Source organism: Perna viridis, chromosome 8 (assembly GCF_037379345.1).
Source record: "Perna viridis isolate PV_CMFRI_1.1 ecotype Kerala chromosome 8, ASM3737934v1, whole genome shotgun sequence".
In the NCBI taxonomy this organism is placed as follows: Eukaryota; Metazoa; Mollusca; class Bivalvia; order Mytilida; family Mytilidae; genus Perna; species Perna viridis.
This window is the reverse complement of record NC_142452.1, coordinates 23,854,378-23,913,008: the sequence shown is the minus strand read 5'-3', so window position 1 is coordinate 23,913,008 and position 58,631 is coordinate 23,854,378. Positions and strand designations below refer to the sequence as shown.

Sequence of the window (58,631 nt, the reverse complement as noted above, 5' to 3'; positions counted from 1 at the left end):
CATCAAAAATCAACAAAACAGAACAGAACTTAAGCTCTGTATGTAACTCATCAATAAAACATCAGATCAAAATTACAACGGATTAAGAAAAAAAAGTGAGTGAAAACAAAAATGAACCAGGATTTTTTGTAAGGAAAACAAACTAAGTCAAACTGTTGATAGATTTTGGTCCCTTCAACCAGAAAATAATGAGTTATCAAAAACTTACTTAATCAGAATGAAAGGCAAAATACCTGATTGAAAATGATTAGCTTCCATTACGTATACATGTATCAACATTAAATCAATACATTCGGTGCACTGAAACGTTTTTGCATGCAAATGGAAGTTTGTAAAGTTAAAACAACTATCAACGAAATCCTTAGTATTTATGATTTAATCTTAGACACAACTAAAATTAAACGATAAATACGATTGTTGATAGCCCACAGAACATAGACGACACCACTTATTGTTAAAGAAAAATAAAACAAATTTGTCATCAACATAAATCATATCTCATATGCACGGTATAAAAAATGTAGCGTTAGCATATATTATATCGTAGATAAATTAGATATGACAAAAACATGAAACAATGGCTCTTTTATAACGACAAAAGCGGGCCAGAAAACACCGAACTAATTATATTAAAAGGTTGGATAACTGTATCATAACTCAATGCGATAACCGCCTCAAGATAATTCCCCTGTAAACATTTCAAAATTCATATGATCGAAAATAAAAAAAAATGACAACAGCCACCTGTTTGACATATAAAATTGTAAATCAGAAACGTTACCAACATACTATTTGGTTTAATCGATCACTAAATACAAAAAAAGCCTCTATACACTGTAACGCGGAAAATCATAATGCGATGACGTGTGAAAATTAGGAATTCAATTATCTTTTAGTTTAATAGTGTATTAGGAAAACACGCCGCAGTACATGTTTATCTTACCGTTGCATTTGCTTCGAAGTTGATAAACAAATATCAGAAATACAGAAAGTATTCGAAACAAAGGATGAGGGTCCATTAGACCTTGTTCTGCCCACTGAAATAATTGGTAAACAAAATTCTCATCAATTCGGAAGAAAACTAAATAATAATGTAATACATATTGTAAATTTCAATTTTATGCATTACTTTGTGATTTAAAGAGGAACAATACTGAAACGAATGCACAAACACCGCCTGGAAGACTATTCTGTAAAAAAAAACATTTTTTTCACACTTCTGCCACTTATTTTATAGTGAGATCCAGCATTAACCAAAAAAGATTGAAACTCAAAGTGTGAATTTGTAAAATATATCTACAGGAAAAAGAATTTTTTGGTTAACGCTGGATCTCATGTCCATTTAACAAAGAAACTTCGAAAATAATGCTTAAAATCGCTTCAAAAATGATTAAGTCGTATTATACCTGTACGTGTATTATGTGACCTAGCTGACCGTCAAATGTGAATGCACTTATATACTATAAATTGCGTTACTGTCCTTTGCGTGGGATTTATCTACGGCTTTAATATTTGAATCCATTAGTTTTCTAGATTTTGTTGCTCTAATATCCATATAAATCTCCTCGATAAAAGATTATTCTACATTACGATTTACTTTTGCGTAAAACTAAGTATAAAAAGAAATGCATTAAATTAGCTCGTATAAGCATTAGTCATGTTAGTGTATAGAAAACTGTAACACGCTGTCTGAAGATAATTTTGTTTATAATAAATGCTGCAAAGCATTTTATTTCCTTGTGCGACCGGACAAAGTAAGAAACACTGTTATAATATTAAGTGCGAATAAAGCTTTTTACTCGCTTCTGTTTTTATTTTGAAAGTAAAAAAAAAATAAAAGCCGTTTGCATTGTTTGCCTGTAAAACAATCCAGGCCCTGGATATTTATCTATTGCAATGATTAAGCACAATTCTATATAACAAAGTTCTGTCAACACTGCTTTTTTATCCGGGAAAAAATCTTCAATACATATACATTTACAATGTGCACATATCAAACATGTCCTTACATGTATTTGATATTGCAAATTTAATATATGCATAATGCTGATCAATTATACGCAATTTTGTGTGTACAAAATCTTGTTGCTTAAGTTCATTGTATATAAAGTAAATATTCCAACATTTCTTTCGTATTTAGTGTACACCTACGCATATGCAAAAAAAAAAAAAAAAAACAACAAATAGACATTTTAAGACCGTTAAAGATTACGGAATGTATAATGAAATGTTGGGAGGATTAAGCCGAGAGCGGTCGATAGTGGAAGGTTTAATACCTATATAGATGCATTTATTTCAGACTTTCCCCACATTAATTTACTATTACTCGTTATCATACATTCTACTAAAATAAGGTTTCATTTTTATTTTTCTCATTTATATATATTAAAACTTCGCAAATATTATAGAAATTGTTGATTTAACTAAAAGTGTTAATAAGTTTATCAAAAGTGATTTGGGCATGTACGTGCTTATTATTTTCAGCTACTGCATTGGGAAACCTTTAAACACATTGCTCAGCGATCTGTCTGTTTGTCAGGCTGTCTCTCTGTATATATATATATATATATATATATATATATATATATATATATATATATATATATATATATATATATATATATATATATATATATATATGTCTGTAATTAACCACGAGAATCATTAGTGACTTTTAACTGGTTATGAAGAGTGGTCTAGGGCGCTGGACTTTGTGCAGGCGGTGTTGCCATAGATGTCACAGCAGTACGAGTTCGAGTCCTGCGGAGGGAACGACAAAAAATTTACATCGCAAATTTGACAGTTCTAACATCATTGGGAATTTTTCAGACCTTTCTATACGTTTATATATCTTCCCTGTATCAATTTGATCCGATGGAGCAGTGTAGCAAATAGAGTCGTCACATTCTGAGACTTTGTATAATATTGATTTGTTGTGACATGCATCATTAATTTGATCCTCTATCCTACATATTAACATCTAAATGAACTGTCCCGTACCACCATACATCGTGTACTAAGTTACAGCCCTAGATTAATCCTACGAGGAGGAATGACCCGGCCAGCGAAAGTTATATTTTTATATAGCCTAGCTGGCCCAGTGGTCTAGGGCGCTGGACTTTGTGCAGGCGGTGTTGCCATAGATGTCACAGCAGTACGAGTTCGAGTCCCGCGGAGGGAACGACACAAAATCTGCATCGCAAATTTGACAGTTCTAACATCGTTGGGAATTTTTCAGACCTATATATATATATATATATATATGATTTTATTAAAAACGAAGATGAAATAAATTGTTCTGATTTAAAAAAATAGAACCACTTCCAGTTTATTAAGGGAGATAATTTCATTCCTTCTAGTAGGCGATACAGCGCCTTATGTACTCTCATCCTTAACTATGGTATTAAGAAGAAAAATGACTTTTTAAACTAAGAAATGTATCGTATATCTATATAACGGTCAAACTTGTAAATAAATAAACAAATAAATAAAAAAAGGAATATTGAATCATTAGTTACAAAACAAACTATTTATCATTTCACGTATATTATTTTAAATCTGGAAACGGGCTTATTAAGGAAGTACGGGGTTCCTAAAAAACTTGTTTTAAAACTTGTACCATTATTGCAGTATTAGAATAAGCGGCGTTAAAACACCAAAAAAAAATATAAAAAAAATATGGGTCTGTTTAGAGGAGTAAATAATATGTATATAAAATATTTAATTCTAATTTTGTTTTATCGTTTAAAACATTAGCCGGCGTAAATTATTCACGAGAAGATAAAGATATAATTATTTAGACAATGAATATGACATTTATAATCTGTGAACGACGACAGGAAAAACGTTACACAGACACAAATAATACAAATGAGGTTAAACAGGTACACCGGTTCGGTAAGCGGCCACTGTTTCTTTTTTATTGATACTCATTTATCATTTTAGTTTAGATTAGTCTTTGGGCTAACTTAGCAATGTAATGTCAGTGTTAAGCAACATTAAATCGTTAAAGTGACGTTTGGCATTCTAGTTTTTCCCATCTTTGCACTTGCAGTGGTTGTTGTAAAAGTAGCACCATACACATTTCATTCGTAATCAGAATACTTTAAACATCAAGGCAGTAATGCCTTTTGAATGTCATCTATGAAAACACATGTCCACAAGAAAGTTGTAAACGTACAAAATGTTCAGTAAAATTAGCGTTGCTTCAGTAATAATCTATCGATAATGCGGAGAAATTTGTCGCTTTTTTATTGACCCAAGAACCATGAAATGCTCAACGAAATATCTTCTTCTAACCACAAACATTGATACCCACGAAAATAAATGAAACCACAGTATTTAATGTTAGAGACAAAAATATTTTCAAACAATGTATTTCTCTCGGTCTATAACAATATATGCACTTTCGAGTTTCCTGTTTTCTATTACGTTATCCATTTAAATTTAAGAACAAAGCTTAAGAATGCAAGGGTGTTTTTGATTTTTTCTGTTTTTTTTTTTATTGTGTTTTAAAAAGCGCGCAATGGTTATCATTGGTCAAACAACTTTGTTGTCTGATGGCATATATGAATGAATATATCTAGTTTGTTATTTAGAATATTATTAGTAGCAATGCATGCTCATGTTATGTCGAAATATTGAATCCCTCAGCGGGATTTGAACCTCTTCATTCCGCTGACATCTATGGTAACAACGCTTGTATTAAGTCAAAGGCTCTAGACCACTTAGCCAACTAAGATTTCCAAAAATGAAGATTTTACGAACTAGTGATGTATACTCGTAAATTAATCTAGAGCGTGACTATTAGAACATGCTGCACCTAAGTAGCTTTTAAATAGGACAACCTACGAAGGTATCATATAATAGATTAAAGGATCAGGAACGGTATACAGATACAGCTACACCAAGTACTATACTTATAGGAAGTCTCTTATGATGTGGTTACTCTTCTATCTTACTCTACTTGTATTACGTATAGTTTGCAAAGCTAGGATCAACATAGAATATTGATGCAATCGAAAACGATATTCATTTACAACCGTGCATGATATGTGTCTATACAGAATTGCAGATAATGTAAATTTATAAAAGGGTCTGAAAAATTACCAACGATGTAACAAATGTCAAATTTTGGGAGTCGTTTGGTCTCGAACTCGTACCGCTGTGACATATATGGCAATACCTCTTGCATTTTGTCAATCGTCCCAGACCACTCGGCCAGCTAGGCTATATAATATAAGATTTTTTTGGTTTTTTTTAGATATTTTATGATATGAACGAGACGTCTTACCTTAAATCAAAACTTTTTTGTGAATTGAAAAGGAAATAATTCAATGTGTATACACTATCTATACTGTAATGATCAAATAAAAGTTATTCATGTTTACGTGTATTTAATACGCAATAACATTCAATATTAATTTAAGACATATGGTGTTTGTAATTTATTGGTCATTCACATCAGAGCAATGCATGTATTTATTTTTAGCTTAGGCATGTAACGGGACGTTTACATACCCTTTCTCATCATTTGTATTTCAAAGGTAAAAATCCCATCTTGAAACAACACTATATAAATCGTGAAGAGAATATGGCGGCCATTTTGGAATTTCGAAGATATATTCATATATACTATATATACCTGCTGCTATGTGAAGAGAATATTGGCTAAATTGAGGGTTTAATGATGAAAATATAAAAGTTGTACAGTAATAAATATAAGTGTAAACATTAATTTAAGCTATGAATATAAGTCCGAAATTCAAAATGGCCGCCATATTCAAGATGGCGGACTTCTCTTATATCATGATTTAGTCTCTATATTGGGACGAGGATGTTTTAAGCTTGATAGGTATTTGCATTGGCAGGTATACATTTAAGTGTATGTGTATGCACTTGATACCATTCCTATTCTACGTTTTGTATTTTTTTAAAGTGACCAACGAATGATGTCAAATGAAAAAAAAATAGTTGACATTTTCATCTTTCAGTTACAAAGTGCATTATATTTATCATATATAATATTTACACAAAAGATGAGAATACATTCGTTTTTTTTTTTTTTTTTTTTTTTTTTTTTTGTTGCTCTATGATGCTTTCTGAAGCTCGATTATATGACGCTATTCAACATTTTAAATCTCCAAAATGTCGACTTCGGCATATTATTTTTCATATTCCCACAAACGGCGAAATTCGATCGCATTCTGTGATAGCATGACATATTCATGTTACTTTGAAGAACAGTACTGGTGATTTCATGTATGGCCAAATAACAAGTTTTTACCGCACCAAAGACCACCTAAACGACCTAGCAACATCTGGAAATTTAGAAATAGAAGTAAGGACATCTGTATCATCAGCTTGCAGTATAACCTGAAACCATCGATCTCGCAGCATAACCTGGAATCTGCTTCTTCACTGTACTTGATAAGATTACAAGCTTTGATATATAAGTGATCTTCCAAATATAGTTTTGAAGCTTTTATCTTATTACATGTATTTGAATGGATGAAAACTGTTTAGTTTTATTGTGTTCAACCCTTGGCAATGCCTACAAGTTGTCAAGTACCGCATTTCTCCCTCTTGTATCAACGCTGATTCTTGACATCTTTGCATATTCTAAGTAAAAACTATCGTAGGGAAAGAAAGGAGTACTGAATACGCAGGCTAGGTACCTCAATACCTTACGGATGCAATGACAACATCAAAAGTATAGGAAACATTTCAAGCCAATATAACAATAGCATAAATAGCATAGAAAAATCCAAGACGGGAAAGCAGTCATGGCCATCGCCGCTTTACGTCACCTAAGTTACATGATGTTTCCACAGATGGTCTCCTTCCTTTCATACAAAAACCTCTTGGACTTCATCACAAAAGAACCAATCTTTATTCTATACCTCTCACTCTACTCACTCCCTTTACAAAACAAATCTTGGCAATCCTGTTTCTGACCCCACCTCACCATTATCCAGACTTGTTGCCATCATTTTGGATATTGGTTTCCAAAGACTCTTTAAACCAGTTTGTGCTAAAAGTCAAGATGGAGAAAAACAATCATTTCTTCCACTACCGTTTGTCAACAAAGGTATAGATACAATTAATTTGCTAACATTCTTCATTACAAACGAAATTCCCACATATTTCAAAGACAAATCCATACCAAATATTACATATTCCTATATTTCATCCATTGCATCTAAAATTTTCAACTGTAAAAGGCTATTACAGAACCTCGAGATTGAGGACTTCAAGGCTAAATCACCTGCCTATTCTTGCAAAAGCTCTCCATTCAAATATGGTCCCTCTGGTCACGTCGTTACCATCACCCAAACGAATCTCTGCGTAATATCATTTCTAAAGGTCCCAAGTACCGTGAACCACGCTCCATAAATTGTAATTATAACTTTAAAGTTCTTATGGATGCCGTGCAAGAAAATGGACAAAATGAGAAAACAAGAAAACATACATTCTCTGTCAGAGTGGTTAAAGACCGTGAAACGAATGAAAGTTTTAAGTAGGTCAATGAGTGCCAAGGCGACATCAGTAGACCCCGATGTAGCAAAAACATTGTCTACTATACATGAATAAATACTGTAGTACCAGCAGACAAAGCCTATAACAACATTCATTTTTTCTACAAAACGTTTCACATCCAATGATTATTATCAGAGTTAGACGTAGAAAATAATAGCAGTGATAAGACCTATACTGCTACCACACTCTCCAAAGAAGAGATTGTGGAAAACCATAAATCCGTGCTATCCTCTTTTGGTCTCTCTACCAAGGACGATGATTGTGATTTACCGTATATATACTGGATTCCTAAACTCCACAAGAATCCATACAAACAACGTCACATAGTTGGATATGCAATATGTACCACCAAACCTCTTTCAAAACTTTAAACTTCTATACTCACAACTGTCAAAGAGGGTCTGCAGTTCTACTACAACACTTGTTACTCCCGTAGTGGTATTAATTCAATGTGGATCCTGAAAAATTCGAAAGATCTTTTGGAGACTATCAATTCAACGCTATTATCTGAATATAATAGCATTAAAACCTATGATTTTTCAACACTGTATACTTCTATTCTCAATACTCAGGTAAAATCCCGACTTAAAAACATTATACATCGTCTTTTTTTCTAAAAACAAAATGGTACACCTAACTAGAAATATATAGTTGTTGGTACAGATACTTTGTAAGAAATAATTCCAAATCATCTTCCAAATATAAAGAGGAAAATGTTTACAAAATACTGGAATTTTTAATCGTGTGGTGGACGTATTTTTCAACAAACGGTTGGCATTCCAATGGGAACAAATTGTGCTCCTTTAATTGCTGACCTACTTTAATTGCTTCACTCTTATGAGGCTGACTTTATAGCTGATTTGATCCGAAAGAAAGAATATCGTTTGGCTAGATCCATTGACCTCAGTTTCAGCTATATAGATGACGTATTATCTTTAAACAATCCTAATTTCGGGGATTTGATACATCGCATCTACCCCCAAAGAACTTGAGATAAAGGATACTACAGACACTGTGAAGTCAGCTTTCAAATCTTGACCTAAACTTAGAAATCGATGGTAAAGGAAAACTATTGACCAAACTTTACGACAAACGTGATGACTTTTCATTCAGAATTGTCAACTTTCCTTTCATCCTTTGCCCAAGCTTGGGTGTGTCATATGTTTTGACAGGAATATTGTCTCATAATCATAGTTTCGAGAGATCTATGTAGCTTGCTTCTATACTCAACTCAAAAGAAGTTGCTGTCTATTGTTATTGTTGCCATTGCATTGCAACATTTCGTTATGGTACACTCAGATGTTTCTAAATATGGTCAAAAGCTAAAAAATGTTACAAATGTTAGATCATTTTCAATGCAGAGAATGTACCATGATTCTAAACCCTACATGGAAAGCATTAAGATTGATTTTACATACGATAGGGACAGAAGAACTTTTTGTAGGTTTAACCTGGTGTGGAGCTGACATGTCAGTTAACTGCTAATAGCTGTTGGTTTGTATATTTGAGTTATTCATATTCAGTTGTAGTACTAAGGACCTGAACTGATGTTAAGGTGTGTTTACTTGTAATATTTTTTCCAAATTAGTCGATTTCAAAGGGAAACAAGGGGGTATTCACGCCAACGTATTTTCACCCCATCGCATTTTTTGCGCCTGTCCCGAGTCATGAATTTCTGTCCTCTGAATGTTTATTTTATGTTTCTTGACTCTATAGGGGCAACTCATTTGCTGTGCATGTGTATAATGATGTTTTGTTTTGGTCAGCTGCAGCCTGTTCTGCGTTGTAAGGGTTCCCTCGTCGTTCATTTCAGACAAATGGGTAGCCTTGGGCTAAAATGTGTATCCAGGTGGGGTTTTTATCTCTTTGAAATATTCACCATGCCTATTCTCGCTTTACAATTTTCATGAACAGTGACGGCCAACTTGAAAAAGTGGTCCATTTTGAATTTTCGATCCATGGGTAATATAGTTTGTGATGTTAAACATTACTAACATGTCAAGCATTGTGATTTCCTCTTCAAACCCAATATTTTTTCATATAACAGCTGGACTAATAAAGAGATTTCAAGGAAAAGACATGTTAGTCTGCTAGACGTACATATCCAATTTTGGTGTTAAATGATTTCTCTTCCATTGAACCTATGAAACACTTAGTATCTTAGAGTTCTTATCCTGTACTGCAGATGCATTTTGTTTTGTTTCCTAAGAAAAATATATGCTTTCTGTTAGGTATATATTTAAATACTCTTAATATTTAAAACATCTCTTTCATTCTTGAAGATTACTGTGGCTGTATTTTTTTTATTATTATTGAACATCGAAAAGACATAACACTTTGCTAATTATACGTTGTTGATTATTGTTGCACAATATATTTATATTCTCGTACTACCGACTTACTGTCAGTTGTGAAGTGACTTTCCTTGTTTTTCTGTTGTCCATGTATTTTGTGTTTTGTCATGTTTTGTCTTCGAATTTTCATTCGATTAAAGTAAATGCATATTTATTTCTTCTACTCTTCAAAGCAAATTTCCCAAAATGAACTACCAAACAGAATATAGGAATCATCCTCTCTTATCAGAACGTACTGACGTATCCAAACTATCTAATGCCATTCACATCAACATATATTGTTATTTTTTACTTGGATTATCTCTCGTTTACGACTAAAATGTATTATGTAGATTAAGTTCATATGCTTGGTTAATAAACAATATTTCTCTAATTAACCGATGTAAAGCATTGTACAACGAAGGGATTCTTCAATATGTTGTTTTATTAATATATTTTTCTTCACAGGGCGAAAAACAGGACTACCGTTTTGTGTAAAAGTATTGTGAAAGTAAGTCTTAAGATCATGCCGAATATACTGTCATACAATGTACAATTTACATGTATATGATTCTTTTTCTGCTTGTTGAAACCGTAAAAAGAGAACTTTTTGCACAGCTTAGGTGTGTTAATTTCATTTGACAATATAATGCAAATCCTTAAAAAAATACTAGATGGAAAACCCAATTTGTGAATCATTCAGTACTGAAATGTGGTTTGTCCTTCTGTATCTGTATAATGTCTATACAGTGGCATTTGTAGAAAATTTTATTATTATCAGAGTTCAACTTCTGCAAAGACTTCTTTGTAAGGCACTGGTATATGTTTTTGGTTGCTCCATCTGATTCCAGGACTTATGGGGTTGACAGATTTGGTGTTCAAATAAATTTAACTTCAGCTTAAAGTCCCCAACCTTGCCAGAGTTGTCTACCATGGTTCTGTCTGTTGTTTCGCCAAGGAATACCCAGAGATCCAAAGTGCATATAGTCCAATATGAATATATTATGGTAAACCAATTGCTGTACATTATGAATATACTATCCGAATAGATTGAAAGCCTAAACCTAGTACAAGAGTAATGAAGGTTATAGCGGTAATCAAAATAATGTAATCCAGGGACAAATACCAGACATGGAAAACATCTGAAAAATTCCCAACGATGTAAGAACTGTCAAATTTTGCGAGTCGTTTGGACTCAACCTCGTACCGCTGTGACATTTATGGCAACACCTCTTGCATTAAGTCAAGCGTCCCAGACCGCTCCGCCAGCTAGGCTATATAACACAAGTTTTTTTCAGATATTTTATGATATGAACGAGACGTCTTACCTTAAATCAAAACTTTTTTGTGAATTGAAAAGGAAAGAATTCAATGTGTATGTACTATCTATACTGTAATGATCAGATAAAAGTGGTTCATTTTTAGGTGCATTTAATAAGCAGTAACATTTAATATTAATTTAAGACATATGGTGTTTATAATTTATTCGCCATTCAGATCAGAGCAATGCATGTATTTATTTTTAGCTTAGGCATGCAACGAGAAGTTTATATACAATTTCTCAGCATTTGTATTTGCAAGGTAAAAATCCAATCTTTAAACAAAACTACCATATTATCAGGAAATGTATATACATAGTCCTGCTGATATGTGCAGAATACTGGCAGAATTCTGAGTTTAATGATGAAAACATGAAAGCTGTACAATAATAAATGTAAATGTAAACATTAATTTAAGCTATAGACATACGTTTGAAATTCCAAAATAGCCGTCATAATCAAGATGGCGGACTTCACTTATATCATGATTTAGGATCCTCGTAGGATTGATCTAGGGTTGTAACTTAGTACAAGAATGTGACGACTCTATTCGCTACACTGCTCCATCGGATAAAATTGATGCAGGGAAGATAATGCAGAAGAGGACTCCCGTTTAGTGTAAAAGTAATTTCGAAGTAAGTCTTTAGACCATACCGAATATACTGCCGTACTATGCATGGTCGAATGTTTCTAAACTTTGTGCAGATTGGTAAACCGGAACAGTTTCCTCAGTTAATGATTCCACTTCAGATCCTTCTAACCAACCACAAACACATGACTCCAGTTTGAGGTGTTGTGCTCGAGTAAAAATTTGTCGAGAAACAACATGTGATCTTTTTTGTTTACATAGACTAAGGGTATTGTTATACGAAAGACTATTGGTAATATTGTTTTGGGAAAGTATTTGTATCAGTGTACCTGAAGAAAAAACACACGAATTAATTATATAAGGTTTGCCAGATACCAATGTTCGTGCTTTGCTAATTCGTCTGTATTTATATTTTTGTTTGCTTTTGTTTGTTTTTGGTTTTGTTTTTGACCAGGTGTACATAAATTCAAAGTAAAGACTAATTTTAAACTTTTATTCATTATCCTGACCATACATAAATACAAAATTGAAGAAGCTTCCTTCGATTAAATGAACATTGTTAGTATATGAAAAAAGATTAATTGATATAAACGTAACGGGTTAAAAAAGATTTTATCCATGTAGGGTCTGGTAACTGTATATGTATCAATATAATTTACGTTAAATTTCGAATTTTTAAAATATATTATTATTCTAGTTGTTGAAGAATGCCTTAGACCCGAGAGGACAAAGCTCGTATTGATGAGTAGCCTCGGAGTAGTATGTTGTATCATCATAGCAAAAGGTGTTTCTGATGCCTCTAGGTGGCATGATATTCATTCTAAAATCACAAACATATTAAGTTGAGTAAGGATTCAAGTACTGAATGATGAAGCGTGCATTTGTATCATGAAATAATACTTGCATAATAAAAAGGGTACAAAAAGGTTTTTATCATTCCTGAAGTATCCGAAGTAAGTTTTTTTCGTCTTTTTTTTTCGTTTTTTTTTTTTTTTGTTTTTTTTTTTTTTTTGGTTTCTTTATTTCTTTGTTTTGCTTTGTTTTGTTTTGTTTGCTTTTGTTTTTGATTTTTGTTTATTTGATTGTTTGTTTTTTTTGTTTTTGTTTTTTTAGTTTTTTATATATTGTTTGTTATCCTGGCTCTATTCGAGAAATCTTTCTAAAGATAATCCTTTCAAGGTTGATTAGTCAAAACGATTTAAGCCCCTTTTACATTAGTCTAATGATGTTTTTGTTATTGTAAATATTGCGAATGATACGAATTTGCAATATTACAAAATTCAAATTAAGGAATTTATATCATTTCTAATACGAGATATCTTGCAAACTCAAAACTTGTGTTTGATTTATAGGTTTCAATTAACAAAGGAAAAGGAACATTAAAAGCTCTTATTGGCCTAAATTTTTTCATTGTGAATTCCCAAAAAGCAACTTCATAAAAAACAAAAAACTAAATAGCAACTTAAGGAAAAACATTTCTCATACTATGGCGTACCATGTATGAATATACCATTCTCAGCAGCTTTTTTTTTCTTCCCTGTATCAATGTATGCTATTATGTGTTGTTGCAAACGAATTGATAACATTAGATCATAAACGTGGCGTAATGTCCCCACACGTCCTGATAGTTGACATCCATAGTACATATATCAATACACATATGTATATACCTAATACTTTGTCGTTGTCTTCCACTTCGTAGGCGACTACTAACGGAACACAGAACAGTACTTAATACCAACTTTTATAGGAACATATGTAACTTACTCTGACAAATTCAGTTGTTCGTTCCCCTAAACGTTAACATAGAACTTGGAATATATAGACGGCAGTAATATCTGTTTTCCTTTATTATCTATAAAAAAAGAACAAAAAAAGTCCAAACAACTCAAGCACCTATTATTATCAACCTTATATATGTTGCAATATCTTTCACCCGTTCTAAATACAAGAGTGTGTGCATTGATTTCTTTTATAAGGATAAGGAACAAATAATTAACTGAAAGCAAACGATACTGTAAAAGTACTTTCGTAGGTACCACTTTTCGTGGTTCAGAAAGAAATGGTAGACTGTACATTCATAGAATTGACAACTCAAGTTAACAAATAAATAGGACGTTTCCTTTTCGCTGGGAACCAACTATCGTGGTTTATCAGATTCAAGAAAACCAGGACATTTGGTATCCCACGAACAATGATACTTTCACAGTAAGACGTTTGCTCTTTTCTACGGTCTTAATCAAAATTCACAAAAAAATGCAAAACTAGAATTCAAAGAATATCTTTATTTTCCTAATACTGAATAGAATTATCCTTTTTTATGGTAAAACAGTATGACAATGAACCAGTGTACAGTAAGTGTATGTGGAAAACTTTCCATTCTCTGCGCAATAGTGACAATGGTGACTTGACAGAAGAGATGCTTTATGGTATATCAACCTGTCGTATCCACAGCTATAATTTTATAGTATATTCAGGTATATCTTTTTATCGGATATCCTGGATTATATTGTTCTTGGATATATATCAAAGGACAATCTGTTATCGGATATCAACGTATATATACTGTCATCGGATATTAGGGATATATATTTATCGGATAATATCAACAAATAATTTGGGGTCCAGGAATAATACCGTTTTTAAATATCAATGGGTATACAGTTATCAAACGGGTTACCAATCGTTTATTACTCTGCAGTGCTTATATGTGCATATTATTGTACACGCCTTTTTTATGAATCTGAATACATTGTACCCTCCACATAGGTTAGTAAATCAATTTTGCTCTATAGTGAGCTAATAGTTTAGGCAGCTAGTAAAAGACGTTATGTGAGTAATAGTTCTAAAATTATCCCTGTGGTCTAGAAAATATATATCTAAAGAACAATCGCATTATAATGCGAATATCAAACATAACACAACATTCTTACGTAAAGAAGAAGTACATAACGCTCTCTGAAGCCGCAAACACGATAGGAATTTGTAATAGACTGTTGGCGACAACTATAACCATGCCCTTCCATATGAGACATCTGTAGACGATCACGTATAAAATTTAAAGGAGATATGATGTAGGTGGTTCTTTTTGTTTCAAATGATTTGTTGTTAATGTTTGTTGGCATGACACTGACTAACACCTGGAAAAATGGATAAATGACATTATTGATCTTTATTTAATTCAAAATAGGAAGTATGCTTACTTTATTTGTTTTAGTAACAAATATGAAATGAGAAAAGCAACAATTTAGAAAAAAAGAAAAAAATAATTTTTGACAGAGGACATGTCAAACTTAGATGCATATTATAATTAGTAATACAAATATAATATACAATCCAGATATATATAGATTTCAATAACGACAAAAAAAAACTCAAATGTGTATTCTTTAATTGCAACAAAAACTTACCAATATACCGCCATGTTGTCATTTACAAACATTTTTCTGCGATATTACATGCTGCCAGTGGGAAGATTGGTACATGTACACAGCTTGTGCAAAACATATTTAGCCAAGGTATTGGCAAATCAATCATCAAACTATTAATTCGACAAAAAGAAAATGTAAGAGCATAAATCATTTCTAATTTAGAATCGTCATCGAAATTGATAATATTATTGTGAAATTAACCTGGCTTCCAAACAACATAGAGTTCTAAACCAGCAAGGAAGAAATTATGGAATCTTCGAGGAGGCATAATCTTTGCATGTTTGATCCACCAATCACTGTTTGGAATTTGAAAAGGAACTTCATCCCCTGGCAATAAACCAGGAAGGTCCAGCCAAGAAAAGTCACTGGATTTATTAGAACGATGTGAGGATTTTTGAGCTTTGAATTTGAGTAATACTACCCATTAAATTTGCCATTGTTTCCATAAGTTCGAATTGAAGATCATATATCTCTTCTTGATTTGCCACCAGTTTAGGTGCACCGATTTTAGATTCGCGGCATTTAAATAAATTAAATTAAATAAGGTCTTAAAAACGTTTATATCCGAACTATTTTTCCGACCAGGTAACGCAAATAAGAGACAAAATTTTCGTAAATCGGAATAATCAATAATGACTTGACTGGCGGTTTGTTGATGTTTAAACAATAACACTTATCCACTGGAAACCATGTCCTAAAATCATTGTCATATTTCACAAATATCTAAAGTACTAACGTAATTATGATTTCTCAAACAAATCCATTTAATTAATTAGACATTCTTATGTTGTCATATTTAAAGCAAAAATCGTAAATAACTCACTCTGTGTCATTTAAGGGAAGTGTCAACACAAGCTGGATGTTTCCTTAGACAATAACTTGTATTTTAACATGAAGAACTAAGGTTATTCCCCTTTAGCCATTTACGTCATGTATCTGCCGGTGCAATACGGAAGAACACACTAAAACATTTTCCAAAACGACCATTTAAGTAGACACCGCCATTTGAAGCTAACAAACTACGATTGTGTATGGATGTCATTGTTTTTGACAACCTTAACAATAAAGTTTGGAAACGGGGTTTTCAAAGTCTATCCTTAATCTTACTTTACATATGGCACTGTTTCCGGTATTTTTTTAAATGATCCGGTGATACTAGATGTATTACTTTTAGCGGTTGAACCAGTCCGTATGGAAATTCATATGGCCCTGTATATGTTTTGTCTTGTTGATTTGTTGATTTCAATCGCATCTACCCCAAAGAACTTGAGATAAAGGATACTACAGACACCCTGAAGTCAGCCTTATATCTTGACCTACACTTAAAAAGCGATGGTAAAGGAAAACTATTGACCAAACTTTACGACAAACGTGATGACTTTTCATTCAAAATTGTCAACTCTCCTCTCATCTGTGGCAACATCCCTTCAGCACCTGCGTATGGAGTGTTCATATCACAACTCATACGTTATGACAGAGATTGCCGAAACTACGCAGACTTTTTATAACGCGCTAGAACTCTAACAAACAGGCTTCTGGAACAGGGTTATGTTGCTACAAGATTAAAGTATTCACTACAGAAGTTTTATGGTCGTCATCATGAACTCGTGGATCGTTATGGTGTATCCATCTGCACCATGAAAACTGGTTTATTCAGCGGGTCATGGGGTAAGGTAGGGTAAGTGTCCTAATATCTACTAATATACTGGTAAACTTTGTTACAAGAATTGTTTCAAATTAATTTTGGTATTTTTGTCAGGACGTACTGCAGACAACTTTATGCAGGTTGAAATCATTAACTGAGTTAGAAGACTTGAGCAACCATGAATTGAATGGTTGAAAATATACAACATGTACAATAGCTTTTAACAATACTGCTTGGTTTATCATTTCACAAATGGCTTATCAAAATAAAATTTTGGTAAATATTCATCCCATTCAGCAGGTACGAAAAAAATGCACCATAGGTGTTTTTTCTTTTATTTAATTTAAAAAACCTTCTTAGCTTCTGGAGGCCAATTGTGACTGATCCTTCCATTAAAGGAGCAACTTTATAGCCTTGGCTACCTTGCCTGTTACCCAGCTTGCATAATTTCGTTGTTTTATACTTAAGTGCTGAATTTTTCATATATACCAAGTTGTTCATAGAACCATTACAGGTCCATTTGACATTTTAATGTGACTCTGGAAGTGGGTAATACATGCCAAATTTTGTTCCCGTAACAATTTCAACTATTAGAGATCGCAAAATCACTTTTTCTATAAAATGCCTGCTGGCTTCTAATTTACTGAAATAGTAAGAATAAAATAAATTGCATAAATTGTACACGTAGAAAGCTTTATCAACTAAAAAATGAAGGGAAAAAACTCTTTTATAAATCTGTTTATGAATCAGTTAATTTGTAATAGAACTTAGGACATATTCTGAGTAATCCAATAATCCCTGTTCTCTGACATCATAATAAGTTTATTGGTACAAATAAAAAGCATTTGTGATCAGCCTGGTTTCTACATGGACAATTTATAAACAGTTAATTTTTTTTCAGGCCATAAAAAAGTTAACAAAGTTATTACTAACATAGTTAGTCAATACTAAATATTGGAACATAAAAAAAAATAAAAAAGGGGGTAAGACAACCAAGGACTTCTATGTATTTCCTTTCATTCTTATTTTTTCCCAAAGGTGATATCATATAAATATCATATAGCTGAGAAAATTTTTGTCACCCTGAGGTATAGCCGAGGGCGACAATGTATTTTCAAGGGGTAACAAACTCTTTATCACCCTCTAAGCTATGTTATTCACTTTATTATACAGAATGTTCAATCGCCATCAACAATCAGTTTTGTATGTTTGTCTTTTGTCTTTATTTTCTTCATTATGGTTGATTTATTTTCTTTCAAGTTTGCATTCACTTGAAACTGTAAACGTCTACTGTGATCCGCACCCCTTTTTATGACCTTTATTCCATGTATCGGTGGTGGACCTTTTTCCTGCACATAAACATAAATAAAAAAAAAGTCAAGAATGCAATGTATGGATATTCAACAGCAATGATATACATTCTCTTTTGAACACTTTCATTTCCTGTACCAGACTCAGTTACTTTTTAATTTGACAATACAATAAGAAATGTTTGGGTACAGATTTGTAGTAGATTTAGCATTGGAAGTAAAAAAAAAAATATGTATATTAATCTATATTATGTCAGTCATTGATACGGACTACCCCTTTAAATGCAAAACTGGCTAAGATTGAACTGGAACCTGTTTTTTACCAGGAAAAGTTTAGCTTTTCACGAGAGGGTAATAGACAAAAAAAATATCACTCTCTAAGCCATGTAATAGATCAGAAAATTACCCTCGTATTGAACAAATCAAAATTCATCAAACTGACATGAAGTATAATAATACATAATGAAATTAATGCTTGTTTTTGTCTACATAAAAGTATGCATCCAAATATTCCAAAGTTAAAAGGAATAGAACTCTCATAAAATAAAGTGGTACATAAATTCCTCAAAATGTGCACAACTGTATATCATGACCTAATGACCTACAAAGTTTCATGAAATTTAATGCAATAGTTTCAGAGGAGTTGCAGTTCCAGAAGTAAGACAGTCAGACAGAGCAGAAACAATTTCTCCCCTCCAAAGTGGCAGCAAGTATTACTTAATACTTCACACTTCAACATTTTAATGATCACCTCATAATACAAATAATTCCACAATTATGAATCCTCCCTCTGAAATTCCTCTAACAGTTCCACAAGAGTTTCTTTTCTCGACTCTTCCTGAAGACTGGAAATCAATTTATCCAACTCCTCCCCTCCATTTAATATTTGTTCAACATTAGCACTATAGTGTATTCTATGGTCTGTCACTCTATTCTGAGGAACATTGTATGTTCTTATTTTTTCTGACCTCCCTTTTGTTCCAACTTGTAACTTTCTTTGTGAAGAGATTTTACTGACTTGTGCATTGAACTCTGCTTCATATAACCTAATAAAAAATGAAAAGCAGTAAATGTAAATCCAAATTTGTCCAGCATTTGTTTTTGTTGATAATCACAAATCTTGCAACATCTTTCTTTGAAAGCTAGTATCTCTTTGTTTGGTTTTTCATTAATTGTGTTTCATGCAGAAAAGTCCCATAACCCTTGTAAAATTTATCAAATCACAATGGCAGTGCAGTATGATTAACAAAGTGTTATACCTAACAATCCTGAAAAATTTTAACAAAAACCATCCAGCAATGTCCGAGAAGTTCTATCCAGAGTGTAACTGTAGTGTTCAATGCAGGAAAATAATCAAATCCTGTAAAAACTTGTCAAATTAAAATGGCAGTATTGAATGATAATCTATATTTTTATACATATTGTGCCAAACAATCCTACCAAATTTGAACAAAATCAATCAAGCGGTCTCAGAGGAGTTGCTTTCACAAAGAGTCACTATAGCATTCAATGCAGGACAAAGTTTTTTTCTTCAATTTTATTAAAAGGACAAATGCCAAGCACCTCATTCTGTGCCTGATACTCTGTTACTTCTGGTGATTTAACCTGTACAAATAATATCTAAACATTAAATAAAATTTCATCAAAATCAATATAAGGGTCAGAGTAGTTGTGCTTCGAAGTTAAATGGCAGTATGGACACATCAATTTGTAAACATCCCTCAAACATTGTTTTGTGAGGTATAAAAATTTACCATATCATTCCATGCTTCACTGGTACTATCAAAGTATTATTATTCCAAAGGTACTAATTTTAGTAATTTTTGTGGGTTTGGTAAACCATGAAATTTGGTTCCCAATAAAAAAGGAAATTTACAATTACTTTATATAGTACCATTTTCAAATCCATAAATTCTAGAATCTATGACCTGATCATTTTTCCCTTAACCAAGAAAAACTGGTACAAAAATATAAGTACTTTCACAGTATTATGGACAGTACAACAACTGTGAGGATTAAATAAACATACATGTAACACTTTTTCAGCTAACAAATGTTAAAAGTTCATACTTATCTGTAAGTCTTTTAATAGCCCTCTTTTTGTTATCAATTTGTGACCTGGTTTCTTGACAAGCTACTGTAGTACCTATTTAAGACAGAATTAGTAGTAACTGTGATAGGATTTTTATACATGTATGAAACGTCCAAGGTTTCAGGCAACAATTTATTATAAGATAGTCCTTTGTTTTAGCAAATTTTATATCATTAAATTATTCATGTTCTTAAATCACTTCAAATCTTTATGTACCCATTTTGAACTTCAGTGAAATCTGAAGGCACGTGAATTCAACTATAGTACTGTAACCACATGATAAAGTATATGCCCTTACACATAGAATCTTTAACTATAAATCCTTTAGTTACATTTTCTCTCAATAGCATCCAACAGTAATTGAAGGGTATAGAAAGAATTTTGCCTTAATACTATACAAGGTGTAAAGAGTGATGATTACATTTACTCCCAAAATTTGTTTGCAGGGAATATTATAATTATATCACAATAAGCAATATCTTAAATATACGGAGGACTCAGATTTCTTGTTTCGGCCAATCACAGAAGAAAAGAATTATAAATTTTGTCAGTTACACATGTACTAGGTAAAGAAACTTGATTTCCAGTCAAGAATACAACCATTTACATGTACTCACATCATTCCCTAGAACAGAAAATTTCTACAGTTCTAGATCACTGCTTACCTGTAGGAATATGAGTTACTCTGACAGCTGTGTCTGTTTTTTGGACATGCTGACCTCCTGGTCCACTTGATTTGAATGTATCTACTTTTAGATCATTAGGATCAATTATAATATCTATCTGCAAAAAGGAACAAACAAAAATATAATGTTTCATTTCAATTTTATTTTTGTTTTTTGGCTCAACTGTCCAAAAAGTTTTTAACGTAATTTTCATATGCAAACAAAATATATATATACATGTATATATATCCACATTTGTTGCAACATTGAATATATTAAATTTCAGGGTCTACATATATACATGAATATTGCACACTTGATACACTATAACTCTAATATTTTACACACCTTACACACATGCACATGTATGCCTTTTTTTAGGTTTTTAATTTTCACAGATATACTTAAAATTTGCATAGGAATGGAGAAAACTGAACTTTGAACTTTGACAACATGGATCTTGATTGGATTACATCTGTCCTTCATGAAACATTGTCCATATACCATACTTAATGTTTGACTATCAGATCCAAAACTGAAGCCTCTTAATGTTCAAAATTAATTATTTATTACTGTAAATTTCGAAATTATTGTGTGCATTTCAAATTATTGCAGTTTGCAATTTAAGTAGCTGTCTTTGTAAGAATCATGCAAAATCTGAAAAATGTGATACACCCAAAAAAAGGCTACATATTTTTATTTTTGTAATTCAAGTAGTTTTATGGGTCTATACAGTGAAATATGTAATTATTCATTCAAATCTGCCTGCTCTTAGGAGATAATCAACATTGAAAATCCAATAGATTCTATTGTATTTGAGTGTCATTTACAGAGTTATCTCCTTTTATTTTGAAATTTACAGTGCATTCTATATAATTTTTATCTCTTATGAACACAGATTATATGAAATACTGAATGTTAATTTCTGTATAGTATGGCAATTCAAACAAAATATCAAAAATAAAAATATGTAGGCTTTTTACCCATGAATCACATTTTGCATGATTCTTAGCTGGAGTGCTACTTAAATTGAAAATGTGATTTTTCAAAGTTTTTTTTATTGCATTTTTAAGTCTGTTAAATTTTTCACAACATCACAATACATGTAATTGGTTTAATTGTTTTACTATTCTGTGGCATATATGTACACGTAATTGCTTAGCAATAACAACAATTAAAAATTGAAAAAAAAACATATACTTATTGCATGAATAATTATTTTTTTGCTTTTATGATTGGTCTAAAAACTACTTTTAGTTCAATTTAAATCATGATATAATTCACAATTTTTGTCAATTTATTTCTGGTTTTCATTGCAAAGCAATAAAGACAATGTAAAAGTAAAAAAACAAAAACAAAACAACTAAACTAACTAAACTAAACTAAAACAAAGAGCTAGAAAATAGAATAAAAATGTCAGACAAACCTCACTGGGTTGTGGTAAGATGGCTACAGCAGCAGTGCTAGTATGGATGCGACCTTTGCTCTCAGTCTTCGGAACTCTCTGAACACGATGGATACCTGATTCGTACTTCAATGTCTTGAATACATCATAACCTGATACAGATATCCTGGCTACAGAAATTCCTCCTGAAAAATGATTGATCCAGCAATATATTGAATGAAAATTGTATAACGTTTGAATTTACTCTGCGCTGGATTTCATAAAAAATCTCAAATTGAGATTCATGAACCTAACTTTGACCAATTACCGGTATCACATGAAATCAATGTCAAAATCAGAAGTTAATATAATTCTGTTCAACAATCATAAAATTATTTCATTTTGAGTCATTTTAAAGGTAAATTTGCTGATGATATTACAATCACTTCCAATGTCTTGACAGATATTTTTGAATACAAGATAGAAAAATATCTGTCAACAGGATCTAAGGAAAAATGTTCAGCTTACCAATAAAGGGTTTTTAATTACTGTAGCAAAGGTCTGAGCTCTTGGACCCTCAGTTTTTTACCTAGGACCTTTGAAATTTCAGTAAACTAGGTCAGGGACCTTCAATTATATTCATTGACACTTTATTGAGGACTTTAGGTTTTACTCAAATGCACTGCTGATTTGAAACTTAAAATCTTCCATACATTCAGATGCGACAGGAGAAGGCTTCAGAACTTTAAGAAAGTACTCATAAAATCATTATAAACATAAGAAAGAACTTTTATGTTTTACCAGTTTCTGATGTCTTTACTTCTTCATCATTAAAAGACCAGCCTTTGTAAGCTGTGTAGTTCTGGTACATGTCATACAGGTTTCTGGTGAAGAGCTTTGCCTCCTCTCCCCCGACTCCTGGGTTAAGTTCTAATATAGCATCATTCTTGTCATATTTAAGGTCAGGAACTAAGTTATCCAAAATCTAAATTTGAAAAATAAAATCTGTCTATCATAGGGTAAATAAGTTAATGATTTGGTTCTTAGATCCCCCCTCATCACTAATGAGGGTGCCTCATTACATCTCTTAATTGCCATATCAATAAAATAAAAATGACAAAACAACTCCATTATCATTTTATTCTTTCTGTAATGTAAAAAGCTCCCTTAAATTTTTGGACAATAAAATAGAAATTGGAAATGCCTTCCTCCCATATGGTTAAAACGAAATAATGGCCCGAGAACTAAAATATTGAAGGAGGAATACAAAATGTAGGTGGCACTTTCATTTTCAATTCAAATAACCTTACTGTTTTACCTAGCATAAAAGTTTTACTAAAACATATTTTTTCTGTTGAGATAAGAATTACGTGAGGCCATTCTTTAAAAAAAAAATCAGTTTGAAGTTTCCTAGTTATAAGTTTGAATGTTGGTATGTTAGGAGGAAATAAATGTAAAGAAATATACAAATACATTTATATAAAAACCAACATTACCTTATTTCAATAGAAATACTTTCTTAATGTTGACAGACTATTAAAAACGTACATGTACATACTCAATTGTTTTTTAATATCTAAGGAAAATGTTCTGGTAATATAAAATCATTAATCAAATAATTTGAGTGTGTCATGTATGTACATATATGTTTTTGTTATTTTTTTTTCCATGGATTGAATACACTTTTCATATCAATGAACTTCATTAAACATTTTTTCTAATAGGTACCTGTTGTTTAATTGTACTAATCTGCTCCAAAATTACTTTTTCTTCTTTGTCAGCAATGACCTTCATTTCTTCATCTTCTATAAAAAGAATATATGAATGGACATATACATGTATGTATAAAAATGTAAAGTTGTGTGAGACATTATAAGACAACAAAAGCATCATTATTTCAGGTTAAGAAAAATGGTAAAAAAAAGTACAAAACTAGGGATAAAAAGTTTCATTTTTTGTTAGAATTATATTTTTTCCCCTTTTAGAATAAACCTTATAGAATACATTGTACCATTAAACAAAACAAAGTAAAAACACCATATTATTAAGACTCATATCATTCCATCTTGCATTTTGTAGGTTAAAATATTTAAGCTTTTTAGATTAATTCCAATAAGTTATAGCATATTGCTCGTACGTGTGTTGCAGTCCAATCAACATTATATGTACATTAAAAGCTACATGAAACTGCTACATGTACATTGTATATTGACCTGGAGACAATGTTGTCCCTCAATTTTCAACATTTTTATAGACAACCACAATTTGCCTAGATTACACTACCATAGGCATGTACATGTAGTAAATTTTTGTACATGTACTGTAAACATACCAGCAGCAAGTTGTTTCAATTCATCAAGTTCGTCACTTTTCTCTTTTAACTGACGATACAACTCAACAATTGGCATTAAATGTACTTTTCTGGTGTTAATCTCTTTACTTCTTCCTCCTTTGCTGTTAGATTGTAACATATCATTATATTCATTTACCAAACTCTCAAGATATTTCATTAGAACATCATTATCAACAGCCATGGTAGCATATCCATGATGCATTAATAACTTGCCAATTTTATCGCCTTTCAACATAATTCCATGCCTTTCTACAATTTTTGCACTCAGACATGAACATGGTGAAATATGCAACTGTTTAAACCTTGGCATTTCCAAAGAAAATTTATCACAGTTCAAAAATCTTTGTACGTGTAGTTTTTGTACTTTAAGGGTTTGGACATACAAACTCCATGTACATGCACTTTTTTTCACAAAAAGTTCCTTTAGCAGAACTCTGTTCATAGTGATTAAAGTCCTGTAAACCATATTCCTATGTACTTAATAAATCCAAACATCCAAATTTACACCATCACAGGCATCATTTACTTATGACTATGGCTTATTATTTGTTTGCACTAAATCCAAATGGAAATATCTCCACTAATATTATGGTATCTGAAAAATAAATTCTATATATACTATAAACAAAGAGAATCTGCAAACCCATTTTTCACTAACTTTGAATTTATTTTACATGTATGTGTATTGCAACTGAGGATAAACTGTTCACAAACATTTGTTCTTAAATTACTACATTCATACATACATTGGCATGAGGTTCAATACATAACTTCCATCAAGTTCATGTTGATGCATACAACATACATGTACATGTAGCTACATGTACATCCAAACTACAATTGTTACCATGGAGCTTAATGCATCTGACACATTTTCATCCTGTTGAGGTTTTTGTTTCTTTGACATCTACACCATACCTATTCTCGTTACAATACATATAATACCAGATGGGCATCAAACACCACACTCTTGGTACTGAAAGCCAGTGGTCCACCAGACAAGCTAAAGGAGTTGACTCCACTACATCAGTGGATGGAGCTTGGTATTTTAACATCTTCTATTTGTGAATGGAAGCCACCTCTACCTTTACCCTAAATCAAGATATCTTAGATATAACCAATAGTTTACTCATTATTCCTCATTCATGTATCACAATGTGTTTTTATTGGGTGCCCAATGCAGAAAATGTTACAATAGTGCACAACACACCTGGCAAATTACACAACAGTACCTCCTAGGAATCAAGCCCTGCACCTCATAAGGTGATTTTCTACCATCTAGTGAAGTGTGATACTTCAATTTTCTATCAATGAGAGGAAGCCTCCATAAAACATGTTTTTTTTTTTTTTTTGGGGGGGGGGTATGATTGCTTACTGTGTTAATTAAACATACTCAAGTTTTTTTATGAATATTTAAATACTTTATAGCTACCCAACGAAAGTCTGATAATCAATATGGCATCAGTACTTTGAAATTAGTCAGATGTCTTTCCAAAACCATGGTAATTATTGCAGACTTATTATTTATCATTTATCTGAATAATGTAGGAACCAATAATACCATTAAAAAAAGAACAAACATGTATTTTACTGAGGTTTCCAGATTTAAATGTATATACACCCAGTTGATAATGATTAGTATATTAAATGATGAATCAAATGCAAATTAAATTACTTAATTGATCGCATATTAAAAACCATGTCCAAAACGACTATGGACGAGATGGACTGTGGCTGAAAAATAGTGTGGCCGAAACGTTCTGTGGCTGAGATGACTAGAAAGCTAACTTTGTGTGTCATATCATACTCTCCCGTCACATTAAAAATATTTAATACAAACAATGTTTCATAGCTGAATCTGCAAAATGTACCACCAAACCTCTTTCAAAACTTTTAACTTCTGTACTCACAACTGTCAGAGAGGGTCTACAGTCCTACCACAACACTTGTTACTCCCGTAGTGGTATTAATTCAATGTGGATCCTGAAAAATTTGAAAGATCTTTTGGAGACAATCAGTTCAAGACTATTATCTGAATGAAATAGCATTAAAACGTCTATTCCCCATACTCAGCTAAAATCCTGACTTAAAAAAATTATACATCGTTGTTTTTCCAAAACAGGTGGTACACCTAGATACAAATATATAGTTTTTGGTAGAGATTCCTCATACTTAGTAAGAAATAATTCCAAATCATCTTCCCAATATACAGAGGAAGATGTTTACAAAAAGCTGGAATTTTTAATTGACAACATATTTGTTCAGTGTGGTGGACATGTTTTTCAACAAACGGTCGGCATTCCAAAGGGAACAAATTGTGCTCCTTTACTTGCTGACCTATTCCTTCACTCTTATGAGGCTGGCTTTATAGCTGATTTGATCCGAAAGAAAGAATATCGTTTGACTAGATCCTTTAATCTCAGTTTCCGCTATATAGATGACGTATTATCTTTAAACAATCCTAATTTTGGGGATTGATACATCACATCTTCCCCAAAGAACTTGAGATAAAGGATACTACAGATACTGTAAGGTCAGTCTCATATCTTGACCTACACTTAGAAAATGATGGTTAAGGAAAACTACTGACCATACTTTATGACAAGCGTGATGACTTTTCATTCAGAATTGTCAACTTTCCTCTCATCTGTGGCAACATCCCTTCAGCACCTGCGTATGGAGTGTTCATATCACAACTCATATGTTATGCCAGAGCTTGCCGAAACTACGCAGACTTTTTGTATCATGCTAGAACTCTAACAAATAGGCTTCTGGAACAGGGTTATGTTGCTACCAGATTGAAGTCATCACTACAGAAATTTTACGGTCATCATCATGAACTTGTGGATCGTTCTGGTGTATCCATCTGCACCATGAATACTGATTTATTCAACGGTTTATAGTTTTCCTATCTCGTTTGTCCACCCCGGACTGAACTTTTTATGTGCAACTTTGCGGGTGTTTCTAGAAAAGCAGAGGACGCTTACCCTACCAGTGCACCTGGTCCATGCTCCCAGATTTTAGTGGAGTCTGTGTTGCTCATTTGCTTTTGTTATTTTGTATGTATGACTTTAGTTACTTTATGTTCTTTGTTGTGTATGTCTGTTTTCCATGTCTGGTCTTTGTCCCTGGATTGCATTCTTTAGATTACCGCTATAACCTTGGTTCCTTTGATTACTCTTTAATAAGGACAGAAAAGCAAAAACTTGTGATGAGATAATATCAGGAAAAACTGGGTGGTTAGGTTTAACAATAGAAATGCCTCTTTCAATCTTTATAATTACCAGTAGGATCAAAGAATGACGTTCAAAAAATGTATTCGGATTTTGGATGGATGATCTGTTATGGGCGCAGACATTTTGGTTATTTAGGTTTAAACAAAATTGAGTGGAACGAATTTATTTTGCCAATACATATAAATTAATATGACTAAAATCATTGAATCGTAATTCTTATTGTTTTTATCTTCATATCAAATATTAAAGACTAATTTCTTTTATTCAAGAGATAATCTATTAGTATTATATTTAAAAAATAAGATCTACAGTAATTCGTTTCGGTATTTTATAGATATTTCCTCCAATCAAAAAAATGGCTGCAAGTGAGACAGAGAACCAAGGCTTGGTTGCCGGTGGAGAGGACAGCGACCAACTTATCATTAAACCTTTGTAAGGGCTGTGTAGATTTTTGTTATCTTTTTCTAAATGATAAGATTGAGCTGTTTCACCAATCTTCATTATAACTCTTAAATCAACTTGCATCATGCATGTACCATACTGCCTACTGCCAGTACTGGGGCCAGACTCGCCAGAGCCTTTTTGCCTCTTGTCGTGTCTTGAATCTTTGTGACTGTGATCACCATTATGCTTACTTGAATATAAAAGATTTTATCTTCAATTTCAACTTTTTTAACTTATATTACTGTTTACGAGATTGTTATTGGAGTCAAAATTATGAAAATAGCTTCTTCTCTCATAGGCTAAGTCAAAACTCATATTAGAATAATGCAAAATATGTTTTTAACCACAGTTAACTTGTCATTACAGAGGCTCGGGACAAGAAGTTGGTCGATCATGCCATATATTACAGTTCAAAGGGAAAAAGATAATGGTAATTTGTAGTTACTCCTGTTAACTATGTTGTAACATGTATATGTATGTCTTGAATGTTTATTGAAAACATTTTTTTTTATCTGATAGCCTAATCTGAAACATATAAAAAATATCCTATCTGCATGTTAAGATATTTGCAAAATTTCATCTAATTTTTACAAATATTTATTCATGTTAAGCCAAATAAAAAAATAAGTGTGTTTCTGGTTTCCCAACCGACCCTATTTTTTAAAGGCGAATTGCCGACCCTAGCATTTTTTTCGGCAAAAATTGGAAATTTGGGGAGTTACTCGGATATCATTCCAGCATTTATATATTTGGATCGCACTGGGCTTTGCCAATACTTACCTGAATAACCAAGTCGTTATTTTACGATACCTACGATTACTCCCTTGACAATTGAAACGGATACAGAGAAGGGTTATGCCAATGTTTGACAGAAACAGATATTCTCTCTTGTTATACAATTGTCTTGACACCTGGTCATAGTTGAATGACCAAAAACAATTTACGACTGAAACCAATCAAATGTAATTAGACCAGGTGGTCGTGACTCACAATATCATCATGGGAGATGTCAATCAGATGTAAATATATTATTGAGCCAATCAAAACTCATAATCTGGTCAAAGGTAAACACAATCATGACCATGTGCATGTGGCTATGTACAGGCTTCACAGCCCTTTTAAACTATATGATGCAATCAGAATCGGATTTACCTTATAACAGAATAAATTAAATCCAATTAACAATGATTATTCCATCAGGAAGTGTATAAAACATTTCGAAATGCAAGAACTGATAAAAGAAAATGGATGACATTTGTTTACACTTTTTTGGCAGGAAAATAGGGATTCCCAAAATGTAATTGAAGAAATACTGACGACATTAAGTAATAATGGTTCTAAAATCAAGTAGGAGTACAAGGGATAATCTTAAAGGAACATAATTAATGGTCCATAATAGTTTGCTAGAAATTTTATCACCTGATAAAAGAATCCAGTTGAAAATTTATAGACAAAAAATCAAATCATAATTTTAGATAAATTTAATTAGACCACAAAGGATAAGGGTCAACATGTCTATATGTGCATAGTAATATAAAATCCTTGATGGAAATAAAACACCTATTTCTGGAGAAGTACTTTATTATTTTGCATATAAAAAATGACTAATGGCTTTAGATCGTGACTAAGACTAGAGCTAAAAACCTGCTGTATACATGCATCAAGAGTGTTTCTTGGGTACATGTATGACATTATTGGGGTTATTTTGTTGAATTGACAAAGATAACTCATCAGTCGACTAACTAAGTGTCATATCTTAAAAAATACAATAAATTTTTTTGGCACCCATTTTGGCTCTAATTTTTGAAAATTAGCAGGTAGCAAATGTTGCGGGGTAAATGTTGCAGGCCGCATCCAATCTACAAGTTACAAGTCTCTTGGCAGTAAAATTCTTTAAATGTAACCACATGGATAATAGAAAAGAAATCATGGTTATAAATGAAAACACTATGTAGCACATACATCACAAATTATATCATATTTCATTTACCCTATTTATGAAATCTTAAAGTTCTCCAAATTTAAAAATATTGAGTACTTCTTGTATTAAATCATTATTTTGATTATGATCTTCCTACGTATTTGATTTAAATGCTGCTGATGAGCGGTTCCTCCTTTAAACACATATACAGCAAATTGAAATTTACAATGTATAAAACAGGTATTCTTTTTGTATTTAGACTAACAATGGCTATTTTTTTAATTAAAAAAAAAGAAAGAAAGAAAAAAAAAAGAAAAGCCTACCTATCAACCTTATTTTTTTCAGATTTGAAACAGGAAACACACATACGTTTTTATTTGGCCTTAGCTAGTGCAGTTGAGGTCTTGTTGCAAAGTAATCAAGTCTGAAGAACAGTTGAAATTAACACTTCAGTGTATCCTAAAGAAAATATATTCCCATATAAAGGGTTATAAGACTTATTTGTACATGCAGATCTTAATGAATAATGAATGATGTTCAGTAATTACTTCTACTGTTGCTTTAGGAAAAAAAGGGCAGGTTACGTACTGGACCCCAATCAAACCCTTTCCAATTTGAAAAATTGTTGTTAATGAAGGTCCTAATGACTGATTCATTTCCGATCAATTACATATATGAGACTAATTAAATGTATGGATGCATATACATGTACATGTAGTATCATTAGTTCTGAAATAACTTATATTACACATATTAAACATTAACAACAGTGTAAAATTTATATGAAAAATATGTTTAGGATGAGGGTTTCCTCGTCATTCATTGAACACCAATGGGTAGCCACGGAATGACATTTTCATCACGGTGGGGTTGTTGTCTCTTTGACGTATACTCCATACCTATTCTCATTATTACATGTATATGCTTTCTAAAAGAATACTTAATATACTTGCATTAGATATTTCATAAGTATTTAGCAAAATATAATTGGTGAGTATTTCTTCTTACAGCTGGATTGTGGTATTCATCCTGGATTACATGGAGTTGCCTCCCTTCCTTACTTAGATCTGGTTGATGTCGAGGATATTGATCTATTACTTATTAGTCAGTAAGTACTTTGACCAAAGAAATGTTTTTTCTGAACCCAAACTTTATATGAAAGTGAAAAGCTATAAATGATTCTTATTCATAACTGATTTCTACTACATAATTATATCCCTGCTCAACAATTGGGTGGTATATTGGAATCGCCTTGTCTATCCATGTGTTCTTTTATCTGACCGAATTTCATGACAATTATCTTGACTCCCAATGGATACTTTGATTTCAAATAGCTATATATAGATAACATAAACATTGAAAGTGATTTTAGTTAAACCAGGCTTAAATAGACATACAACTTGACCATGTAGGAAAAACTTTGGAGGGAGCAAAATGTCTATTAGCATTGGGTTCTGGGTCTTTCCTGTGTTACATACTTGTTATACAATTTATGCGTACTAAATCACCTAACTTCTCATACTGTTGATTAAATATCATATTTATTGTTTTGCTTATAATGTTTGGTTTTATTTTTCAGTTTCCATTTAGATCACTGTGGTGCTTTACCATACTTTCTAGAGAAAACAGCATTTAAAGGACGTTGTTTCATGACCCATGCCTCAAAAGCAATTTATAGATGGCTGCTTTCAGATTATGTTAAAGTCAGGTAAATTTAAGACAAAACATTTAAAATAAGAGCTAAATCAATTCCAGCAGTTCTAAATTTATTAAGTTAACAATTAACTTGTACATGTAAGAATTAAAACTATGTTAAATAATTTGTAAGTTTTCTACACAGGTATATTAATAGTTTTTAGATTTCAAATTACCCATGCAGTAGGAGATTAGAAAAAAAATTACACCAGATTCTTAATGTCAGTTTTATTGCAAGAAAATTGTCTTGATTAATGAGTTTTACATTTAGTAATAATTAAGAATAACAAATATCTGATAATTCACAATTAGAATGCTGGTATTTAACTCCTGCAGGGAACACTTTCTGTGCTCTGGTGAAACATTTGGTTTCTGCACTCATTTTTTTTTTGGTTATTCTCTCTTTCCATTTAGTTATCATATAATATTTGTGATATGAATGTTATTGATCTATTATTTCAGTAACATTGCCACAGAAGATATGCTGTATGCTGACAGTGATATTGAAAAGAGCATGGATAAAATTGAAACTCTTAATTTTCATCAGGTATGTAATTGCTAAAAAATGCTAGAATTTGAGGGAGGATAGATTAGAACATAGATCATAGCACCTGAGCCTTGATGACAGGTTGATTTTTTAGCTGTTTAGTTTGGAGAATTCAAATTAAACTATAAAACATATCATAACCAGTATTTTTCTGACAGGGTCCATTCACTTAATCTTAATCAAAACATTGTTATACCCCCCACAAACAGTTTGGGGGTATATATGTTTCACCATGTCTGTCTGTCCAATTATTTGCTAAGCAGCTTGCAACATCGTTATGAAACTCTTTGGGATCATGCAATATAACCATATGAAGATATGCATACTGTCAGAATTTTCCGGTTTTTATGTTTGGACAAAAATGGCTGTTGAACTTAGGTATTTTTCAGAAAAACTTGGTCTGATACATTGAGCACTACTCTTGCTAATTTATCATATTGAGATGTGCATACTTTCATGTTAGGACATAAATCATAGGAATGATGGCTATTGAACTGCGGCATTTTTCAGCAAAAATTGGTCCGACGCATTTGTCCGCAACTCCTCCTCCATGACTTGCTACGTGCAGGATTGTTACAAAACTTAATGGGCCGTTAAATTACCATATTGGGGTGTGCTTATTGTCAGGAATTTATTTTAGAAAAAAATTGTGGAAATGATGACCATTGGAACTGAGGCATATTTCAGCAAAACTTTGTCTGATGTGTTGTCAGCAACTCCTCATTATTTACTTGCAGGATTGTTGTGAAATTTATTGGAGTGTTAGATTACCATATGCAGATGCACATATTGTCACAATTATTATGTTTGGACAAAAATTATAGAAATGACGGCCATTGGACTTACTTGTTTCTGAGCAAAAATTGGCCTGATATGTTCTTTAAAAAATAAAAAGAACTAGTACTGATTGCTGTATGGAGTTGGTTGTTCTAGAAATTGCAGCAAATTGAGTGTCAAAAGTGTTAGATTATCCACCATAAAAAATGTGTCCACATTAATCCCCAAATATACAAGTCTCAACAGGCTACTGGGGGTATTAGTCCCGTTAGAGGCAAAGTTTAGTTACTTTTGTGGGAATTATATGAGTTGTGGAGTGTGAACCCATCAACAATGATAATGTCACAATATCAAACTAGGCTCTACAAAATAATCTTACTTTCCCGAAAAGAACCAACCAATCAGAAAATTTGTTACAAATAATTTTTTTTTTTTTTTGGCTTAAACGATTCATGTTTATTTTACTTGTAGGAAGTAGATGTTAATGGGATCAGATTTTGGTGTTACACAGCAGGACATGTTCTTGGCGCTGCTATGTTTATGATAGAAATTGCTGGAGTCAAGGTAAGTAAAATAAAATACTTATTTTATTTAACTCAAAGTTTTCCGTCAAAAACTTAAATTTTTTTTGGAGGATGTTGACGAAGTTTTTTAAGGCTACAGACCACCAATATCATTTCCCATAGGCTCCAATGTTAATTTCACTAAGTTCAATGTGTTATGAAGCTTCTACCTTCAGTTAAGCCTGAAGAAGACTATATATTACCTATATGCAGCATGTGTACACTTACAGCTCTGAAAATATCATAGGATGTTTACTACCTTGCAGTGCAACACCCATTCCTAGAAGTTAATGAGCTAAAAACTGGAATTTCCCTACATTTCACAAAAAGTGGTTTTTCATGAAGAACTTATAAAATATTTAACTTGAGTCAGTTACAATGTATATTTTATGTACAAAGAAAGGAGGAAAGTATAATTAGAACTCTCCTAAAAACAAGTTCACTTTTGCATACATTCTAAAAGCTCATTGGTTGAATAAATGGCATGTAACTTCAAACTCCTTTCAAAAAGAGAGACCCAGCCCTATAGTGTGCAAGTAAATTTGTTATTTATACAATTTTGAAATTTTCTGTCAATCAGTTTGTCCATTTGTCCTTCCACATTTTTTTGGTTACAATTTTCTCTGTGACTACATTTTACTTATCACATCCACCTGATCATGCTGATATTTTGTTGGAAGCCTTATACATGTATAGGTATGCCATTTTGTGGATTTTATATCAGAATGAAGCAACATCAGATTCCTGAGTGTCATGTAGGGAGGTTTGCTCACAATTTTTCTAGTTTATTTTTGAAAAATATGAGTAATATTATCAAGTTTACTATGATCAAGCAGATAATATATTTTATGTACATTATTTTATACTCCAGGTTCTATATACAGGAGACTTTTCCAGGCAGGAAGACAGACATTTAATGCAGGCAGAAATTCCAAATGTTCATCCAGATATTTTAATTGTGGTAAGACTTTTTTATTACGCTTCCGAAGGGGGCATAAATGGCTGTTTTATCAACTGGGTCCTGCATACCTATAGGCAAAAAAAAAACATCAGTATCCGTTTTGAGACATGTAAAATCGGGAGCTTAAAAACAGTGTAATGGCAGCTTCATTTTTATATACTTGGTAAATGCAATTGAGGACCACACCAGTCTAGGAAACATTAACTAGCTTCAATGATTAAATACAAATCGAATCTTAGTTTTTTCTACGATAGGGATGGTCAAAACATGGCACCAGAATGTTTACGAAAATTACGTAATCGATACAGGACAATTCGTCCCAAAGACATTTCGGACCATGGCAACCCACAGTTTCTTACCAAAACTGGACATTTCGGCCCATACATGTTTTAGACCATAACAATAGGATATTGCACGAGGACAATAAAAACCATATATCATTACACATTTTACCAATAACAAAAAATTATGACATGATTAAGGTGTTTGAATTTATATGATTTTTTGGGAGCGTTTAAGGTTTCACCTTCCTCATCCTAAAACAGTAAAACACTATTCACAACAAGGTATAATTTTATGATGTTTTGTCTTGATGGATTTATTATACCATACTATTGTTCAAAGTAGTTTTACCTATTATTGTGCGAGGGGCTTAATGAAGGATACAAATTTAGTTAGAGAAGCATTGTCTGGAATAAATTTGGAATTGGTGTGTCATTGTTCTCCAAATATTTTCTGGTTTGTTTTTTGTTTGTTTTTTTTTCTGCATCAACTTTCTGCAAATTTGTATCATTTAGATTAGATTGTTTGTATCTGTGTCTAAAACATAATATTGATACTTAAAGCTGTATTAGCTGACAAATCTGTTCAGTTTTAATTGTACTGAATTTTGCTGATTCAAGATCGATTACTCTGACCTAATTATTTTTCGCCTTTACTTCCGGAGATTGCTGACAGGATATTCACCTGGGTTAAAAATACTTTAACCTTTGTAAAAAAATAACAATAAGGGATACACAGGTAAGCACATGTCTTGTTTTCATTTCATCTACTTCTTGATTAGTTTTCAAATAAATAATGATCATATTTGAGCCACATTATGTCACAATAGGTAAATTTCAAAAAGGATCCTTGCATTATATTCAAACTTTTTTCTTTTATGGCTAGAGTCCGTCGGTCTTCTTTACCGTTGAATAACTACTTTCGCTTTGCAATCAGATTTGTTTTTAAAGAAGCGACTGTTAAAGCACATGTGTGGATTAAGGTCACAAGAAGTTACATGCATACAGATTTATCTAGGTCGATTTTTTGTCTTGCAAGGCAATAAATATATAGACACCTATTTCATGTATTTAATGCATTTTACTTGTGGATTTCAAATGAAGTTACACAGAAAAAGTACAATTTAGTAGAAATGATTCAAAGTTAAGGTATATTTCAACAGAAACAAAAATTTACGAAAATGACAGCTAATGCAGCTTTAAGAAGGGACTAATCTTAACATCGAAATGATGTAATAGTAGTCTTTAGTTTGAGTAATGAAAACTGCTATTCACAACTTGTTGAACCCAACTTTCCTTTGTAAAGTCAGTGTAGCACAAAAGAATACATTGAATTTCTGTTATTTGGATATATTGCAGTCCAAACGTATACATTATAATGAATAAGTGGTAGGTGAATGATGTGAGAATGGAAATAGAATATATTTCCTTTTTATTTACTCCCTGTACACCAGTCAGGTGGTGATGTAAGGGTATTGTGTAAAATCCTGACTACCAAAAACAAATAAAAAAAAGATTATATGCAACTTTTTTTGGTTATTTTTTTAAACATATTTATTTTCACAGGTTATGAAACATTAGGTATTTGCAAAAATTTCACATTTCAAAAGTACTACATTTACAGTGAAACTGCCTTTTGATTGCAGGAATCTACATATGGTACACACATTCATGAAAAGAGGGAAGACAGGGAGGCAAGATTTACTGGACTAGTCCATGATATAGTCAGTAGGGGTGGAAGGTGTCTTATACCTGTGTTTGCCCTTGGTAGAGCACAAGAACTATTACTTATATTAGGTAAAGAGTGTTGCTTTCTTTCTTGAGCATACAATGAATGTACATGTAAATTCAAATTTTAATGTAATCACTCCAGCATTGAATTGAATATATTTATACCAAATAATACCCCCACTCAATGAGTGGGTGGTATTATACACATACTGCCTGCATTTGAGGGTGGTATTATACACATACTGCCTGCAATTGAGGGTGGTATACTGGATTACCACACGAAGGAAGAATATCGCCCGAGACGTAGTACAATTCACTGGGTTTCTTTGGCGTCCTTGTTTGCTATGAGTTCATTAATTGCATCTTCATTAACCTCGGCAAAAGCCATTGTAACTGTCATCTGGTGCTTTTGCTTTGGGCGGAAATAGAAAATGTACAGTAATACCGGACTGCGCAACAGTTAGGACAAGATGCATTTCCGGTCAGAGTGGGTGGTATACTTGAATCAAGGGTAGTATACTCGAATCAAGGGTGGTATACTCAAAGGAAGGGAGGTATACTGGAATACTACTTATCCTTTTATCCAATCAAAATTCTAGAATTTAATGTGAAGTATAATATACTAGATTACCACACAAAGGAAGCATATGTCTGGAGACGAAGTCGAGGGTCATATTCTTTTCTGAATGTTGTGATCTGGTATACCTCTCTCAACTACAGGCAGTATGTGTTATGTTATACTGGATATAGTTAGGTTTGTGTAAGATAATTCTCTAAATGATTTGATGCACTGTTCTTTCATAGAATCTGGCAAAGCAATTTCACTCCTCTTTGCACAGTTGTTGTGTCTTCTTTGCACCCTTATTTACAAAAAGCACTGATATCAACTTCCTGTTTCATGGGACTTTGCCATGTTTTATAACATGGAATGATAAAGAAAATTTTCAACACAAAAATTTTGACTCCCAAAGGATGGATTGATGTAATAAATTTAGTGTGTGGGTTTATATAAATGAGATAAACTATTTTGAATGCTCTCCGATATAAAGTTTCTTTATGAGTGAGAGTATGCCTATCACAACAACGTGCGCAACTTCTTCTTGTATCTATTCTTACATGAAAAATAGTAAGATATAAGACTCATTCATTTCTCATTATTTTATTTTTCATATGTATATATAGTTTTGAGCAATGAAGGAATTTCATTACTTTGTAGATGAATACTGGAGTAATCACCCAGAGTTACATGACATTCCTATTTACTATGCTTCATCATTAGCCAAGAAATGTATGACAGTTTACCAGACCTACATCAATGCAATGAATGACAAAATCAAAAGACAGATCAGTATTAGTAACCCATTTGTCTTCAAACACATCTCAAATCTCAAGGTTTGTTTTGTTTTCTGACATGTTTTCTGAGGTTTGAACAGAATTCCACTTTAAAGATAACCTGGATCTAAAGTTCAGTGTTTGCTAATGCTATCACTTGGTGTTTACAGCTTCCTTCATCACAAATTTGAAGAGTAAAGGCTGCATTTTCCTGTCATAAAAATACCTTTTTTTACAGTCAGGTATCTATATATGAGAGTAGTACATGTATGACTCCCTGGAGTCTCTTTTTGTCCCCTTTCTGCAAATGCCGAAGGATTCTTAGGTTTGCACTCTGTCTGTCGTCCCGTCTGTCTGTCAGTCCGTCAGTCACACTTGGTTACCCGGACTGTAATGCCTCATCCAATTGATTTTATATTTGGGTGTATAGTCTTATCATAACAAGTTACAAGTTAAGTTTGAATGACGTTATGGTTGAACGATTTTTACAGAAGTTATGGCCCTTGGACATAGAAAATTTCATGAAATTTTATGTTTTCTGGACTTTTTTTTGTAATGCCTCATCCAATTGTTTTCATATTTGGTATATAGTCTTATCATGACAAGTTACAAGTTAAGTTTGAATGACCTTACGGTTGAATGATTTTTACGGAAGTTATGGCCCTTGGACATAGAAAATTTCATGAAATTTTATGTTTTCTGTACTTTTTTTTGTAATGCCTCATCCAATTGATTTCATATTTGGTATATAGTCTTATCATGACAAGTTACAAGTTAAGTTCGAATGATGTTACTGTTGAATGATTTTTACAGAAGTTGTGTCCGTTGGACATAGAAAATTTCATAAAATTTTATGTTTTCCAGACTTTTTTTGTAATGCCTCATCCAATTGATTTCATATTTGTTAGCTTGTCATATCATGACAATTTACAAATTAAATTTAAATATTATTGCAGCAAAATTGTTTATATGGAACTTATAGCCCTTTGACATAGAAAATTACATACAATTTTATGTTTCATTATTTTGATGCAAATTGCTGCTGTCATTCTAGAGTTATTTGCCCTTTAATTCATAATAACAAAGTTTTTTTTTTCAACTTTCCAGGTGATAGAAAGAGAATGTCTTTATGCAGCTTTCTGTAATGCAAAAATGTTATTATCTACTGTAAAATGAAGCTCAGGTTTGATTTTGATGGAATTTGCTTTTGCTGTTCAAGAGTTATTTTCTCTTGATTGTTAAAAAATAACACCATCCATTGTTAGTTCACATATATAAAAAAAATCTCATAAAGTCAATGAGTTCAAAGGCCGAAAGGGGACACTGTATTGCATCAGTAATACTGTCAGAATGCTTGTTCAATCCTAATTTTAATGTTTTTTTTCTGAATATTGACATGTATTTATAATATGCTAATCTCTCCTTCTTTATAACCATATTTCTGTTCAACACTTCAGGATTTTTAATTGTTATACATACTAATTTGTTAAATACAAGAAATGTTTATTGTACCTCCATTAAACAAGAGTATAGTAATTTGGAACCACCTTCTCCATCCAACTGTTTCTCCAATTTTTGTTAAAATTACCTCCTCTCCTAGGATGGGTTATTCAAATTTGGTGTGTGACTTTGCATGGATGGGAAATAAGTTGTAAACAATTTTGGTTGCTGTCCAACTTCATGTACAGTTTGGTTGTATATAGCATTACAATGCATGCAACTTAATATTGATACTTAAAACATGTTTACAAATCCAGAAACACTGTTGCATAGATGCGTTTCTCAAAATGATTGAATACACCTACTCTGAACTATTGGATGGTATTATATAAGAATCACCATGACTGTATGTCTTGCTTCCTATAGTCTGTCTGTCTGAATTATGTCTTAGTTATCTTGGATACTACTTACCTAATTGATTTCAAATTTGGTATCTAGATCTAGCTTCATATTGATTAGAACACATTGTTAGGAATACTGGCTTCAGTCTTATATTAGCTTCCTGTTTGTAACAGGTCTTATGGTTTTAAATGCTTTGAGAAGTTACTGTCAAATATATTGGCTTCCTTTGGCATGGGTGATTTGATATTGGTTTGCAGCATTGCTTTAATGAGTTGTATGTTGTTAATAATTTTGATTGCTGCTAGTTACCAACTTCCAGTTAAAATAGCTCACTGATTTTTATTGAACTTTTTTATGTATATTAGAGTATGGAACATTTTGAGGATATTGGACCATCAGTAGTTCTGGCCAGCCCAGGTATGATGCAGAGTGGTCTATCCAGGGAACTGTTTGAGAATTGGTGTACAGACAAGAGAAATGGATGTATAATTGCTGGTTATTGTGTGGAAGGTACACTTGCTAAGGTACATTTTATACTATAAAAACAAAGTTTTTTTTGTTGTTGTTAAATTGGTGGTGGGGAGACTTGAATTCATTTTCTTGCTTTTTGTCGAGAGCAAAAACAAAGGAAAAAAAATGGCACTGAACTTAAAATTTGATGCCCTTGCTATTATACAATGATTAGAAATAATATGACATCATAACATATTGTTAATATAGATGCAAAAAACGTGTCGTAACTGTGCAAACACTATTAAGACAATACAGTACCACTGTTAGATAATAGTAAATACTCTGGAGATCAATTATTCATTAATAAACTAAAGTTCTCTCTGAAAAGGTTCAATGTATCTTTTGAAAGGTATGCATATTTAGTAATTAATGTGTAACACTAGTCATTGCTTTAAACAACGAAAATTGATACCCGCAAATATGTCCAAAACTTGACAGAATCTGATAAGATTAGCAACAGTGAAAATTGATACATTAACAGTAGTTGGTATACAATAACAAAATCACTATTTCACACTGAACATATGAAGTATGTACTTACATAGTGCCAGCTGAAATGCAGTTATTCATAAATCAGGATGTATACATGTATTTTTCTGGAGCAAAACTGTATGTTTACTGAAGAAAAAGTATAAGACTTGCATCATAAAGCTTTTAATTTATTTTCCAGCATATACTCTCAGAACCAGAGGACATTGTTACTATGTCAGGTGCCAGGTTACCACTCAAATGTTCTGTAGATTATATCTCATTCTCAGCCCATACAGACTACAAACAGACCAGTGAATTTATAAGGACACTCAAACCTGCTCATATTGTAAGTTTTAAGTACTAATCCATAAAAAATTCAGACACTGCCAATTGTACAAAATTCAAAAGGTGAAGTAATTTCCATTGAACAATCAATGCTTTTGGGTCTAAATACACCATATTTTTATTTAGTTATAGTTCTATCTGCATACAGATCCTGATTTTGAAGAAAACCATACAGTCATGTCCTAGTTAAATCAACCAAATCAAGAAAGATAACTCTTGAAAAGTTTCTATTCATAAGCTATATGACTTTATTTCAAAACTGCAATAACTACTTTTCAAACTATGTGTAAGACTGATTATGCAGTCTGTAACTGTTTTTGAATTAGCAGTATTGATTAGCATATACAATGTATGTGTCTGATATTAGTAAAATGACTGCTACTTGATATTTAAATATAAAAATGTAACAATACCAAATATAGAAACATGGGGAAATTGTGAGACTACACCCAGATCAATGAAAGGAAACACATGTAGAACAAATTAACACAAAAAAACTTCAAAACATACAACACTCCATTAGGGCCTTGAAAATAAAGAAATGTTTACATGTATATCTTTTCATATACAAATTTAAATTTATCTTTTTTTATACCCCCTGCTCAATGTACCAGGTATTGAGCAGTTGTCATATCTTTTTGTCTGTCTGTCTGTCTGTCACATGTTTTTCCATAAATGCTTAACAATACTTGAAAATTTTTAAGAATGCTTTTTTTCAGTACAACTATTATTTTGACAGGTTTCATTTACAATGATGAGTTTATGCCCTTTGTCACTTTGAAAATTGGGAATATGGATATTTGTTTAGCTGATCTGTAGTTTTTATTGTTTATCTTTAGGTATTAGTCCATGGAGAACAGAATGAAATGTCTAGGTTAAAGGCAGCTCTGGTACGAGAGTATGAGGATGACACAGAATATCAACCACAGGTCCATAATCCAAGAAATACAGTACCCGTGGAGCTCTACTTCAGAGGAGAGAAAATGGCAAAGGTTGGTTTCATAATCTATATATCCATGTTAAATTGTTTTTGTTAAAAATTTATTTTCATATGTAAAAATTTGTGTTAGCAGACATTAAACGATCTGCCAAACATGTGCCAAAACAAAAATGAATATAGAATGGTGTGTATTCATTTCTAATTTATAATTTTCTTCATTGAAAAAAGAAAGATTGTTGTTTTATTGTAAATGTACTACAAGAGTAATCAAGGGAAGCAAGATTCTAGCGGAAATGAAAAGAATGTAATCCAGGGACAAAGACCAGACATGGAAAACAGACACACACAACAAAGAACATAAAATAACCAAAATAATACATACAAAGTAACAAAAGTAAATGAGCAACTCAGACTCCACTAAAAACTGAAAGCATGGACTAGGTGAACCTGATAGGGTAAGCGTCCTCTGCTTTCCTAGAAACACCCACCGAGTTGCTCATAAAAAATCAAGTCCAGGGTAGACGAAAGAGGAAAAGAAAACTATGAAAAATTGAACAAATCAGTTTTCATGGTGCAGATAGATACACTGAGTTAAGTGAATAGTTCAAGCTTAAAATCAAATGGATTTGTATGACCTTTTAGTTATATTCAGGGGACATGTAATGCTTTGAAATTGTTAGGTATCTTATGTGCACAAACAATTTTAAAGCAATGGTTTTTCTTTTACCCAAAAACTGATCTCACATATCTCTTACATTACAGGTTGTTGGAAGTTTAGCTAAAGACCAATCAAAGCTTGATAATAAGAGGATATCTGGTATTTTGTTGAAGAGAAATTTTAATTATCATATTCTGGATCCATCAGATCTTTCAAGTAAGTCAATAATAACCAGTATGACTTCTGTGGACTTTCATTAATGAGCATTACAGTGCTTGAAATGGTAATCTTCAGGGAATAAAGTTGGCATTTTCTTGATAGACTGACCATAACCTGATGAACTTAGGTAGTTTAATTGGAAAAGGATTTAAATTTCCTAAAAGATAAAGATTTAGATACCTATCAATTAAAATGAAATTTAAATCTCTTTGTCCAGCTAACAACCAAAGGTATCACACCAGAATCGGTCATTCAGTCAAGCACAGACCAACTAATCCCCAAAAATTAAATATTTTATTAGCTTTATTTTTATTTATTCTGTTTGGAGTTTCAGGGTTTTCAGTAAGTGCCGGTGACCGACGATTTCACTGTCTATTTTGACATTGGCGCTGGCTATTTTGTTGCTCAAAAAAAAAAATTAAATGAAGAAAAAATATTTGGTTATTTCAGGTTTCATACATAAAAAATTGTGTCAGAAACCTTTGATTACGGTGTTTATTGTAATGCAGATTAGTTTCCTTGATTAATTCATTTTTTTGTTGTTGTCGTGATCGGCAGTACGAATGAATAGACAAACTTTAATCATGGTTAATTCGGCGCTTTTGTAATGGGCGTGATCTGTTTTTTTTTCAAACCCAGTACTGATTCCGTATCACGGATTCCGTATGTGGGAAATTTTAGAATCAGTTCAACTTTTCCTGTCATCATGGACCAAAGCATGTCACAGTGCAAGTACAGAAAAATATCATATTATTTTACTAAAAAAAAGTGATAGATTGTGTGTATAAACAGATGTCAACATCTTTCAATGACTTTACGTTATCTTTTTAGTGTGATCAGACTGATCTCTTTTGCTTCTCATAAAAAAAAAATCACATAAATTTTCAAATTTAAGCAAAATGGGATAAAAAATTGGGAATATTTGCATCAAGAATAAGTGATCAAAATTTTTTTTTTTTTTTTAATTTTACAAGTACAAGTGCAACACAGCCTAGATGCCACCTTCTGCACTCTAGATTTTCAAAATTTTCCCGTACACCCGCCTACTGATCACGGTGCCACCTATTTTTAATTTTCTCCCACCTACTTTAAAACTTATTGAGAACCCTGGAGTTTGAATTTGTAGACATTAGTTGAGCTTCATAAGTTTCTCACAAAAGCCTTGCATTCTGTTATGAATTTGAATTTGTGGATCCTTCCACAGTATCAAACAAATGATTTGGATAAAACTAAGCTTTTGTCTTGATATGAAATCATAGTAAACCACATTTCAAGACTTATGAAAAATTAACAAAAAACAAGTGATACTAAATCATATACTGTAAAAGCACATTTATTCATCGATATCAATTTTCGTGGATATCAAATAGTTGATTCGTGGATTCTTTTATTCCCTCGTAACAAATAAACAAAAAATGTGTATTTGTCAGGAATTTAATTTCATGGTTTTAGTCAACCATGAAATCCACAAAAATCAGTACCCCATGAAGATAAGTACTGTCACAGTATATTATTTTAAATGTGGGATATTTTCGTTGAACATGTATGTCATTTATTTATACATGAATGTGATTTTTTTTCTATCTTGAATTTTCACCAAAGAAAATCTCACTTGCTGCACTCTGGTCCAAAATGGTTCGATAATTGATAGTTCAATGGATATGTACTTTTCTTCTCTTTCCAGACTATACTGATCTAGCAATGAGTACAATTACACAGAGAATCAGTATAGGTTATACTGGTACCCTACCACTGCTTAGATATTACCTACAACAGTTATCTGGAGACCTGGAACAATGTGAAATGGGTGGGAAACCAGCTCTCAAAGTTTTTAAGTGTATCACTATAACGTTTGAGGCAAGAATGGTGATTGTTGAGGTTAGTGAAAACTGACGTCATATGAAAACATAACTTTGTTTCTAATGAAGTCTAGTTGTAATATATATACTGGTTTACGTAAGTACAATTAAGAGCTTATTAGAATCATCTGTTCTGATGCACTATGGTTTTCAATGCCCAAACATCTGGAACATATCATTTCATTACAAAAGTTAAAATTTTGAAAGTTCCCACCTAATTTCAAATTAAACTTTAGGTTTACACTGAATTCATTTTCTCTCAGTACATGTAGGATTTTTTTATTTCCATTTCTCTTCAGTGGATGGCTAACCCTGTAGCAGACATGTATGCTGATGCTGTAATGACTGTTGTGCTCAGAGCTGAATCAGACCCTATGCCACAGAAAAGTTAGTATTTGATTCTTGTTTCTATATTCAAAGGAAAAAAATGTATTTCTTGTTTCTTCATTTGTTGACTGAACAAAGAACTTTTAAAATTGTCAGCGGATACAAGATTAACCTTAACTTTTTTTTTCATATTCCAAGACAAAACATTGACTTCATTGTCAACAAATACATTAAATTGTGACAATAGTTAACATGAAGTTTGTGATTCTCGGGCCAAACAGTGAGGGAGGGAGCCATTTCATATGTGTTTAATTGTACTGCCCTAAAAAAGTGATGATGGTGTTTTTCACATTGTTATGATGGAAAAAAAATTATGAGGAAGGTGCATTTTTAAATCACATGACCAAAAACAGAAATCAGGTATAATTCTATCTGTGCACAATGCTTTTAACTGCTTTTAATTCAACTTTATGGATGGTCTTGTGGTATCATGCTTGCCTTGGGTGTTGGAGCTTGTGGGTTAATTCCATGGCCAAGTCACACCAAAGACTTCTTCAGTAAGCACATGGTGTTTACAAGTTAAGAGTGACTGGTTGGCTAGACGTCAGAATAATGTGTCCAAGTGTGGTGACGTGCCTACATACATGCTGTTGCTTATGTGAGCTAGCACATTTAAATATCCTTTATGTTTGAATAGTACATAGTAGGGTTTGTTCTATTAACATCAAACATTCTCATCATGGGAAACATTACTACCAAAATCTATTGATCCTTGGGACCCATTTTCTATATGTTTACATTGTAGATGTACCGCCAGCATTGAAGGTAGATAAGGGACATGTACAGGAGTGTTTGTTAGAGATGTTAGGGGACATGTTTGGATCCAATGCCATCAGTAAACTCATCAAGAATGACAGAATGACAGTGACAGTTGATAATAAAACGGCCATTATCAACATTGAGTCTTTGGTATGTGGTAAAACAAGTTTAATCTGATACAGTTGTTACAAATGATTTTTTAAGGAATATTTGCATTTTATTTGTTACACGCTGTAACAATCTCCCCGAGGAATCCAGAGACTTTTTTTGGGTTTCCTGTAAAATTGACAAATGTCATTCACACTGATAATGAGGTTATACAACAAATCATCTGTCATGTTACAAATGATTGGGTACTGCCTGTCTAGAAAACATTCTGATTGTATGTTTTATCAAATAATTGAAAGAATTTGATGATTGTCAATACCATTTAATTTGAAAATATCATTAGTAGAAAGTACTTTCACTTTCATTCCCCACTATGAAGTTGGGATATACACTAGTGAGCATATTAATTTTATTTACATGGTGAAATGTTCATGTAATGAATTTTTTCTGCAATGCCTACCTAAAAATGCAAAAATGAAAGTAATGAGAGTGTAAACTTCCTAATATACATGAATTGCCATATCATAGCTAAATGTACCTTACCCTCTTTCTTTCCAGGATGTGACATGTGAAGATGAAACTCTACAACAGGTTTTACAAACAGCTGTTTCTAAACTGTGTCAAGCTTTGACACCATTGAAAGCAAATGCAGAGTTCCTACAAGTGTGATGCTATTCTAATTAGTTTAGAACATAAAATGGCAGCTATATCTTGGGATAGGGGTGGAATGCTTGCAGAGTTGACATAAAGTCGTCCGATTGTTAAGATGTTCAAAGACAGTACATGTGATATGGAAAGTATCTGATACATTTAGATTGATCTACATGTAGGTTGTACTTCAATGTAATACATGCATAACTCAACTAAATCACATGAATTTTTGCATGTACAAGATCTGGTAAAGATACATTTAAATGAAAAAAAAAATTCTGTATTTGATGATGATGTTTTAAAGAAAATGTGATCAAGTTGTCATCTAGATAAAAAGTATTTGATGAATTATGAATCATGAATTCTACATTGGTTTCCTTTGATAATTCACATCTTGCCTGCAATTTCGTATTTCTTCAAGTTACATTTAAATTCTTTTTGTCAAATGATACTCATTTAAATTGCATGCTTTCTGTGTACTCCTAACAATTTCCTTTAATGCAGGAGCATTAAATGTAAGAAGGATGTCAGTTGAAAGAAATTGTAAATCATAAGTTTTTGATGATCTTCATTTGAATACATAAGTTGATGTTCTGTACAAACTCGGTGTTACAAGTACATGACAAGAAAATACTAACAGCAGAAGTCTGATATAATTTCTAAATTATCAATACTGTAATTTGATTGGTTAAGAACTGGAAATCATGCCTGGGTTTCATGAAATTAATCTCAAATTTCCTCAAATCTTCATTTTCGGTCAATTTGATTGGTAAAATTTGTAGTAGAGGTCAGATTTTAATAAAATCTCAGTTTGAGAGTTTTTATGAAACCAGGTACAAATCAGATTTTTTTCTGCGCAAAAAGAGTCTCAATATTATGAATTTATTTTGTTGGCATTAAGCCACCCAGATTGTTGGAAGTTCTCTACATCATGTTATAAGAGCTTGTGACCAGATTGTTGACATTAAGCCACCCAAATTGTTGACATTAAGCCATCCAGATTGTTGGCATTAAGCCACCCAGATTGTTGACATTAAACCATCCAGATTGTTGACATTCAGCCACCCAGATTGTTGACATTAAGCCACCCAGATTGTTGACATTAAGCCACCCAGATTGTTGACATTAAGCCATCGAGATTGTTGACATTAAGCCACCCAGATTGTTGACATTAAGCCACCCAGATTGTTGGAAGTTCTCTACATCATGTTAGAAGAGCTTGTTAAGGTTTTGTACTATTGTTGTATAATCATTTTGTATATTTTGTCTTTGTTAATAAAGATCTCCAATGATGCACCATTTGTTATTAAAAAGAAATTCTGATGAAAATATTTAACTGAAATTGATTTTTTTTTTTATTTTATTACATCTACATTTATGACTATGTTTACTTTTACGATTTTTGTAGGATTTTTTTACCATTTCAAAAGTCTTCCTCTTATCTTGGGTAAAAATGTCAGAATTAATATGAAACAGAATAGAAGAATAACAGCACTTTATTAAAGTAATTACAAAATAGACAAATTGCACACTTCCAATAATTAAAAATTCTTCATAGAAAAAAAAATCATTCTCATTGGTCAATTATTCTTAAGTTCCTAAGTTCCACATCATTATTTTTCTCGCTTGTAAATTTTAAATGCAAACGCTGTAAAAATTTCTTTTGGTAGCTCATCAGAGTTTTTATCGATAAGGTCCATTAGTGTTCTAAAACTTGACTCCTCGTATTGCTTGTAAACTGACTTGAGATCCAGCTGAGCATAAATATCCTTGACTCTTTGTATTGCTACTGGTTCATCAATAGCATAGTTTTTCTGAAAAACAATTCTATAACAGTATTGTTATCAGGCAAGAATGATGCATATGGTTCAGTCGTAGATTGATAATGATTACTGTATGAATTACGTGCACAGACAAAAAAGCTTAGATTTGATGCTTATTCTTATTTTCAATAAAAATAGGGTGTAAAGTTTTCAAAATATTTGCTCTTCATTCTGCAAAAGTTTAATTTTGTTTATGAAGCCATTCACATAGTCTGGTTCTTGTCCTACATTACATTGTCATACACTACTATGTATTTGTCAATACATCTAAATGCATCAAACTTCAACAAAAGGTATCTTATTGCAGATATATTTTTGAATTGTTAATATTTAAAGGTCTTGCTCAAAGTGTTATTAGAAAGAGTTTTTAATTTTTGTTTTCACAAATAACGCCCATTTTGAAAAAAAAAACAGAAATAGGAAGCACCATCCATCAGAGTATGTCAGAAGAGCTAAATTATTTGATGACTTAAAAAAAAAGTGCATGATCTTGTCTGACTTTTACAATGTAATAAACATCCCAAAAACAAGAACATTATCCATGGTTCACCAATATACCTCTAATTGGGTTCTTTGTTCGCTGTTGGCTCTTTTTAATGCCTGTATGACCAACCAACTACATTTATTGTCCTGTATGTCTGTCCCAATTTTACCGATCACAGCCGGGTCTCCATAACAATCAAGATAATCATCCTGTAAAGTTTTGTTAAAATAAATACTTAGTAAAAGTGGCAATTAAACTAACAATAATGAAAACTATTCCAAATTTTCATAACAAGAAGATTATATAAAATCATGTTCATTTTGAAGATGGAGACCTGGAGACCAAAATGTTGCCCAGGAAAGATGCCTACTGAATTAAATGTGATGTTATTCTCATTGGTAAAACATTCAAAACTGTCATTAAAGAAATTGAACTGTTTTGTATGTACAGATTTTCAGGGAGCAATCCTGGATTTGATAGTGGAACAACCAGCTTAATGGCAACATCTCAACAAAGCTAATAAAAATAAAATGAAAGTTGCTGATGTCAAATTAAACATGTTTAGATTGGAAAAATATTGAAGGGTCAATTTTTGAAAAGATACTCTTAAATTTATGACATATGATAATACAATTAAACATCACTACCAACTTTGCATTGGAATGATATTTTTATGAGCAACATAACTGATGTTAACAGTTACAATTTACATAAAGTATGAATTGGTATGATTTATTTTACAGCATTGTATTTTCTAATGAAGATACCAGGTGTGTAACAAGAATTGGAAAAAATGTGCAAATGTTGATTTAAAAGAAATAAAACAATGAATATTGAATTATTTATTAAAAAATTAGAAATAGGAAGTTTTTGTGAGCCTAAACTTGCTACAATTTTACATTTTCCAAAACTTAATATTTAAACCTCAAGGTTAATATTTGGAACTTAAGTTATAAGAAAAACAGAAGCACAAGAAAACAATGAAATGCTATGAAACCCTGAATTAACTTAAAACCTATCTAAACTAGACATATTTCTAGTAGCAATTTTAATACATTTTGACCTCAATAAACTAAACAGCTGACAAAGCCTACTGTCAAAAAGGACTTTGATTGAGATTGTATACTTAAGCAGATGGTGACACATTATTTGGTGTATCATAATCTATATCCATAAGGAAATGTAATGTGCAGTGCATATATACCTGTATTTGAAAGAATGTTCCCATTTCCAACAATATAGTCTTGGCTTTGTTGTATAGTCCTTCTCCTTTAATACCAGCCTGACAAAATGGAGAAGTCCTTTCAAGTTTAAGGTTATAATAATGGTGGTCTCATTTAAATCAAAACTTAAATTGTATCTGCATTAGATTATATGCCCTGCTTTATTAACTTGGCCAGTTTGGTAAGTAGAAAGTAGTAACTTGTATGAAAGTAATTTTAAATGTCTTCAAACATGTCTGAATTAACCTTTTTGGCCAAGTTCATGTATACGAATAGAATAACATGTATAGAAATTTGTATAAATCAAATGTATGATTATAAACGATTGCAAAGTACTTGTATGAATATCAGTGGCTGTTCCAAAAAAGGGGGTCTGCTGACTGGCCTAAAAGAAGACAATCTCTATTGATTTCTAGTGATTTTCAATTATATAATATACATGGTTAGTAATCAAACAAACTTTTCAAGAACAAGTGGTAATTGGGACCTCCTCCCTTTAGGATCAGCCTTTGAATGTTAATCACAGACAAAGCATAAATTGTACTATAAAAAATATGGACTTTTCATCCACTGCACTGAGGTACACCTGTATTTAAACAGTATCATGGGATAAAAAAGCTAACACATTAATGTCCATCTTATGCAGTCTCTTAAAATTAGCAAGACTAGAAATTGAAATGGAGAAAATTACTTTGTTAAAACACCAGTAAATTGTACCCCAAAAAAAATTTAAGTGATTTTACAATATATGGACAAATCAGATGGTATGGTACACATGTAAATCTGTCAATTATCTAGAAAAAATTCGACAACTAGTATAATGCACACCAGACCACACAAATACATGTACAAGTATAATTACCAGATGCATAGCTAATGCTACAGGTAAATAAAATGAGTAATATGCTGTTTTCCACTTGACAATTGCATTGTACCTCTCCTCAGTAAAGTTAGAGAAGTCAACATGGCCATCTACTGGAGCTGTGATCAAGTCAAGACACTGACCTGTACATGTCTGAAATGATGTCTGAAAGAGAAATCAAAGGCAACACTATAAAGGAGGATTAATACTTAAGGCAAGGATTGAGTTCACTAACACCTGTTTTGGCCAATCAATTTTCAGCTTACAAGTACTATCTAAGAAGTCTATATGATAGATGAATGCTTAAATGTTGACTGGAAACTGACACTGTCAAATTAGAATCTTTTTGTGAAAAATAAAGACACACAAAAATTAAATTTGGTATCTTATAATGAATGATTCATATATAACCTAAATATCAAGAGTGCCAAAGACCACCTAGATTTAATGAGTATGCAGAACTAGTTCCATGCACAAGTGATAATATTTTGGTTATTGACGATAACAAATTGATTATCCTTTGGTAGCTTTTCAACATAAATTTTCAATTCTGTGAAAGGTGGATTGGTATTTGTGTTGACATATTGTGATATTTTGGCTGGAGAAAGTTCAAAATTACCAAATTTGGGAATTATCTAAATTTTTTTGCACAGGAAAAAAATTCAGTAAATTACTGCTATCTATATCATAAATCCTTTTTAATTACTATATGACTTTATTATTGATGGATTTAAATGTGACTAACCTTGTGAAATAGTGAGATGATATCTATATAGCATGGCTTATTCCTAAAATAATGTTCCAGTATTTCATACACACAGCTTTCTAAGTATATAGAGTCGTTGATAGCAATGAGGCCTACATTTCCCTAAAGATGGACAAAATAAAGGAAGATTAAGCAATGTGAACATAGAATAATTTGTTCAAGAGGTATTTATGGTAGCAAATCCAAAAGGGAGTGATTCCAGGGATCTGAACACCAAATTTTTGTTGGTAAATTAGGCTTTGTGCATTTTTGGTAAAATGTTATCAACAACATCCACTTTACCTTGAACCCTGCCAATCTCTGTTTTTGAGATCCACCACAAGTACTTGTTTCATACTGGGTACTAAGATCAAATTTTTTTTTTTTTGGAATTGACATTTTTACTGACATTTCAGTTTTCAATATACCAGTAAGTTTTTTGATCAATTGTATGTTATTGATTCTCTTCTTTATTCTTGTCTCACCATTCTACAGGAACATAGAATCAAAGTTTCTATAAAATAAACTAGAGATTCTCTTAGCAATGCTCAACACTTGATAACAATTTGATAACATGCACCTTTTGACCTCAAAACTTAAGTACCATGGATTGAAGGTGGGACAGATATCTCCTATCAGTATGTTACTCCCCTCACACTTTACAAGTGGAGGGGGTAAAACTCTGGCTATATGAATGAAAACAAAATCAAAATGTCTATGAAGATCAAACATAATTTTTAAAATTAATATTTTTACCATTATTTTCCTTTAACATTTAAAATGACTTAGAATAATAGGATTAATTGTTTATTATGGATCCCAAAATTTATTCTGATCTTGTCCCATGATTTCATATTTACCGCAACAACTTATCATTACGGTTTCTACAACAGACAAGAAAGGTTATTATACAAATCATGTGAAATTTTAAACACCCATTTAAAATATCTGTTAAGTGAGGACAACCTAGTTATGGGAAAGAATTAGTCAAAAATCCTTAAAAGTACATGGCCAGTCTAATCACTAATACATTGTACATGTATAATCCACTCTGATTACATGTAACACAAATATATCCTGCACAATAGTATTTACATCAACTGACAGGATTTATAAATGTATACAAGTATCATTACAAGTGTCAGACCGGCCCAATTGTGAGGGCTTTATAATGATATTTTTGCAGTTATTAACTCTTGTTCGAATTAAAAAGATCAAAATAAAATTATGCATGTACAATAAGTACAAAAAATTATTAGAATAAAAAAGGATTTTTGTTTTCAACTAACTTGTTTCATCATTAAAATTACCGAACTTAAAACTTTGTTTGACAGCAACAACAAAATTATTGTTTGGGATTAACTGATATACTGAATCTAACTGAGTGTTCAGATTTTTATTTTTTCCCCCTCATACCTGTTTATACCAGCATGGCTTTCCTCGTCTAGTAATAGACTTGTCCATAATATCATCAGCTACCAGGAAAAATGCTTGAAGCTGAAAAATTACAGAAAAAAAGAGCATATAAGTACAGTGTTAAAGTCAAGTTCTATTTTGTCAATATAGAAGTAACTTGTTATTTGTCATTAATAAATCAGTTATAATAATAATAATAGTAACAGACAAAAAATGAAAATGTAGAAACAAACTTCAATTAAATTTGGGAGAAGTTATTATTTGGTAGGGGCCTGAGGGCAAGCATCATTGAAATAATATCTCATAAAAAGCATAGGGCACCAACCATTTAATAAGCAAAGGTGGTGGTGGTTTTTTTTTTTTTAATAAATTGTTTCAAATAATGGCAAAAAAGTTTTGCTCATCCATAGACAGAAAAAATTACTTAGCACCATAGACTTTCAAATAAAAATTAAGACTATCGACTGCTACTGAAAAAAAAGTCCTCTTGGCTTGCATAAAAAAATCTTCCCATTTAACCAAACATCATTGGGCCCCTCTTCAGAAGAAAATAGTAAGTGTCTCAATTAAGATGTATCCTCGCTATAAGAAAGCCTGATTCTAAATTGACTTGAACCATAGTTAAAAAGTCAGATTAAAATCTGATGGATGGATTGACTACCTGATTGTAGTTTAATGTCCTATGGCAGACATTCCATGCAGGACAAGAATGTCTGATCAATTGAACAGAGACTGTGTTGTATTAGACAAACACACTGAGCCAGACATTTAATGTGCAAGCACACAGACACATTCTTCTGACACTGCATCAACCAGTTATCACTGATCTCTAGCTTCTATTTGCAGTATGCTAAGCAGTGACTACTATTTTGAAGTCTGGTAAGACATGGCCAAGGAGGACCTAAATCACTACCTTCTACACTAGAGGCCAGCAGGGTAGCATAAAAATTACCAGTCTAGTCCAGTCCCTAAATGTAAGAAGAGACCTCCTAATCACTTACCCATTCTATACAGGGATCCATCTCTCAACCTCTCACATTTGAGGCAAGCAGGGTACCACATGATCATATCAGTCCTAGAATGCAGGAAGAGACCACTCTAATGATTAATCCATTCTATACATTCTATCCATTCAGCCAAGACCACCATTCAAGTCCCTTGAATGCAGGAAGAGATTCCCTACCCATTCTATACAGGGATCTTACTTGTAATCTCCCTAACCGGAGGCCAGCTGGGTACCACAACACCACCAGTCCAGTCCCTGAATGCAGAAAAAGACCCAAATTCCTTACCACTTACCCATTCTATACACCAGCCAAGGATCCTAGCCAATTTAATGTCTTCCTCAGCAGCATCTGGTTTCAACAGCTTATATGTAGTGACAACTGAGATTCCACGATTTTTCTTCCCAAAAGGTACATTATATTCAGCTACCTGCAAAAGCATAGGTTATTTATACATAGAAAGTAAAATTTCACATGTATAACTATCAGTAGAATATTAAGCATACAAATGTATATCTGACAAATAAAAACATACTCATTTTTTTCCTATTTGTGGTGATGCCAGTAACCTAATCCACAATCGTGCTACAATACTGCAATAGATTTAAGACTGAAAACAAACCTGTTTAAACCAATCAAGTCCATCAATTATTTCTTTATTTTCTGACCACCTTGAATATAGGACATCTCTTAGTTCAGGGAAAATCTCATCAAACTTTTCTATATCTGTAGGTTCTTTTCTTTGAATTTTTGTTGGTATTTCTGTACCATTCATTTCTAAATCTAACGACTCTAGTTTGGTAGCGAAGTTTACTGAATGTGCATCCTGAAAAAAATATACATAAATATGTAATTACATTAATCACATGATTTTTTAAAAAATGTTTAATTTTTGCAAATGCAATGTACTTAATGAAGATAAAATTTGTTCATTTTTCAATAAATTTATCAAAACTCAACAAAATACAACAAATAGGAAGGGATCCAAACACTGGAATAACCCCATCCTGAATCCATCATTGACCAAAACCAATAAGAAAAAAAAAACTCACCATTTTCTTCTAAAAAGGAGATGATTTTTCAACAGCCTATGACATCAGAGTAAAATAAATTATGGGTTAACATGTACAGTAAAAATTTCAAGGACAGTAAAAAGCATTAATGATAGACTGACCATAATACATGTACATGTACTTACATGTACTTATAGGTATTACATGTAACTACTCAAAACAGTACTACATTTTTTATACATGTATATGTACATGTATGTCATATGCTTAAAATCCTATAAACAACACTAATACCCCATTATGAGTTGGAGGGAGTAATTTCTTTGATTTTGGGGAGGCTTGGATGAAATCTTTTAAGCTGAATTTTTTAACAAAATTCAGTGTTGACACTTTACTTTCAAGTTCAATTACATGTATGACAACAATCAATTAGGACCAAAAATAGTTTATTGATATAAAATTACATTTACTTTATTTGTTTTTGCCAATAGTCAATAAATTTGGTTGAATAGAGTGAACAAAAATATAAGCAGCATTACACATATATTAGATAACATGCATACAGAGTTAACTTTCATAAGGTTTCAATATTGACACAATCCAAATAAACAATGCAAAATGTCATTTTTTTTTTTGTCAGACAGATTATTAGACATTACCAAATAATATTTCATATATATTAGGAGTGTACCAATTTCATATCTTACTGCTATGTTTTATGACTTACTATGAAGCCCCTAAATATTTTTAAAAATAGTATTTTGTTTTTTTTTTCGAATTAGGTCAGGTCTAGGCATTCAAAGTTTGGTTTAAAATCAGATATCAGATATCATAGATATCAGGATCCAAGGCTACATGTACATGTATATTGATCAATAAATTTTCAACAAAAATGAACCAGCTTAGCTTCAAAATAATTTTACAATAAGACTACATGAAGAACTACAACATGGAAAGTATACTACAGAATACATGTACATGTACATTTGTATATATATACAGATTCCATATGACCAGGCACTGATTCAGAAATTTTGGAACAGGTGGGGAAGGGGGCCTGGACTGTCATTTGCTAATTTTTGCCCAATGTCAAACAAAATGTGGTTTTGGCTTCAAGAACAGCTGATATACATTGTACAGCAGACAAAAAACACCTTTCCCCCTTTCTTTGTCTGCAAACATACTTGGGTAATTGTGTCATAAAATCATAGGATCTTCCTGATCAGTGATTTTTTTTCTATTTTCAGTGACCTAAAGGAGAAGGATTTAGATACAGAAAATTCTTAATGTTTACAGTATAAATGAATTGAAAGATGACTAATCATAGATATCTTGATATTGACTAGACATACATTTTGTATATATCAAGCATATTGACTGCAAATTCATTGCAATTTCAACTGAACTGATGATTCATCAAATTCATTGAGCAAAGGCAGCAATCATTTTTAAACTGAGGGCGATGGGGGTGTACATTTGTATATTGGAATTGTTTTGAAAAAAGTAAAATTACTCCAATTTAGAGCAAACATTTATTTTTCCTCAGTCACTGACAGAAAAAAAAATATGATTCAATAATTTCCCCATTACTTAACCATGTAGATTTCCAAATAAAAATTTTCAACTTTGGCTGCTGCTGAAAAAGTTATATATTTTGGTGCTTGCGCTAAAAACAAATTTGTAACTCAACATAAAATCCCAGGCCCCTCCTTGATAAGAAAATGGTCTTTGCCTAAAATATAAAATAAACATTTCAACAATTTGTTTTCTACAGTAATGTACATTTTATTACAGCCTCAGTGAGTATTTATTGTAACTTCTCCAAGCTGATTGAATATATTCACGTCAGCAGTATTTGACACACATTTGTTGGAGGTTCGTGTAGTGTGAATAATAAAACAACCATATGCACTAATATTCATCAACCTTTCCAAAAAAAAATACAGTAGATTTTTAGAAACTGGCCTCAAATAGAAAAAAATAAGTGATAAGCAAATTTATGAAATAATAGAGGACAAAATCCTTATACTGGTTATCAATATAAACTTAACCTTTGACCTTAGAAGCACTGAGAGCCTGATTTCAAATAATTGGCCATGACATGAACGATAATGTACTTAAGTGTTTTTCTACGCTGTTCCACTGGCTGTTCGAGAACCTAATGCGCCTCAGAAAAAATATTGCTCGGATTGTATTATTCAAATCAAAGCATAGTTTTTCTAACACTGGAAAGGCAATCATTGTCTTCTCAAATTTTATGTGGCCAATGGTGTTTGATGTGAGTTTGTTTACATCACAGCTTACATGAAAAATATTCCCATCATCCCTGGAGAATTGATAATATTTATAAATTTCCTGGATCATACAAATAATGAATCAGACCTGCTATCAAAACAAAAATATATTGCTGCATCTGCTTGTATTTGGCATGGTGAATCAGAACTTAAGAATGTTGATGCTCATGATGCTCGTCTACCACATTTTATACGGGTATAATTACTTGTTTTTGCCGCCCACCGTCAAAGCTCCCCAAATCTATAAAGACATTTAGGACGTCCAGTGACCTTTCTATACTTGGTAAGACCTCTCTAGCTAATCGTCATCTTACAATTTAAATCTGACTCGTATTACAATAAGTAATAACTGCATTTGGGTGATCGAAAACCCATACAACCACCACATTTATAGCCTATAGGAAATGTAGACTCTAGATGATGTTTCCAAACCCATAACCGGTATATCACACGGAGTCGTACACCACGTTATGAATAAACACACTAATTGTTTTATACCTCAAACCTGTAAGTCTATGGAAATTTCCAGCGAACAAACCTATATTTTCGCCTTCGATGGGGAGTAATTACGACAGGGGTAAGAAACTTCTCAATTTTAGTGGTTTTGCTAAAACACAACCGGGAATCGTACACCGGTAAAAATATTGTATGAAACGTCAATATATATATAATGGAACAATTCAGATAGGTTCAAAAATGGTAAAAATATGTTTAGTGAGTGTCTGAAAAGGCCTCCAAAATAATTGGGAGTGTTATCCCCTCCCCGAGTCTAACATGATGACAAGTCCAGCCTACGGTCTAATTTTTGGGCAAAGCCCAGCGTACAATTTACAACTACGCGTCCGAGTCCAAATTAAGAAATTTCTT

General features: G+C 32.2%; 3 protein-coding genes across 5 annotated transcripts; 1 reads left to right on the top strand and 2 right to left on the bottom strand.

Moving 5' to 3' along the window:
* Positions 1–18,004: 18,004 nt before the first annotated feature.
* LOC148609883 (peptide chain release factor 1-like, mitochondrial) lies at positions 18,005–28,024 on the bottom strand. Its single transcript, XM_088541374.1, has 9 exons — positions 27,945–28,024; positions 24,640–25,255; positions 24,036–24,112; positions 23,109–23,292; positions 22,350–22,513; positions 20,924–21,041; positions 20,237–20,312; positions 18,918–19,212; positions 18,005–18,205 (listed from the first exon to the last, which is right to left on the bottom strand). Exons 2-8 carry the CDS (start codon positions 25,124–25,126, stop codon positions 18,942–18,944), a joined length of 1,377 nt encoding a protein of 458 aa, XP_088397500.1. The 5' UTR covers positions 25,127–25,255; positions 27,945–28,024; the 3' UTR covers positions 18,005–18,205; positions 18,918–18,941.
* A 208-nt stretch (positions 28,025–28,232) lies between these two features.
* LOC148609882 (cleavage and polyadenylation specificity factor subunit 3-like) lies at positions 28,233–48,196 on the top strand. The gene is made up of 17 exons (XM_088541369.1): positions 28,233–28,328; positions 28,707–28,770; positions 31,272–31,369; positions 31,841–31,969; positions 32,419–32,503; positions 33,752–33,844; positions 34,715–34,804; positions 36,732–36,882; positions 38,033–38,208; positions 40,356–40,514; positions 41,174–41,320; positions 42,159–42,311; positions 43,022–43,133; positions 44,821–45,014; positions 45,295–45,382; positions 46,128–46,291; positions 46,808–48,196. The coding sequence occupies exons 1-17, from the start codon at positions 28,252–28,254 to the stop codon at positions 46,916–46,918; spliced, it is 2,091 nt and encodes a 696-aa protein (XP_088397495.1). The 5' UTR covers positions 28,233–28,251; the 3' UTR covers positions 46,919–48,196.
* Positions 48,197–48,378: 182 nt separating this feature from the next.
* LOC148609881 (farnesyl pyrophosphate synthase-like) lies at positions 48,379–58,355 on the bottom strand. Of its 3 annotated transcripts, none has more exons than XM_088541372.1 (9): positions 58,303–58,355; positions 55,080–55,283; positions 54,753–54,887; positions 53,454–53,534; positions 52,038–52,160; positions 51,293–51,457; positions 50,412–50,489; positions 49,282–49,416; positions 48,379–48,714 (listed from the first exon to the last, which is right to left on the bottom strand). In XM_088541372.1, exons 2-9 carry the CDS (start codon positions 55,230–55,232, stop codon positions 48,514–48,516), a joined length of 1,071 nt encoding a protein of 356 aa, XP_088397498.1. In that variant the 5' UTR covers positions 55,233–55,283; positions 58,303–58,355; the 3' UTR covers positions 48,379–48,513. The 3 variants fall into 3 exon arrangements, with proteins under 3 accessions (XP_088397498.1, XP_088397497.1, XP_088397499.1); XM_088541371.1 differs by having other exon boundaries at positions 58,263–58,340; XM_088541373.1 differs by lacking the exon at positions 58,303–58,355 and adding an exon at positions 57,971–58,219.
* Between the last annotated feature and the right edge of the window lie 276 nt (positions 58,356–58,631).

What these genes read in the sequence shown, in the direction of transcription:
- LOC148609882 (XM_088541369.1), top strand. Translation starts at nt 28,252, where the DNA reads ATGGCTGCAAGTGAGACAGAGAACCAAGGCTTGGTTGCCGGTGGAGAG. An exon ending in AAACTCTTAATTTTCATCAG is followed by an intron (nt 32,504 to 33,751) that starts GTATGTAATTGC and finishes TTTTACTTGTAG; the next exon opens with GAAGTAGATGTTAATGGGAT. An exon ending in CAAGAATGGTGATTGTTGAG is followed by an intron (nt 45,015 to 45,294) that starts GTTAGTGAAAAC and finishes ATTTCTCTTCAG; the next exon opens with TGGATGGCTAACCCTGTAGC.
- LOC148609881 (XM_088541372.1), bottom strand. Translation starts at nt 55,232, where the DNA reads ATGAATGGTACAGAAATACCAACAAAAATTCAAAGAAAAGAACCTACA. An exon ending in GACTTGATTGGTTTAAACAG is followed by an intron (nt 54,888 to 55,079) that starts GTTTGTTTTCAG and finishes ATGCTTTTGCAG; the next exon opens with GTAGCTGAATATAATGTACC. An exon ending in TAGCATTAGCTATGCATCTG is followed by an intron (nt 50,490 to 51,292) that starts GTAATTATACTT and finishes CCATTTTGTCAG; the next exon opens with GCTGGTATTAAAGGAGAAGG.
- LOC148609883 (XM_088541374.1), bottom strand. Translation starts at nt 25,126, where the DNA reads ATGGTTTACAGGACTTTAATCACTATGAACAGAGTTCTGCTAAAGGAA. An exon ending in ATTGAAACAACTTGCTGCTG is followed by an intron (nt 24,113 to 24,639) that starts GTATGTTTACAG and finishes TTCTTTTTATAG; the next exon opens with AAGATGAAGAAATGAAGGTC. An exon ending in TCTTACCACAACCCAGTGAG is followed by an intron (nt 21,042 to 22,349) that starts GTTTGTCTGACA and finishes TCCTTTTTGCAG; the next exon opens with ATAGATATTATAATTGATCC.